Source organism: Vicia villosa, unplaced genomic scaffold (genome assembly GCF_029867415.1).
Source record: "Vicia villosa cultivar HV-30 ecotype Madison, WI unplaced genomic scaffold, Vvil1.0 ctg.001102F_1_1, whole genome shotgun sequence".
Taxonomy (NCBI): Eukaryota; Viridiplantae; Streptophyta; class Magnoliopsida; order Fabales; family Fabaceae; genus Vicia; species Vicia villosa.
In genome coordinates, this window is record NW_026705480.1 from 479,170 (window position 1) to 551,258 (window position 72,089).

The 72,089-nt window shown below is 37.2% G+C and overlaps 2 protein-coding genes across 2 annotated transcripts; both read left to right on the forward strand.

The window, feature by feature from the left end:
- The first annotated feature begins 23,938 nt into the window (after positions 1 to 23,938).
- Positions 23,939 to 25,495, forward strand: LOC131633263 (uncharacterized). The gene has a single exon (XM_058903974.1). It carries the CDS (start codon positions 23,939 to 23,941, stop codon positions 25,493 to 25,495), a length of 1,557 nt encoding a protein of 518 aa, XP_058759957.1.
- A 159-nt stretch (positions 25,496 to 25,654) lies between these two features.
- Positions 25,655 to 26,947, forward strand: LOC131633264 (uncharacterized). The gene has a single exon (XM_058903975.1). The coding sequence runs from the start codon at positions 25,655 to 25,657 to the stop codon at positions 26,945 to 26,947; it is 1,293 nt and encodes a 430-aa protein (XP_058759958.1).
- Positions 26,948 to 72,089: the final 45,142 nt, after the last annotated feature.

Genomic DNA, 72,089 nt, shown 5'->3' on the forward strand with positions numbered 1-72,089 from the left:
AACCGTTGTATGATGGTTGTTCAAAATTCACAAGATTGTCTGCGGTGTTAAAGTTGTACAACTTAAAGGCAGACAATGGATGGTCGGAAAAAGTTTCACAGAGTTATTAGCCCTTACGAAAGATATGCTACCAGAGGATAATGTTCTTCCCAATCCAACGTATGAAGCCAAAAAGATGTTGTCCTCTATTGGCATGAGCTATGATAAGATACATGCATGTCCAAACGATTGCGTTTTGTTTCGAAACGAGTATGCAACGTTGAATGAGTATCCTAAATGCGGTGCCCCTCGATATAAGAAAAAGTTGTCTCCGGCCAAAGTCTTATGGTATTTTCCTATAATTCTGAGATTTAGACACATGTATCATAGTGAAACCGATTCAAGACACTTGACTTGGCATGCAGATGAAAGAATTATTGATGGAAAGTTGCGACATCCGGCAGACTCACCACAGTGGATGAAAGTTGATAGTGATTATCCTGAATTTGGAAAAGAAGCAAGAAACTTTCGCTTGTCATTGTCTACTGATGGAATGAACCCGCATGGTATTCAAAGTATCTCGCATAGCACCTGGCCTGTGATTCTTATGATTTATAACCTACCTCCGTGGCTATGTATGAAGCGTAAGTACATGATGTTATCTATGCTAATTTCTGGGCCTAAACAACCAGGGAATGACATAGACGTATACTTGGCACCCTTAATGGAAGATTTAAAGTTTTTGTGGGAGAACGGTGTGGAGGTTTACGATGGGTATAGGAAAGAAAGTTTCAACTTGAGGGCGATGTTGTTTGGAACAATTAATGATTTTCAAGCATACGGAAATCTATCCGGGTACAACAATAAAGGTCAAAAAGCGTGTCCTGTTTGTGAAGATGAAACCGATACGACACGATTGGATCTTTGTCAGAAGAATGTCTTTCTCGGCCACCGTAGATTCTTAAATTCTAATCATCACTACCGTGGGTGGAGAAAATCATTCAATGGAAAGGCCGAACAACGTACAGCCCCGCCTTTTTTGACAGGTGATCAAATTTTTGAAAAGGTGAAAGATGTGAGCACTCAGTTTGGCAAGCGTTTTGCACATTTACTTGTCAAGGGTGGGTGGAAGAAGAAGTCAATTTTTTTTGAACTTCCATATTGGAGGTCGTTGTACGTATGACATTTCCTCGATGTTATGCATATTGAAAAAAATGTATTTGACAGCGTTATAGGTACGTTATTCAATATACAAGGAAAGTCTAAGGATGACCTTAACATAAGGAAGGACATGGTAAACATGGGAATGAGAACTGAATTGGGACCCGTGACGAAAGGAAGACGAACATATCTGCCACCTGCTGTTTACACTATATCTAGAAAGGAGAAGAAAACATTGTGTAAGTTCCTCAGTGAAGTTAAAGTTCCAGAAGGCTACTCGTCAGATATTAGAAGACTTGTGTCCATGAAAGACCTTAAGTTAAAGAGTTTGAAGACGCATGATTGTCATGTCATAATGGAACATTTTTTACCAATAGGTATACGTTATATTCTGCCAGAAAAAGTAAGAAGCGCAATAACTAAACTGTGTTTTTTCTTCAGGTCAATTTGCAGTAAGGTGATCGATCCCGCGATCTTACCAACATTGCAAAAAGAGATAGTTGTTACTTTATGTGATCTTGAAATGTATTTTCCTCCCTCGTTTTTTGACATAATGGTTCATCTAGTCGTTCATCTTGTGAAAGAGACATAATTGTGCGGACCAGCTTATATGAGATGGATGTACCCTACTGAACGTTATATGAAAATATTAAAAGGGTACGTGAAAAACAGAAGGAGGAGTCTGTTGTATCACTAAAAGAGGTACATTTAAAGTGTTAATATATAATCTGAATCTAAAACTACATGATTTTATAATTTACCTTAGTTATATGATTTTTAGGTATCTGCTCGAGGGTCACAACAAGTGACGCAACAAGTTTGTAGCGTACTGCCCAAGGAAAAGGGTCCTCCGAAGACCGTGGCAAAAAGAGGTGCTTTTGTGCCTCGATACCGGGAGACGCTCGGAACACTTGTTGATATGTCAGATTTGAAGGACGGTTGTCTCCGTGAAATTGCTATGGATGAAGCAGTCTTTGATATTGAATTCCCCGTGCATGTTGGACTAGAAGAAATGAAAGAGATTTTTACGCAAGACCAATTAGGCGTCAGTAATGTTCACTCATACATGCGGTAATCCGAATTATTATTTAATTAGTTGTGAGATTGATCTAAATATATTATTTAATTAGTTTAACAATTTATTTACACATTTCAATGAAAATAGTCTAATGTTTATTATGTTTTTATTTAAGGTTGTTGTATGACAAATGGTTGCGCGGGACTGAATTGTCAAACAGATTCCGTTTCGTGTCTTCCGCCCATTGCAGCGGACAGACAATTGCTACAGAATCGGATTCAGTTAGACAGCGCTTAGTCGATAGATTCATGAGGTCCGGCAGTACAGAAAGCCTATGTCTCTGGGCGTATAATACCCGACCAGTGGGGTTAGTTTTTCATTCTTGGTTCATCTAATCTTTGTTTCTTTTGCGTAGCAAATCTTTCATATAAACTATTGTTTTAATTTATAGAGCACATTGGTTGTTGCTTGCTATCAAACCTATAAAAGAAGTGGTATATTTTCTGAATTCGGTAGATGGTGAGTGGACAAATTATCCGGCTATGAAGTCAACGATTGATACGTAAGTGAGATCGTTCTAAATATTCGTGTACATTTATATATTTAATTATTTGTGAGATTGATCTAAATATATGCTTTTATATTTTTGTTAGATCAATACAAGTGTTCCGTAGTCAAAGAGACGCACAAGTATCCCGGACTAAATCAAACAACATTACTTGGATCAAAGTGCAGGTACATTAATTTTTACAATTTTGCTATTAATAGTTATGCTACTTGATAAAACAAGACAACTAAAAAATCTTATTTGTTTTTCTATGTAGTGTCCGCAACAGCGAAACAGTACATATTGCGGATACTTTGTTTTAAGGTTTATGAAAGAAATCCTTCAAACGAATCAATTAGAGATTCCAAACACGGTATGGATTTATAACTTAGGATAATTTCTTATAATTTATTACATTTAACTAAATCATGCATATTTTGTTTTTGTTATGTAGTACTTTGATGACTTATATGCTGCTTCTTACACGAAACTTAAGTTGGAAGAAATCAAAGAGGAATTGTGTCACTTTTATATTCAGCGACTATTCATATAGGTATGAATACAATATTGTGTGAAAAGTTTTATGAATACAATATTGTGTGTTGTGGGGACTGTTTTGAAACTTTGTGGGGACTGTTTTAATTGACCGTATTGTTCTGTTTATACTTTGCAGGACCAGGACCGTGCGCTCGGCGGATTTTGAGAATTTCGGGCTTATATTCTGTTGATGATTTAGTTATATATGTATCTGTTAGTAAACATGTGATTATGCAGAGAACATGAATTTCGGGCTTATATTAATGGTGTATATCTTTTATTTTGGTATATAATGGTATTTTATCCATGGTATATATATTTTATTTTGGTGTATAATGGTATTTTATCCATGGTATATATATTTTATTTTGGTATATAATGGTATTTTATCCATGGTATATAATGGTATTATATTGTCCTACATATGGTTGAAAATATTACAGGTTGAAAATATGTTACAGGTCGAGAATATTACAGATTGAAAGTAAATTACAGGTCGAACTGGGAGGCTTAAATTACAGGTTGCACTTCAAAATACTGCGTTGAGCAACGACAGTGCTTTTAAAAACGCTCTTAAAGGCCCACCTACGAAAGCGCTTTCTAACTAAAAGCGCTGCCTAAGATAAAAAAAAAGCATAAAAAATAAAAAAATGCGCAACCTACGAAAGCGCTTCTTGGAAAAGCGCTGCTATAGGGGGGGTACAAGAGCGCTTTCTGGAAAAAACGTTGCTATAGGGGGGATACGAGAGCGCTTTTCTGGATAAAAGCGCTGCTATAGGGGGGCTACGAGAGCGCTTTCAAAAGCGCCGTCGTTACCTACGGCAGCACAGGCTTTGGCAGCGCTTTTAAGCGCTTTAGTAGCCCAAAAAAAGCGCTTTAGTAGCCCTTGACCGTTGTAGTGACGTCTCAAACAAGACTACCTAGAAAGGTTCCTAGAAAGGATGATAAATGTCTTAGACAAGACTACCTAGAAAGGTTATGGAGTGTCTTAAAGAAGACTACCTGGAAAGGTTCCTAGAAAGGATAAACAACGTCTCAAACAAGACTACCTAGAAAGGTTCCTAGAAAGGATGATAAACGTCTTAGACAAGACTACCTAGAAAGGTTGATAAACGTCTTAGAAAAGACTACCTAGAAAGGTTCCTAGAAAGGATGATAAACGTCTTAGACAAGACTACCTAGAAAGGTTCCTAGAAAGGATGAGAAACGTCTTAGAAAAGATTACCTAGAAAGGTTCCTAGAAAGGATAAGGAGTTCTTTGATTGTTTCTGAGTTATCTTTGGAGAAAGACCTAGGATGAAACATCAGAATTGTATTTGTTTCTTGAATGAGCGTTAAGATTGAATCGTTGATACGATCGTCTTTGCACCGTATCTGGATGATAATGTTCTTTTGATTAGGAGATGACCTGAAAAGGCAATATTAGTTTTATGCAATGTCATGATGCATGTGATGAGGTTCTCGAAAAAATAAAGGTACTGTATGTTATGCATATATTATGAATGATGCAGGGATGGACTATATATTCGAAGCATATTGGTAAGTCTGTATATCAATTGCTGGTTGAGAAAATAAATCTCTGTATGTCGCTGGGGATGATGACAAGAGGATTGAGAATTCCTGTCTTCCATTTGAGGATATTCAGCTGGGGGTTTTTGATTTTCGCTTGGGGGTGAAAGTAGCTTGAATGATCTGATCTTGATGCATCCTGAGGACATGAGAGAAGAAGAATCTTTTGATGTACTATATGATCGAGCTCAGCTATGAGTGTCAACTTTTAAGGATAGTGAGTTTGAACAAACCCTGTTAGAGAAGAAGATTGTGTCAGAGAACCGGTAGTGTCGGAGATATAAGCTCCGTTGGGAAACCAAACCTCTGATGGAAAGAGAATTTTTGGAAGATAACTTCTTGAGGATTGCTATGTGGGGATATATTGTGAAAACTTCTCTGTGGGAAGATTCCTAGAGATTTCAACCTTTCATTGCCCCATGTCTTTGAGTACTTGTTGTTGGAAAACATTTTTAACCATATATGGTCCTTTGCTTGTGGGAGTCTATCTGCCCCTAGATTTAGTAACCTGGTATGCTTGGTGTTTGAGATTACTGGAATTAGAACTTCGAAGGAGAGGCATATACTGACACCATCTGATGCTAGTAGCTAAACAGCTCTTGCTGAGATTTGTGATTGATGCCACATGCCCCAAGTGATGGACTAGCCTCTTCTGGTTGTTCGGCACCTTTGAGAGATTCTATGAATCGTGACCAGATTTCCCCTGGTAGATGGGATAATAATATGTCACGACCCTTGTATATACAAGCTTTCAGCTGACTGAGTCAGGCGTGCGAGACGTCTCTGCAACTTCATTTGTCGGGAGGACTTTTAGTCATTAGTCATACCTCATCCAGATTCTTCCTGATGTGAAACATTTGAAATTACGTAGAAAAATTCGTTTTATAATGACACTCATAAAAATGCGATGCATATGTCTGTCTTGAAGTTTAAAAACATTTTTAGTAAAACAAAAGATGTAATAAAGCGATATTTGTACAAACATGATATCAACTCAGGATTTATAGTAAACATTAAGGAGTCAGGATACCTTTGGTGATAGTATGCTTTCGAGCTAACCATGCTTCAGTTAGGACTTTCAAGGGTTGTAATGTGGCCTGGTTCACGGTTTCAAGAAACAAAGGATAATGGATCGAATTATATTTTTATCCATCCCAATCTTTGTGATGTTCTTCAGTCCTATACTCAGTTAACCAAGCGTTTAAGCTCCAAAAGACTTTAGAATTGGAACATTGACATTGATGATGGTTCAAAAACCTAAAGTTTGTTTAAAAAGGTAGTCATCTATCTCCTTTTTCTTGTAATATTTCTTGTCGAGGATTTGTAGTGACCTCTTCTTGACTTTGGTTATCCCTAACTTTTGCCTGACTGTTTATTTTGGAGTTACAGTCAGCGGGATGTTTCTCTATTCACTAAGTCACCTTCATAGGTTTTGACTTAGCGGTCTTTTCCTTTTGATAAATATTGACTGCATGTCTTAATGATTACGGGGAACCATCACTTATTGTGTTAAACAACCACTGGCATAATTGAATCAACTGAGAATCTACCCTGCCCCAGGTTATGATTAAGGGTTTTAAACTGTACAAGAAAGAAAACTCCTACGCATTAGGCTCAAAGGGTTGACTAGAGATGAGCATCCTTATATCTCCACTATTTAGGAATCGAAACAATGCCTGTACATCGTCAGCACAGTCTGCTTAAAAGCATACTGTATGAGGTTGTGGTATCGCTTTAGTCATCCTCCCTCAAAAGGCTTACAGCTTTAGCGAGAGTTGAATACCATGAAGAAAACCCAGTAAAAACAAATTTTTAAAATAGTAATAAGAAAAAAAGTCAAGACAAACATATGCAATGCATTAATGATTATTATAAAATAAATAGAGTCTGACATAAGACAAATGTTTAAACAAACGGGAAAGAAATTGCGAATGCAAATAAACTAATGATATAAAAAGCCATTCGTCTAAGATATCAATGCATTAGACTTTATGAGGCTCTTTTGGCTCGCCAAATTCAATGATCCCTTCTTCAATCAGGTCTTGAATTTTATGCTTCAACGGCCCGCAATCTTCTGTATCATGACCAGGGTTGTTTGAATGATAAGCACATCTCGCATTATGCTTGTACTCGGGAGCGGGGTTAGCTGGAGCAGATTATGGAGGCAATAGAGTTATTAGACTCTGATCGAGTAGGCGTTGCAAAGCTTGTGACAATGCATATGCAGTGGAGTAAATGACCTTTTGGGTTTGGATTTCCAAGTACGTTGGCCACCCTGTTGCTTACGCTGATCTTTCTGTGGTTGTTGCGTTGGTGCCTGACTAGAGAGCAGGACTGCCCCAACAGTGTTGGATTCATTCTTTCTATCGTACGACCTTTTTACAGCACCAGAAGATGTAGCCGCCTGAATTTTTCCACTTCGGATACCATTTTCAACATGCTCCCCAGTCAGTATGAGGTCGGTGAAGCCAGCTGAAGAACTTCCAAGTAGATGGCTGTAGAAAGGACTTGTCAGTGTACTGATAAACATGTCCACCAACTCTCTGTCAACTAACGGAGGTTGAACTCTGCCTGCCAGATCTCTCTATTTCTGAGTGTACTCCTTGAAGCTTTTGTTAGAACCCATAGACATGCTTTGTAGTTGCATGCGGGTTGACGCGAGATCAGCATTGTATTCGTATTGGTTATAGAAAGCAACCGCCAAGTCTTCCCAAGTACGAATATTGGTACCCTCTAGTTAATATTACCACTCGATTTGGGTTCCAGATAAGCTCTCTTGGAAGAACTGGATCCACAGCTTCTTATCAGCAGTATGAGGTCGAATCTTCCTCACATAAGACTTTAAGTGCAATTTAGGACAAGAGACTCCATCGTACTTAGCAAAGGTCGGGGTCTTGAATTTCAGAGGAATGAAAACTCCTGAGATGAGGCCTAGTTCTTCAAAGTCCAGACCGGGTACTTTCTGAATCTCCATAGCTTTCATGCGCTCTTCCAGCATCTGGTATTTCTCATCAGGATATTCGTCCTCAAAGTAGTAATCTCCTTCTTCCTTAGAGGGCTTGACAAAATCATGATTACTTTTTGCGTCAGTCTTGATGCTAGCATCGTCATCTTGATCATTGTCATTATCTTCAGGAATCTTAACTTCTTCAGCCTTCTTGAGCGGACCTCGAAATCTTCTTCCCATATTAAGGACACCCACAGATCTTCTGGACTTTTTCTCCTTTTTGGTTAAGAGTGCTTTCAACTCGTCTTTCCCCTTGGACAAGTTCAGGATCGGATCTTGAAATTGGGAATTCTGGGTTTGAAGGTCTTTGGCTGATTGCTCGAGATTCATGATGCTGAAAGCTTTGATGCGATGTTATGCTATGCAAATGCAATGCTTTCAAGGATCTTTAGGAAATTTAGTTTGCGAAATTAGATTGTAGCTTTGCTAAAGGACTTTCATTTTCGGTCTTTAAACGTCTTTCTTTGAGAATCAAGCTCACCATATCGAGTGGATCATAGCCTCTGATTCGGGATACTTCTGAATTTGAAGGTACATGGCTAGAGGAAAATAAATCCTCTTGCCCCTTGATATGTATTGTGTCTCTGAATTGGAAGGCATATGGCCAGAGGAAAATAAATCCTCTTGCCCCTTGATATGGATTAAGTCCTTGATAAGAGCACTTGAAATTATGCGCCCTAAATTCCTAAGATCCTTGAAAGGGTTAGTTAACATGCTATGCTTATGATGTCATGATGTCATGCAAATATTATGCATTAGGCAAAAGCATAAGGCGGTAGGGATAAATAATTCCTACAAGCAAAACCTACAAGGAAATCAAAGGGTTGGCAACACACACAAGCAAGTTACACAAGTGTCCTTAGGTTTAGAGGCTTGCATGGAGTTTGACTAGGTAACTACCCTTCCTCAATAGGTACTTCTAAGAATAAGGATGAAATCAGCAACAGTTTCTACAAAGTTACTCAGAATGGTCAGTCCTTCTAAAGCACCCTCGAACATGATACATACATACCATGCAATGATACTTTGAGAAAGGACCTATCTGAGTTGTAGTATCGGGTAGCGACTATGTCCCTCAACATACATCAAGGGTAGTCCCCCCACTACGTTCCTAAAGGCCACGATGGGTTAAAGGTAACTAAAGGTCCTTAAGCTCCGACTCACCCACAGATATCCACACGAACCTCCCTCATAAAAGAGAAGCATGCAAACATCTATAGAGGCCTAACTTAAGCGTGAACTCTCATATTGACCAATCCCAAGCATGCACAACGGAGGTCGCCATGACTATGCCACTCCTATCTTATGGTGCACTCGAATCCAGGTATAGGATTCATCTTCCATTCAAATTCCCAAAATAACCTTGAAAGGTAAAGCAATCAAAACAAACAAATATTAGTGAACTCAACTCTAAGGTAACCCCTCTTTTTATAGAATCCCCAGCAGAGTCGCCAATTCTGTAACTCGGTGGGAGAACTGACTTTAATATTTTATTTCACAAACAAATGTTGCAGTGAGCAAAAGTGCCACCGACTTTTATTTTATCCAATTAGGAAAGGCTAAAAGTACAGGAAATACCTTTAAGAAAAGATTTTGAGTTCGGGGGGTAGGTTATGAAAAGGGAAGGTGTTAGCATCCTTTTCATTCGTAGTTATATACGGGATCTTAATTGCTTATCTCACTTTGATTTGTTTTGAAATGTTTGATTTGTGTAGTGTGTGTTTAGAAAAACAATTTACTTTTGAAATGTCTGAAAAGACAATGTTAAAAAACAGGGTGTGAAAAGTATTTTGATTTGTTGTGAGTAAGCACTTAAGAGTTACCTACCCTAGGTTGTAAGGTCTAGCTTGTTCTTTAAGTCTTTACTTAGGCGATAGTACTATCCATACCATATAAGGGTAGGTAGTCCTATACATTGGATGTACGGGTCATCGAAGGGTCATTGAATCGTCATAGGGGCTATCCATACCATAAAGAGGGTAGGAAGTCCTATGAGATGTGAATAGTCATTGAGGCAACCAGTAAGGATACCTTAGCCATCAAAGGGACAATCGCCATTTAATCGAGGGACTAGATCATTTATACTGAAGGCGACATCGAAGGGACTATGATCTTTAAATCGGCGGGACATGGTGATTTTGAATCGAAGGCAACATGGGCTAAGGCATCCCTACGCTCGAAGGGACTTGACTATATTTATCGAAAGGCAACCAATAGGAGTTACCCTAAAGGTGGGTGTGTGCACAAGTAAAAGAAGTGTGTTAATTTCAGATATTTTAATCTTTGAAGTTAATGAGCTAACGGTTCAGTTTTAGTCTTTCCATGCAATCCTATTAGCCATACATCTAAGCAGTTATCAGTAGTTTATAGTGTGTGGAAAAGTAAATATGCGAGGAAATAAATCTACACTATTACAAAAAATACCCATGCGACCTATACATCGATTTCTAGAATTTCAAATACCAGGAAATTAAATAAATAAATAATCAATCACGCGACATTCAAAGGAGTTTAGAGATGAGAGGAGAATTCGGGAGAAATTTAGGTTTGATTGTTCGTTAAGTGAAATATTAATTTTAATTAAAGTTATTTATAAATTAACCTAAATTAGTTATATACAAAGTTTATTTAATTAAATCCTAAATATAAATATTAGGTTATTTACTAAATTTATTATACCCCAATTCTATTACTTAATGACTAAATGAAATTAAGTCCTAAATTGAATTAATATTGAAACTTAATTAATTTAAAAAACTAAAATTAATAAAAGTCTAAATTATTAATTTCACTAAACTAAAGGTTAATTGGCTCTTTTTGGTTAGTTAGTGGTTAATTAATTAGTAAAGAAAAAATTAATTAAAATGAATAAGCAAAATAAAATCAAAAGAACAAAGGAGAGGGGCGCCTGACCCCCTACCTAACATCCTTGAGCATCCATGGAGAAGCAGCTATCTGGGGCGCTTAGATCTGGTTGTATTGGAGATCCAACGGCGTGGCTTTGAGGATGCATCATGGACGCGTGCAGTCGCTTGTACTGGATCTGAACGGGAACAAATTGTTAAAAATAAATGTGATAGCCCTGGTTCGAACACAGGTCATAGAAGCCACGCCCTTTGTCACTCTGCCAATGGTGCTATACGATTAATCTGATAAATAAACACAGAACCATAAATAAATATGAAAATGTAAATTAGAAAAGAAATTCAAAATTTAGTCAAACGTGGGCCCGGTAATCTGATGTGAGCCAATCAGGATCGGAGAGAGTCTTTGGAATGTTTGACTGGCCATTCAGATCGTATGCAATCACCACGTAAACCTGGACCAGACCTGGAGATCTAAACCACCGCCCACGACGGTTGCGACCTTCTTCTCCGATGAAGGGGGCTTTACCTACCTGCAAGAACAAGCCAATTAAATGAAACAAAAGACACCCTACCCCCTAAATCTAGGGTTGCAAGTTCATTGGTAGTGTTAGTTTCGCTCGAGAAGGCCTGCAAACTGCGTTTCGAAGCTTTATAGTTCGAAAGCCCTAGTAATGGTGCGCGGCGATTCCGGTCGAGAGCTTCACATGTAATACGTCAAAACTATTCCAAACACTTCCAGAAACATGTTAATACCATTAGCTTGAGTTCAAACGGAAAGTAACATGAAGGTTAAATGAACTAAAAAACATGATGAAAGTGAGTTCATGTATGCATGATTTATTGTGTTACAGCCATGGAGTTTGTTCTATACTTAACCAAACCTACCTCAGAGGTGTAGTGGAGGGCTTGAAATTGCTTGATAAGAGCTGTAAAATCAAACTCGATTATGCAAGTTTCGTGAAGATTTTTTTAGAGTGAACCCCTAATGCTATGGCCTTCTCCTCGTGCCCCCCATGTTTCTGATTGTCTCAGTTTATAAAGGACCTTTTCAGGGTTAAGATGAGGCTTGCTTCATAGAAAAAAAAGATTCGAAGAGATTTTATTCAATTTTGTATAAAATCTTTCTTGTTTTAAATTCCAATTCTATTTATGTGCCATTATTCTCACGTGTTTAGTGTCCTTAAGATTGATTGGAATAAATCAGTATATTTGGAAATTTAATCATGCAATCCTTTTTCTATTAAATTATGATTTTCCTTTGATTTAATTTTTGAATAATTTCAAAACTAAATGAAATAAAAATAATAAAATAAATGGGAAATATATTATGGGCCTCTTGTAAGCTTGGAATCACGTGGATACCATAAAAACATGGGCCCATTTCTTAAAAGTTTGAACTTTGTCATTTAGGGTTTCATGTTTTTTCTTCAAATTTCTCCAACTTCTGATAGTCATATCTCATTCAATTTTCATCCTATGTAGGTGTTCTAGGACTTTTTGGAAAGCTCAAGATGTCCTTTAGAATCCACTTTGGAAGCTTTTTTGCATTTGAAGATTTTATTTTGAAGATATGGCGCCTGACAAAAAATAACTTTTTATTGACTTTTAAGAAGACCTGTAATCTCTTGGATCATATCCCTTAAATGAAGAATTTTTAGCCTTGGATTTAGTGAGACAAAGTTGTAGAGAATTCAATTTCCTTCAAAATGAGCTTTGGTTGCGAAATTTCTGATGAACCATGTGAAAGTTATGCTTGTTCAAAGTTCTGTTGTCATTTAGTTCAAAAACCCTAATTTAGAAACTTTGGGTTTTGTTGATTTCTGAATTTTCCTTGATGAATCATGATCAACCCTTGATCAAATGATGAATATCATCTCAAAATGTGGGTGTTGACCAAAAATCAGGAGTTTTGACTGTATGTTGATCATAGTTGACTTTTAGGTCAAATCACTCGACAGTTGATCATTTGAGCACTTGACTGAGCAATATTGTACTGTGAGGCTTGCAACTTGGTATCAGGATACCCTAGGTCCTATAGGATACCATGAAGTCCATTTGAGGCCCTAGAAGTTCAGTTTCCTTGAAAAGAATCAAAACCCTAATTTTGGCCAGTCACTTAGGAGAAGCTTTTATCTGGTGAAAACCTTGAATACTCTTGGGCAATTGAGAATACTTGAGTATGAGGAGACAAATTCTCTTGAACTATAGTGGAAAAATTTTGGGGTATGACATTATGCTTCGGATTTTTTTGAAACAAAAATACAACCACGTGCAAGGAATGTTATTTAATGCCTGTGATTATCAATATTAGGTAGCAAGACACAAGTACAAGGGAAAAGGAGACCGGGGTAGAAGGAGGGAAGAACTTGAATTTGATTAAGATTTGTTGAATTTGATTAAGAGTTTTTTATTAAGTCTTGTGCTTTGATATTTGATTTTATGAATATAGCTCAAGAAATGGCTTGATTTTGAATAGTTGAAGAATAACTGATATGTAGCCTCATTGTTTTTAAGTTTACTTTTAAAACTTCTACCTTGATTTTTCAGTTTTTTTTTCAAAGCGCGTCTAATGGAGATAATACTTATGTCGCTCTTGATGAGGATTGAAGACAAAGGATACTTATAACTATGAGGTATTATCTTGCCACTTTAATGTAATAAATACGTTGCTATGGTAGTTATGATGTTGAACTAGGAATGATATTGATTTAACTTTTGTGTCTCTTGAAGGGTGCATTCAATAGTAGATTCACTATGCTGCTGCAAAGAGAATGGATAGTGACAGAGTTACTCCAAAAAGCTAATTAGCTTATTTTCCATGTCAAAGGGCTGCTTATTTTGACTACAAAACACACTTTAGTTATAGTTGATTATGTTTTGGCCTTTAATGTCAAAACTTAAGAAAATTACTCCAATATAGTATCATCTAGTTACATATATAAAACACGACAATAGATTCTTCATGGTTCTCACCCAATTCTCTTTCTTATTTTAGCTTTGAAAACATATCATATATTTTGCTTTGCTTTACATTCAAATATCTTTATTCAGTCTACAAGAATGAGAAACAAGATGGCCCTTTGTTCTTTTATTCAGAAACTTTCATAATTGGAGCATTATTCCTTCTCTGTTTTGAAGTTGAACCAGTAGGAGATAAACAAGCTTTACTTGATTTACTTCATAATATGAATCACTCTACACATCTCAATTGGAACAAAAGAGTTATTCTGTATGCAAAAAATGGACTAGAGTTACCTACAACTGTGAAAAATCAAGAGTTATATCCCTTCAACTAACAAGTTTTCTGAAATAGCTTATCAATTTTATGCCAAAAACGATTGTAAAAAAATAAATATTCAATTTTTAAAAAGTGGATTTTTTTTGTTCAAAATTGATTAAATTGAAAATCGGATATGACCGTGGAGAATAAAACCGGTGGATCAAAATCGGTTAAATTAAGATAAAATGAATCACATTTACTTTATTAATTTGATTTGTTGAGTGGAGAATAAAATTAGAAGAGCTTATATGAAAAGCAAAGTGAGAGCAAGAAAATTAATTTCCTAGTAAAAAAATAATTCATTAACTTCTGATAGGTAGGGTTCTTATCATAATAATTAACGATTTAAGTTTGAAGTTGTAATGACACTCAGTGAAAATGTCATTTTTGATAAGTTTTTAAATTGATTTAATTGGTTTCTTTATTAACATTATGGGTTTTGTAGCATTTTAGATCACAAATTAAGACTATTATGAGAAGTTCAACTTACCTAAAACAATTTTAACTAGACAACACCAACTGATGAAGGTTACATTGAAGTTCTCATACAATAAGGAAGTTAATAGTTGTGAAGTCAAAATTGTATTATATAACAATTCCTATAGATACGAATCATTACAAATTATATTATTTTATGAAAATTGATTCACTTACAAATTATATTATTTTATGACTTGCTGATGTTGATGTTGAAGAAAGAAATGGAAGATCTATGAGATTGGTTAGTCGAGTTGTTAGATATGGGATAATAAGTGAATAATCCAACTTTTGAGAATGAGAGTGAAAATGTAAAAGTTAAGTGTTGATACCACGAATAAGGACCTAGAAAATATGCTAAAAAAGGATAAGAAATTAAGAATTGGCATTGAGAGGATGAAGATAAACATCGAAGAAGTTTGGAGAATGTTAGAGTTAAAATTATAAATCTTCGATGAAAGTATAAGACTTTGAATCCGAGATGAAAAAGATGCAAGGGGGCATGAAGGATTTGACGTTAAATGACATCTTTCTAGATGAGAAGGCGAATAAACTAGAAACCATGAGAGCTCTTCAATTAGTTTCACCTAATGTTGATGTACTTGAGATGAGTTTCACTAACTAAATGAAAGATAATTTCCTTGTAAAAGCCATATATAAAGGAAATTTCTTCACCCACCTCCTAACCTTCTTGGCCACCTCCGGTGAATTTACCACAATACCCCTATTTTCGGAAGTTCATTTCCGAAAACGTACTTTTTTTTGAAAAAAAAGGTGTTTTCAGAAATGTATCTCCGAAAAAGTGTTTTTTTTAATATAAAATATTGATTTCGGAGATGCATCTCCGAAATAAAGTTATTTTTCAGAAAATGTGGTGTTTTCGGAAGTTCATCTCCGAATTCACCCCCCTTGGAGGAATTCGGAAATGTACTTCCGAAATATTGTCTGGACAGAAGAAAGATGAAAAACAAGAACGATTCGCTTTATTTAATCGGGTGAAGATTACATCGATCACATTACATAAGATTAAAGTTACATATTGTTAAACACGGGTAGATGGGAATGAGTCAACATTTTGATAACGTCGTCCGCCGATCTTTGAAGTTTCGCGTCCAACTCGATCGGGCCCTTCGAAGAAAATCGGTCGAACGTTGTCCACATAACCGCTAAATCTTCGTCGTTCTTGATCTCAAAAGGTGTGAATTCAATGGCTCCCTCGTCGTTAAGCGATGGCGAGCGGTACTCGAGCTTGACAACCTTCCGATTCTCGGGATAGCGTAAACGCGTGTTGAGCGACGTTATCAACTCCGCAAACGGCGTGTCGCGCGAGAAGCGAAATTGGAACGGCATCGGGTAGCCGGTGGTGAAGTAGACGAATGCTAGGTGGGGGTAGGTTTGTGTCATTTGTGTTTTATGGTGTGAAGAGGATGAAGAAGAGTGTGTTGTATTTATAGACTTATTGGAGCAATGATGGCCCAACAAATCTTATCATGCCTCAGGGAACTTTTCGGAAATGAACTTCCGAAAATTGGAGGCAGACTAGCATATTTCGGAAGTTCATTTCCGAATTATGCAGAAACAGAACAAAATTTTGCATTTTGTTGATTGCTTAGTGTGTTGTGTAAATTGAACAAATTAAATTCAAAATAAACATAAATTAGACAAAGATGACATAAAACATACTTATGTTATATATGTATTGAATCGGTTTGATTTTACATGATAAACAACAATACATACAAAAATGGTCATTACAAACAAAAAACGATCCGGAACAAACTAAAATTCACCGAACCAATCGGTGGATCCTAAGTCCAAAATAGGTACGTTCTTCGACTGCTCTCTATTTTGCTCGCGCTCTTGGCTCATCATTTCTTCAAACTCCGCAATTCTCGAAACGAACGGATCCGGCCAAGTCTCCGCCTCATTTGAACGATGTGCCGTCCATTGACAAGAAGTAGCCGGTATAGGACACCCCGGTTTCAAAAACACTTGGACGAAGTGCCGCGATCGTAGATACCCGATGCATATGATGCGGCTTGACGCGTCCAACGGCGATCGACTATGAAGTGGAAAGAAAGTCTCACTTAGTCCAAACCTCGTCAAATCGACACACACCATATCATATGCACTTGCTATTAGATAACCCATCTCGGGGAATGACATCCACTTCGAAACCGGAGCGATACCGGTAAGTGATGGAACAAGTGAATCATGAATTTTCGCAAATTTTTCTTGATTTTCATATAGTCGGCCGTAGATGTCCTGATACGAAGTCAACTCCGCAATGAGTTCCCGTCGGACTAAAGTGTGATTATTTTCCCCTTTACCGAGCAAACCCGCAACGGCCCGATATCCACAATTGTCGTCGCCTCCAACATCAACGATGTTATCGATATATTTGTGCATAAATAGTGGCATCTCATCAATGTAGACAATCGGTGATTTTTTGATCGGCAGTGTGCGAGGTGGCTTCGAAATACGGGCTCCTTTGTTACCACTACACTTGGACTTCGGTGTCGGTGAATCCTGGAATGATGCATCAACATGTTCAAAGTAGGATGGAGATCGTTTTGTTGATGTGTCTTCTTGTGTAACTTTGGACTTTTTCGGTGCACCTTTCGTTTTAACCGGTTGAGATGGCGGTTTCAAATCGGTGGTCTCCGGAAAAGCAATTTTTCGCAATTGTTCTTTTATGTGCATTTTGGTGGTGTCATCCGCTTTAGCAAACTTCTCCATTATCACTTCCAACTCGTCGGAGATGGTGATTTTGGAGTCATTTTCCTTCGGCGGGTCAAAATCATCAAAACGAAGTTTCTTCCAATGGTCGGCTACCTCATCCATGCGTATTGGTGAATTCAACTTCTTCTTTTTTGAAAGTATACAAGCACATGGAAGGCCGTATGTAGTTCTAATGGTACACCCACATAAAGAACTATCCGGCCCCGTGGTCTCCGACCGCTTCGCTTCATGAAACAAAAAATTCAAACCCGTCCGGGATATGTTGTAAATCAATTGGGAGAATAGAATTTGGCCCTTATACCGGTGTTCCATAACCGTCTTGCTCCGACCGAACGATGTTTGAATTTCATTGTGTTGATTTTGGAGCATTTGGTTGACGGTGTCCCATCCCCGACACAAATCTCCCTTGCTATCACCCAACCACCTCTTGAAGACCGCATGTGCGGATTCAACTCGGTTAGTCGTGGTGCAACCAAGATGTCTAACTCGATTTGTCCAAGCGCACACGACTTTTTCTCTAACTTTGTCAAGAATGGTGGATTCGACGTAATGACAAAATGTCTTAATGGAACCACACAAAGACCTAAAATGTACCAATTTCTCGGTAAACACCTCTTCGGAGTGTGCATCCAAAATTTCCCTCCATGCCGCCATTATCCTCTCAACCACAACACCGGCTTTGATAACTTTACCGTTTTCATCCGGCCTATCTTTTGTCCCAACCGCGGGTTTCAACTTACTTCTCACGTTGCAAGTTATGTGATACCGACAAAGTAACACGGTCGATGTCGGGAAGACGGTATCAACCGCATTCATCAAAGCATTGTCCCGGTCGGTGACAATGACGTTTGGCATAACCTCTTGATCAACTAACAAAGAATTGCAAATTCCCAAGGCCCATGTAAAGTTGTCTTCTTTTTCACACTCCAAAAAAGCAAACCCGACCGAATAAGTCTTGTCCGTCGAGGTCACACCAACTATCTCTAGAAGAGGAAGCCTATATTTGTTTGTCTTGTACGTCGAATCCATGACTAGAACGGTTGGAAATGTGTTGAATAATTTGATACTTTCGGGATGAGTCCAAAAACTACCACGCACCGTAACTTTGTCCTCGGAGGTTCGGAAGCTTGAAACATAATTGTTATCACCTAGTAGTTTCAAAAGTTGTTGCATTTCCGACCGAGGGTCCATATTCAAAACTTTGAGATTGTGTCGTTCATTGTAAACTTGTTTGATATTTGAAACGCTGTCCGGTTTCTTACGCTTCAAATCGGCAAGTATGTTGCGAGGCGCCACTTTGACTATCGTTAAGTCTGATATCACATTCCTCTCTTCGCGGGACAAACGACACGCCATTGGATGTCCGTGTAACTTGACATCCAAGGCATGATTATGAATTCCACAAATTACGGTTAACCGCCACAAATCATCAACCCTCCGAGTAGCACGCAACTTAAAAGGGCACCCGCACTTTCTCGATCCCGTGTCGTCGTGTTTTAGCACCCGGTTTGATTGTACATAACTCCCACCCCGTTCGAAATTCAAAACAACGAAAGCTTTCCGCCTACTATTTCCGTTGTCTGACCTTAAAATAACAATTCCAAATCCAAGTTTACTAGCTTCGTTCCGAACCCACTCAATCAATTGTTCGCGACTACCGAAGCTCCGATCATTTGTAAATTCTTGCCGAACATCAACCGCATTGATCATAGGATTAACGTCGATAACCGGATCGTTATTAACGCTGACAACTACTGGATCGTCTTGCACAATGTTGTCCGGATGCACCATACCTAACAAATGAAAAAATTAGCAAAAGTTGGCCAAAACAGTTTTTTTTTACTGCCAGGGCATATTTCGGAAGTTCATTTCCGAAATTTGTTAGGTAATATATTTCGGAAATGAACTTCCGAACCATATCAGTTTCAGCACAAATTTCTTCAATCAATGTAGTGAAATAGGGGAATAAATGAGTGATGTTTACCTGAAATTGTAGCTTTCTATGCTCCCTTTAACGTGATCAACGGTTTGAAACTTGATTTTAGGACGAAAAATGGATGGAGATTGATTGGGTTTTGGAGAGGGTTTGGGGAAGTTTTGGAGAAAAATGATGAAATAGTGAAGGAGGGAAATTTGTATATGCAGCAATATTTTCGGAAATGAACTTCCGAAAATATTCACGGTTTTTGAATTTTTTTGACTTCGGAAATGTATCTCCGAAAACACCACTTTTTTGGTGTTTTCGGAGATGCATTTCCGAAGTAAAAAAAAATTCAAAAAAAAATAACTTCGGAGATGCATCTCCGAAGCAGGGGCAGTTTTGGGTTTTCGCTGGGGGTGACCCCCATAGGGAGGTGGGTAAAGAAAAATTCTATATAAATACAAAGCTAAGGAGGAAGATGGTGTTGGACATGTAACTCCAAACAAAAGGTAGATGAATTGTGTGGTTATAAAAACAATTTTTAAAATAAAATCTTTTGAAAAATCGAAGTTTAAAACTCTTTTGCAACAAAAACAGAGTAAAAGCAGAAAAATAAATAATTAGAAAGCAAAAATTTAAATGATAAGAGAATAACACTAGAGATTTATAGAGGTTTAGTCAATGAAGTGGCTTACTCCTCTCTCCAATAATTCTTTCTTGAGAGTTTGCAATATGATGATGAGAACTTTTAACAAGCTTTGCCCTCGAACCTACTTTTACAAGGATTATAGTTTTTCAATAGCTAACTACCTAACAAACAACAAAATTTTAACTACGGAAAACTCCACAACCAATTGAGAATTTTTAACAGCGGGCTAAGCTCATAAACCGATTAAAAGTTTTAATAACAAAGACCTCCCTGACCAATACGAGGTTTTAACTAGTTTAACTCAACAACCAAAAGAGATATTTTCACTTGGTTTAGCCTATAACCAAACCAATTTGTCCCTTATGTTGAGCATCTTGTCTCTATTGTGGAACCTTGTTTAGCAGGTAATAGGTGTTTATTTTGATGATGACAACTGTGAAGAACTGTAAAAGATCAAACAAGAAAGGTAACATCAACATGATGACAACTGTGAAGAACAAAATAAGATATTTAGCATGATTAAGATGGAACATGATGTCAACTGTAAAAGATTAGAAAAGATGAACACTTAGCATAATAAAGACGCAAACATTGTGAAAGTCAACCAATGCACTTAAGCGGTTAAAGATGCAAAGTCATAAGTTTGATAAAGGTTTGATAAAGTGTTCATACAAAGACAAACAAAGCAATTATAAGAAGCCTCAGAAGATCTCAAATTTCAACACAATGAATACATCAGACACGGGCTTAGGGAAGTTATCCCAATTTAGTAACTGAGTGAAACTTTTGTAAACACACACACTAAAACCTTTTTAAATGTCCTTGAAAAAGAAATGATTTGTGCATGTCAAGCAACATGGAAGGTGAACTTGGTCGAAGAGATTATAAGGGAGGACCATTGATCAATTACCATGAAAATCGACAACATGTTAGCTATCAATCTAGCGAAGAATCTGATAGCACATGGACAAAGGAAGAGCATCGAAATGAGGTTTCATTATCTTCGAGAGCAGGTAGCAAAAGGGAAGATAAACTTGAAACACTGTAGAATTGAGAATCAGATTGCAGACATCATGACGAAAGGATTCTAGGTCGAAGTGTTCTTATCGAAGGAGTTGCCTCGACATGATTTCGACTTAGGCCTAGTTTTGTAGTTAAAAAAATTTAGTATTTTGGGCTTTGGCTTAGGGAGAAAGCAAGCTCAACTAAAAATAGCGAGTAACCCATATTATTGTAATTACTTACTCACTTAAAGTTGTAAAGAATAAACTTCAGTATGAAGGGAAGAAAGAAACTCTGCAGAAATTCTTCTTCTTCCCCTTATTTTATTCAAACCCTAATTCTCTTTCTTCCAAATTCATCTTTCTTTTCTTCTTCATTAAAGTTGCTGCGTAAAATCATCTTGCCACCAATGTTAGTTGAATCACTTGAATGAAGAGTGAAGAACAAGAGAAATTCGATTAGATTGATTGAATCTTGTTCATCAAAATAGATTCAAAATTCTCCATAAGTTTAGTGTAATTGCAACAGATTTATTTAAATTTTACGATATAATTTTGTTTTAAATTACATACACGACCTCATATTTTATATGCATAAAATAATTTGTTTTTTATCTGAAAAATTCTATTTTGTGATAAAACTATCAAACTATGTAATTCATAATTTTTGTGGGCAAGTGATGAAAATAATTTGATAATATATCCTAATTAATCATACGGCTATAAAGAAAATTTCTGTATGATAAAATTCATTATACCATATATAATCATTTATATATATGCTTTTTCATTGAATTCAACTATATAAAAACGTCACTTTCATTGAATTCATCTACAGAAAAAAGTTCAAATGATGAATAAGATAATTTAACCCAACATAACAAGTTGGATACTTGTACAAATAATAATATTTGGCCAACATAACATACTTAAACTAATCCATATATAATTTCGTTTGATTATAATATACTTAAATTAGAAGGATGCATAAGGTCAAAATCTATCGCATTTAACTTAAACAATGGAGAGCATATAATCATTTAGAAAATAAAAAATATATATATTATAGTTACAAGAGTGACTTAATGCCACCTTCCATTGTAGGCTTATTGGTTGAGAATGTCCCAGTGGTGCTTAAACAAATTTATCAACACACGTATTACTTTTTTCTTATAAAAATGAGAAATCTAAAATTGCATTTTTCAAGCAAGAAATATGCAATTCAACCACTAGCCCTCGGTTTGAGACACAAGACTTGGACTAATAACATATTGAGCATGAAACAAAGAATTACACTTTAATCCAAAGACAAAATCAATATTTGAGTGAACAATCTCAAATGCTTGCAAAAAAATCAAATAAAGTTTGTAAGAATTAAAGTTTATTTCAACTTTAAAAAAATTAGACTTAAATGCAGTTTTGGTCTTCTTTTAATAATTTTTTGATTTTTGTAATTTTTTAGTACCCTTTTAAAAAAAACTCAACTATTTGATTGTTCTTTATTATATTATGTGTTTGTTTGGTGGTCCCCTTTAACATGTCAGACTTATTTGCAGATGTGGCATTGGAACATATGAGTTGTTATCTTTTTAATGTTGTCACGTCATTAAAATCCAACAAATAATTTGTTTTAAAAATAAAGTCAATTTAAATAAATCTTTTTCCATTTAAAGTTAAAAATAAATATTTATTAATAAAATTAGTGAAACCTAGGTATGAATGTTCTAGGTGGTAACAATTGCCTTCTCACTTCTCAGCAACACAAATTAAAAATCAACACTTTCCAATTATACTAACATCAACACCAAACAACAATGGTAGAAAAATCAGCAATTAAGAACAACCAAATATCTAAATAAAACTTTAACCCTAACCCTCAAATTTGTACGGTTCATCTTCACACCATAATCATATTCTATAATTGTTTGAGTTCTTCATAGATCTGTAAATATTGTTTGATTTCTTCATTAACGTTTTTTCTTTGAAATAGTTATCTTCACCAACTTCACAGTAAATAGAAACGAAACAAAAAAAGTGAATAGGAAGAAAAGATTTTTCAATTCTAGATTTGCGACCTCTATCTTCTTCTCCTTCGAACCACCTTGAGTCGCACCCAAAATCGTTGGTCGCCGCTGTAACCAACCACACCGCTTAATTTTGACCACTGCACCGCTCCGAGTCCATTAATGCCCTCCACAATCTCTCACTCGCACCGCGTATGAGATTGTTTGTGTTGATTTCAATTCTAGGGTTCTTGGCATTACATGTTTCTAGGATTCTTTGCATGTGTTCTTGTATTAAAGCGTGAGAGAGAGAGAGAGAGAGAGATGAGAGTATGGCTGAATCAAAAACCGCATGGAGAGAGTTTTTCTTTGGTTTTTGCATCTTATGTCTAACTGAGAGAAATTGAAGGTAAAGAAACGATGAAGGGGATGAACTGAAGCTATGACTCTATTTGTTTAATTTTGTTTACAATTAATAATAATAATATAAATTATAATTTTTTTTTAATAATATATATTTAATAACGTGGCAATATATCATTTAGTAAGTGGGGCCAATTTTAATATGTCATATCATAGATTTGGCTAATATGTGAAGGGGCAGAAGGAATCGACAATGAGCGGGAGAGGGAGATAACCAGATGGAGAAAACAGCTGGACCGTCGTGAGAAACAAGAGAACGAGAGCAGGGAGACTGAAGCACAGAAGGACTGATTTTTCAAGAAAATACATCAGAGAAAATAACAACATGTTATGTGAACAATCTACCGGAAGACATCAAAGAGATAGATATAGCGAAGTTATTCGAAAGGTGGGGGAGGATCTACGATGTTTACATTGCAAAGAAGAGAAACAAACTAGGAAAAATCTTTGCCTTTGTCAGATTCGAAGGTATCAAAGACGAAGGATGGCTTACAAATCAAATGAAGAACATATGGTATGGATCATGCAAAATATGGGCTAACATAGCTAAATTTCACAGACCTGGGAGCCATTCGAAAGATCTTATTCGTGACTCTACATACGAAAGATCTCATAATAGGAAAGATTTGTTACAGAAGAAGAATACCAGACCAAAGACAATTTCTAGTATGGAACAAAGCCTGAGAAAGGAGGGAAGGTCGTATGCCGCGGTGATAAAAACCAGGAAGCTCATTTGGATCAGAACTTCATAGAGCATATGCAATACGGAAGTAAGCGGGAAGGACTGAACATCAGCATCAAGGAAGAAGACATGGAATGGGCAAAGAGAGGTTTCATTGGTTGTCTTAGGAATGAGGAGGATGTTAGATCCATCAACCAAAAATTAATCAACGAAGGAATTGTTACATTAAAAGCAATTCCAATGGGGGGAGAAAAAGTGTTCATCAAAATAGGCGAAGACGAAGATTTATGTTCTCTAAAAAAAGATTATGATTCCGTGCTCAATCAAATGTTTTCAGTGATTAGAAAATGGGAAACGCGGGATGTCGGAGGGGCAAGATATATGTGGTGTAGAATGATCGGGGTTCCCATTCATGCTTGGAGAAGGAACGTTTTTTCTATATTGTCAAACTCAATTGGCAGATTCATTAAACTAGATCCAGTGACAGAAGATTTACAGAGATTGGATGTGGCTAGGGTTTATGTTAGAACGCCATACACAGACTTCATCAACAAGATGGTAAACATCCAGATCAATAATGAACACTTCAGAATTAGAATAACTGAGGAGATCTGCGAATGTGCATATAGGGAAAATGAAAGGAATAATTTGGAATGGAGCAATCAAGATTCAGAGGACGACGATGAAGATTCTGACTCTTCATTCATCCCACCTTCTTTGGTGGCCTCGGAAGAAGACGAAGATAGAGAGAGAATGTTGATCATTGGTGATAATCTCTTGAGACACTCAAAATTAATTGAGGATGAGAGGCTCGAGAATAAACAAACTTCAAAAAGGCGTGAAGAGTTGATACAGGAAGTTAATAATGATGGAGAGGGAGAAGATGCAGACATAGATGGCAATCATGACGCGGTAGTGCAAGAAATACACGGCAAAATCAACAAACCCCACACACCAAGTCAAAACGGATTTAAAACTCTGGAGGTGGAAAAAGAATTTAGGGGGCCCACCATAAATGGAGCGGGTGATAATATCATGGCTGAGTTTAATATGCCCATGAGAAATAGTCAAGCCAAAAGCCCAACCCAAGACACTAGCCTAAATTTAACAGGAGACCAAAACATAGATCCGGCCCAGTTGACAGTACTGAACAAGGCAGCAGCAACGAGTATTCTGGAGCCTCCGAATCCAAAAGCCACCTCTGAAGCTCACGTAGCGGAATCTTCGAGAAGAGGCGAGGAGAGACATCGCAGAGGCAAGGAACATGTAAATGTCAACCAAGAACAAAATGAATCAAACACAAGCAAAGACAGAAGAAGAAGAAGGAGGGACATTCTCAGAGAAAAGAAAAAAATGTGGATTAAGAGGAAAAAAGAGAAGAATCAGAGATGCTCCTGCAAGCACAAGAAAGGACTACAAAAACAAGTACGAAGTGCTGATGAGTCAGATTTAATAGGGGATGAAGCAGATAGAGATAATTGGAGATTAATTCACGGGGATGCAAGAGAAATTGCAAAGGATGTTTGGGATTTAGGCAAAGACTTTGGATTGATTCACAAGGGAGAAGAAGGCGAACTAGTTCAAGAATTGATATCTGGGGTAAGAAAGGGGGCGGAGGCAGACCAAGTCTGACAAAATCACTCTCCAGGTTAGGCGTTATTAAGATTTATTTATAACTATAAGAATAATTAGTTACAACATCAGAGGTTTGGGGGGCAGGCTAAGAAGAAAGAAATTCAAGCACTGATTAGCAGACAGAAACCTAACATCATATGTATCCAAGAAACCAAGATGGAAAACATTGACCGAAATCTATGCCTATCGATCTGGGGATCCAACGATTTCGACTTCATTTACAAATCATCAGTCGGGAGATCTGGGGGAATACTAGTCATTTGGAACAAGAACAGGCTTTCAATCAAGAATACCGAAGAACTAGAGCATGCTATATGGCTGGAAGGGGAATGGGGGGTCGAAAACATTTCGGTTCACATTGTTGTGGTGTACGCTCCGTGTGACAGAAGACGAAAATCTGCTCTTTGGAATGATTTACTTCACAAAATCAACCGCAAAAGGGATGATAGAATATGTTTGATGGGGGATTTTAATGCTATAAGAGACGTCTCTGAAAGAAAAGGAGGAGTCGAAGCGGGATGCTTGAATGAGATAGCAGAATTCGATAACTTTATAACTGAAGCAGAATTGATGGACATACCTATCCAAGGCAGAAGGTTCACTTGGCAGAGACCTGGAGGTTTAGTTATGAGTCGTTTAGACAGATTCCTGTTCACAGATAACTGGAATAGAACTTGGCCGAATTGTACTCAATGGTGTTTAGACAAAGGATTATCCGATCATTGCCCGATTTTTCTCTGTGATTACTCTCTTCACTGGGGACCAAAGCCGTTTCGTATGTTAAAATGCTGGAAGGATATGCAAGGATACCATAATTTCGTCATAAAAAATTGGAGAGATATCAAGGTTCAGGGGTGGGGAATGTATGTACTAAAAGAGAAATTTAAAAGGATTAAGGAATTCCTCAAGGAATGGCATAAGAATCATTGTCAAAACTTGGAGGATAAAATCGAAAAGGAAAAGGAAAAACTCAATAGTTTGGAAATCCGAGGAGAAAGTATAAGCCTGACAGAAGAAGAATTAAATGTTAGGAGCGAAATTTCTTCAAAAATTTACAAGCTATCCAATCTTCATTGTAGTGTGCAGTGGCAAAAATCCAGATCGAAGTGGGTAAAGGAAGGGGATTCGAATACTAAATACTTCCACAGTTACATTAACAAAAGAAGAAAAGATAATGAGATCCTTTGCCTTGATATAAATGGAAGAAGGGTTACAGAGGTGAAGGCAATCAAAGATGCTCTCTTTGATCATTTCAGTTATCAATTCGCGGGCAGAGAAACTAGAGTAATTCCGGAGAACCTGCCTTTTAATCAAATTGAAGACTCTGATAATACAGAATTGATTCGTGGATTTTTGGAAGAAGAAATTAGAAGAGCAGTGTGGGATTGCGATAGTGATAAAAGCCCAGGACCGGATGGTGTTAATTTCGGTTTTGTGAAAGAATTCTAGGAGGAAATAAAACAAGATTTCTTGAGGGTTTTGATGGAATTTCATGAACACGGTAGAATTTTAAAAGGCGCTAACAGTTCTTTTATTGTGTTGATAGCTAAGAAAAGGAATCCATCTAAAATTTCAGATTACAAGCCGATTGCGCTAATTGGATGTATTTACAAGGTGATTGCCAAAGTTCTCGCTAATAGATTAAAGAAAGTGATTGGATCAATCATTTCTGATTCCCAGTCAACATTCTTATCAAATAGGCAGATTCTCGATGGTATTCTAATTGCAAATGAGATCGTGGATGAGGCTAGAAGAAAGAAGAAGGATTTAATCATGTTCAAAGTCGATTTCGAGAAGGCGTATGATTCGGTAGACTGGAATTTCTTAGATTGTGTGATGGCAAGAATGGGATTTCATGAAAAATGGAGGATGTGGATAGCAGAATGTTTGAAATCAGCAGCGATATCTATTCTAGTCAATGGCAGCCCGACTAAAGAGTTCAAGATGCAAAGAGGACTACGGCAAGGCGATCCCCTATCACCTTTTCTATTTCTCATCGCTGCTGAAGGCTTCAGTATGTTAATGAAAAGGGCAGTCGAAAATGGCAAATTCGTGGGGTATAAATTTGAGAAAGGGGCGGACAGATTCTCACACTTGCAATATGCTGACGATACGCTAATCATTGGGGAAAAAAGATGGTTAAACATCCGGATAATCAAGGCGAACTTATTACTGTTCGAAGCAATGTCAGGGTTAAAGGTTAATTTCAGCAAGAGCACATTTGTAGGGCTGAATGTACCTGATAGATGGATTGAAGAGGCGGCAAGGATTTTGAACTGTAAAAAAGGTTTGCTCCCATTCAAGTATCTGGGTCTTTCCATTGGTGCGAACTCGAACAGAATTGAAACTTGGAATCCGGTGATAGAGGCAGTCAGAGGGAGATTAGCAAATTGGAGAAACAGATACATTTCTTTTGGCGGACGAGTAGTGCTTATAAAATCAGTCCTTCATGCGCTTCCAGTTTACCTTCTCTCGTTTTTCAAAGCTCCGACAGGTATAATTTCCAAATTAGAATCCATTTTTAAACAGTTTTTATGGGGAGGATGTGAGAATTCTAGGAAAATAAATTGGGTCAATTGGGAAAAGGTGTGTCAAACATATGAGGAGGGGGTTTGGGCATTAGGAACTTGAATATGTTTAATATGGCATTATTAGGAAAGTGGAAATGGAAGCTTAAAACGGAAAGAAGCGGGTTATGGTTAAAAGCCCTGAAGAATAGATATGGGGAATTAGAGGTTCTGAGAGGTGAGGCTGATAGTAAAGATTCGAATTGGTGGAAAAAGATCTGTGAGATAGATTTAGGAGCATGGGAAAACTCATCTTACTTTTCAGTTAAAGAAATGTATAAGGAGTTGAACGCTGCTGTATCAAATCAGTCCTATTTTGATTGGTCTAAGGTTTGGCACAAAGCGATACCATAAAATGTCTCGTGTTTTGGATGGAGGTTATTTCATAACAGTATAGCGACTAAGAACAACCTTTTTAGGAGGAACGTCATAGGGCAAGGATCCATTAGTTGTATCGGGGAGTGTGAAGCGAATGAAAGTATAACTCACTTGTTTTTCGAGTGCAAAATTTTTTCAGGAATTTGGCAATTAATTTGCAAGTGGCTGCGGATATCTTCTGCTCTACATCATGAAAGTAGGGTACATTTTGCTCAATTTGAAGGACTGATCGGAGGCGATAAGGAGACCATGGCCAAAGTTAGAATCATTTGGTTTGCGGCAGTGTGGAGCATATGGAAAGCTAGGAATGCCAAGATATTCAGCAACAAAGACACAGTTTTGGAAAAGGTGTTCGACGACGTTGTTGAGCATGCGTGGAGATGGCTGTCCTCAATCAACATGGATATCCAATTCAATTATGCACAATGGCAGTCAAATCCTAGGAGCTGTCTCGGCATATGAACACTGAGAACTGAGATAAACAGTGATGTCGGGTCATTGCTACAGCGGAGGTAACTAGTGAATTTTCAGGGTAGCAGCTGCATTTTTATATCTTTATGGTGGAGTCTGCTCGGGTAATCGTCATTTGCAGTGTTATGTCGACAAGAACTGGGTATCGGACAGCAAAATGTCGATGTGTTTAACAGCAATCAAAATGTTGTTTGAATATTGTTTCAGGTTTAGGCTTTGTGGAGATAGAGTCTTGGTATGTATGATCCAATGTAATAACTGGTTCTGGTGGGTTAATTGTGGAATGCTTAGGATATGACTATATTTGTATGTAGCTAGGCAGGATTTACTAGAAGTCATTCTGATAGTAGGCATGCTGTCACAACATTTGTAATTGGCATGGCTCATGCCTTTGTTTTCAGTATTAATATAGTTCTTTGCTGTTTCAAAAAAAAAATATGTGAAGGGGCACCAAAAAAACACATAATATGATAAAGAAGGACCAAATAGTTGGATTTTTTTTTAAAGGGGTACTAAAAACTTAAAAAAATCATTAAAGAGGGATCAAAACTGCATTTAAGTCAAACAATTAATTTTAACATTCAATGTCTTAAATATATATTATTAAAAATTAAAATTTCAATTTTTTTCTAAAAAATATATTTTAAAAATGATATTTATAAAACAATTATTAAAAATAGTTTTATGACACATCACATTATTGTGAGGACAAATCACCTCTATCAATATTTTTTAAATCATATTTATTAGGAAAGATGACAAATTGCAACTTTGGGGTCTCTCAATTTAATATCACCAACGACCCGTGAAAGCTGTTTAAAGTCCAAACTTTGGTTGATATTCATTACGGAGACCACCTCTGTAGAATTCGACCCACCTTAGAGGTGGGTGGTGCTCGTAAATGGCCCATCTAACATCAAAGGCAGCGGAGACAAATTCTTCTAAAGAGTGACATTTGTCGGAGAACGAGCCATGCGTATTGAGACTACATAATGTCCTCGAGATGGGGGCCGAAGAGGTATAGTAAAATTTGATCCACAAATAGTCACACCACAAGTGAAGGGGGGTATTAGGCTAAAGACATAGACATGCTCCAATATCTAGTAAGCATAAAGACCTTCATGGTCAAATTCAACAAGGCTGAAATTTTGCACAAACCAAAGGAGAAGATTCCAAGGCAGACCTCCTATTCGAGTTGGCCAGTTCCAAGGCAAGAGAATGCAACATAACTGTGATCTTAGAAACATTATCAAGCTCTAGGGTCAGTTGTGAAGAGAACACTATCGAGGAAAGAGGTGAGGAGGATCAGGCCAATAGTTAGATGACCTACATTTCTAGGTACATCACATCGAGGAAGTTATTAGAGGATAGAAATAGGACATCAAGGATCCAAATAAAGGCTCATATTCGCTAATCGAGGGTCGTTTTTACATAGGGTTTCACCAAACCATTATTGAAATGTATGACGGGGAAGATGGAAAGAACATTTTGGTGGAATTCATGCTAGAATTAATGAATATAATACATACTTAATACGAAGATTAAAATTATAATCATACTTTAGTATAGATGCTAAATAGATAAATGAGTATGCATATGTGTTGCACCCCAAAATTTGCCCTCTTTCTCCGCGCTATAAGTTATGGAAGACGTTTATTTCGTCAGTCAAAATTCAAGAAAATAATAAAGAGTTTCTCATTTGAGTGCTTGGGTTTGTAGAGGTTTGATCGAGAATTAATTGGCATACATGTTAAGGCTTCCTTCAATGGATTGTTGTTGTGGTGTTTTGAAATACAAGTGCGGTGGCATAGGAGATTGAATGGTTCACTTGCTTTGGTCAATACACTTTGCGATTCTCATCAAATGTTTGTTACTTCAATCACAAGTTAAATGGTATTTTGAAAATTGAAGTTAAGGATTCAAGGTTGTCATTGAAGTTTAGAAGCGAAAGTTTACCAAGCGAACCAAGTTTCATCGAAATGGCGATTTGATTGGAGTTTATTGAGTAATATTCAAAAGTAATCTAAATCAAAGTTTCGTTCAAAATTCTTTCCAAGGGAGGAATCAAGATTCATTCAAATGTCATTCACTCAAAGTCAAAGTTCAAAGGCTTGAAGTGTATTTCCAAATCATAGCAATTCATGTTATCTCCAATTACAAATGTAATCCAAGTCCAGGCATTGCAAAAAGAGCTCATTCGAAATTCATTACAAAAAAATCTCACAAATCCATTCCATATGGCAAGCCCAATTACAAAGTTCCAATACAGACTCATAAAAAATAAAAAAATCACATGTCGTGGCTGAACAAAAACGCCATGTAATCAAAGCCAAACCGGTTCATACTTGCAGCAATCAAAACTGAACCGTAGCTTCTTTTTCCCTCTTCATCACAAAAACTCTCTTCACTCTTCCTCTTGAATCTACACCAGCGGGATTTCTTCAATTTATGACAAAAAAAGATCAGAAAGAAAAATGATCAACAGAGAAAATCGATAACAGAAAAAGAGAATTGAGAGGAGAAAGAGCTCTAACGGAATTCAACAAGAAACGTAACAAACTCTTGGAACTCTTTCTCTCTGAATTGGCGACTCATCTTCATCGTATCTTCAACCTCTAAATCATCCTCTTCATCTTCAATCAATTCACGTTTTCAATCTTCATCATCATCAATCACCACACAGAAAAACCAAAAAGAGAGAAATCACCAAAATCCCCATTGATATCTCCTTCATCATCTTCTCCATAATCATCCTTGAATCCTCTCAATCAATCTCTCTTCAATTCACCGCGGAATCGCATCGCCTTCGTCTTTCTCACTTCACAATTCAATTTCTTCAACGAATCTCCATAACCTGCAGAAAATCATACAAAAAATTCAGAAAATTACAAAAGCATTTCATCGCTCGATTTTCATCTGAGCGTCATCTTCGTCGCGTCTTCATTCTCATCGCAACACGATTCAACACGCAGCAAGTTCATTTACAGATTCACTTCGTAACGCACTTCGCAACGCATCAGTTATCACCGTTTCAGCAAACTTCTGCGCATCTTGAACCATCATCATCATCAAGAATCTGTGAACAACAACAACAATTCAACCTCAGTGCTCACGCAATCCTCAGTGCAACACGACTATAATACCATCACCGCACAAAGATTCAGATCGTGAAATGAAAAGAAGAAGAAAAATAATAGAGTGAGAGGTTTACCGGATTCTGGATTTCTCGTCGTCACGTCCGTAACCGAAGAGCATCGGATTTGTGTCTGATTGAGGTTGAAATCGGAGGAACGTGAGGGTGGAGGATCGGAGATAGATCGAGAGAGTGAGCCGGAGAGTTCGTAATCAGAGGGACCAATCTGAGAAGAGAGTGAAATCCGAAAGACGAGAGAGATTGGAGGGAACGGTATGAGGTAGTTATCGGTGGAAGTTTGCATTCGCGGTGGCCGGAGGGAAGGATACGGCGGAAATTGTGATCGGAGTTGAGGGGAAGAACATCACCGCCGCTCACGTGAAGAAGAAGGTCTCTGGTTCAAAGGAGTTCAATGGCCACTTTTCACGTAAACCTAATCCCCTTTCTATTTGGTTTATTTTGTTAATGTGGTTTACTGTGATTAATTGTTGTTAGGGATGATTAATAGAAAGGATTAGCATTGATTAATATTTGGTTTAAAGTGATTAACAAAATCTGAATGGATCAATCAAACTTTGGGCCACGAATTGCTGTATCACCCCCACTCTAGCCCGTCACACTCCCCATTTTGAGTTGTTTGATAATTGAAACAAGAAAAAACTCTATTGGGCTTCATCCCTTGGGCCTGTAGCACTTTTGTTTGAACTCCACCACCATTAATTGCTCCATGAACCCCCTGTATGTATAGTTTACATATTAGATTTAGTTCTTTTTAATTAGTTTGTTGTCTATTATTTTTTAGTATAACAAAATGTATGAAAACCATGAATCTTTGTTAGATTTTGCTTGATAAAAAAAGATCACAAAAACATGTAATGTTCTCTTGTTAGACTTTAATTGTTTTGTTACATAGTTTAGTTCTAATTCTTTAATAGAATGTTATAAAAACAATTATGTTTGATTAGCTTTCTCGCATTGATAAAAAAATAACCAAAAACATGTAATATTTTGCTTGTTAGATTTTAAATGCTTTTGTTACATAGTTTTGTTCTACTGTTCTTAGATGAAAATGTCACAAAAAAACAATTTAATCTTGCTAAACTTTGTTTAGGATTTACTTAGAATTTAATTGCTAGTATTTTCTATGGTCGGTGCATGCTTCCTTGTTACTACTGATTTGTTTGCTGAGATGTGCGAGGTACTTCGAGAGAGCCTTCGATTACGATTCGACTTATCTCGTGTTTCACTTTATTTGTGGGACACGAATTCGCTTCCGGTGCGACTTGACTTGCGTCGTGTTCCACTTTATTTGTGGGACACGAACTTATTCCGATGCGATTCATCTGGTCTCTCATTCATTGAGATGTATATTCCTGTCTTGTCTGGCTTGTGTTCTCTTGCAGGTTGCTTATGTGGTTATGCTCGACGCGTGCCACATGTTGCTTGATGATGGCTTTCACGACGACGCTTTCTGACTCGCTGTGCTTGATGATGGCTTACGCGAAGTATTTCGGACTTCTCTGCTTACGCTTTCTAGCTCATTGCGGATTTGCTATCCGTTTGGTATCGTCTCCTTGTCCCTTTTACCGCTTTCCGCATCATCCTTTAACATGAGAAGTAGGACCTAGACATGCATCTGGCCAAGCCCTCGAAAGAGGCTCTGTTTTTGTTGGTGTGTTTATATTTGTGCTTTGCGGCAGGGAGTCACGGTGTAATAAGTCCTATATGGCACTCCGTTAAGTCCTCATGGAAGGCATGCGGAAAGGGTTAGCAATCAACCCCCGCCTAGTCTCATCGAGTCTATTCAGTATGCGCACGTTACGCGTAGCTTGCTTCTGAACCTGCACAAGATCTTGTTATCGAGTATGTCAGGAAAAGGGTTCATGCAGCCGGACCCCCGCCTTTCCTATAGCTCGCGTTGCTCGACGTTGATGCTCGGTGTACGCACGCACCATTTTCCTTTACGATCCGTGACGGCTTGGTTGCTGAGAGGGGTCCGCCCTCTTGTCTATGGCCCGATCATTTTCGCGAGGTCTAATGCTTGGTTGACTTGGGTTGAGCTGCTCCCCTTGGCTATGGCGGGACCGCTTTTCTACCACTCGGTCAGTACCGTTGGTTTGTTTGCTTCACGAGCGGATGCTCGTTTGTGTGCTATACTTGTTTGCTTCCCCCTTTTCTCGTAGGTTGTTAGTTTAGTTAGATTTGCACCCTTTGTATGATAACATTAGGTAGCAAGCTTTCCCCCTTAGCTTAGGTTTTCCTCATGCATTCTTTAAAACACAAACCACACTCTTTGATTTTCTTTTCTTAAGAGCTTGTTATTTCCGCTCCATTCCCAGCATAAGTCTCCAAAGGTCGAGCAGCGGAGTGTGAATGTAACTCGTTCACCTAAAAAACACAAAACAAACGGAAACTAGTTAGCCGAGCTACGGTAGCTCTGATTCTGCAAAACAGATACGTAGGCAGCGGGGTAGGGCCCGTGCGAGCACAATCCTTTATTTTCCCTACATTCTGCATTCATTTTAGTCCAGATTAGCGTAGATTTATTACACACCCATAGTTTTAGACACAGGCGTGGATACCATCGAGTACGATGGGCGCGAGGGGTGCTAGCATCTTCCCCTCGCGTAACCGACTCCCTTACCCTTTTTCTCTGGTCGTGAGACCGTTGTTTTGTTTTGTGGTTTGCTGGCATTCCCTTCCTTTTCAGGATAAATATGTTAGTGGCGACTCTGTTAATTTTCGCGGTAGCGACAGCTGGCGACTCTGCTGGGGACGTCTCGACCTATTGCGGGTCCGGACTTAGCGAGTCGATCCTAGCGCTTGTGTGTTTATCTTTGGGTGTTTTTACTGCTTTGCATATTTACCTGTTTGCATTGCATTCTATGTGCGCTTTTACTTTTCTGCATCATATTCTGGACTGTCTGGATCTCTGTTTGTTGGATGGGTGTTTCAAGAGGTAAAAGGCCCAATACCCAGGCTATGAGTGATACCATAGGAACTAGGAATAGAGTGGCCGTGACGGACAGAAGGCGTATGCCTGATTGATCTGATCACGTATCCACGGGCAGAGCTTGGTGGAATGAGGCAATATCGTATGATAACGCCTACATTCGATCCTCTGTTGGCTTTTTTGACCTACCCTGGCCTAGATTTACCCGTGAGTGGGGCGGGAATCAATCATTGCTTAACAGGTACATTGATGGTGACTTTGGTTCTTGTTCGGGGGTTACCGCTGTTCTCGTTCGAGTGTACTATTGGTTCCTGTTCATGGGGTACTATGGTTCTTGTTCGAGTAGTGATCTATGTTCTATTCCAGTGTGTTGGTGACTATATGTTCTGGTTCCGATGGTAACTTGTTCCATTGGTGACTTGTGGTTTGTGTGGTGGTCTGAAACTATGTCGAACTTTTGAACTTGTGCCGTATGATTTTTCGGCATCCCAGATATATCCAGTGTTGTGGTTCCCACCACCTTGCATCATTGCATATTTACTTTTCCAAAAAATGATGTACAAAAAATAACTAGCATACTAGCATACGTGTTCCTTCCATTTCCAAGGAATCGTGTCTTTAAGTCTCGTGTTGAGCTTTTCCGTCTCTTGCTTTCTAAAAAATCAAAACACGAGGATTCTTTGGAAATCGAATGAACATGGCATTGCACGCATATCATACATCTCATACATTTCATGCATAACAGGTATTCAAAGATCAAGGGTCTCTTATTCAGATTTGGTATTCTCACCAGACTCATAGACTCGACTTGTTCTTATTGTGTGTTCAAAGATTAGTCATGAAACACTTTGTGGTGTGACCAAGAGGAAAGCTCAGTTGGGGTTGTTTTTGAAGACCTGTCTTATGCTCATTTGCTTCCATGCTTACTTTATTTGCAACTAGTTAAGCTCCATATTGTATGGATGCCTACATTTTCTTTGCTTGATGGTGATGACACTAGGTGTGAGTTCTATTCTGAGGAACCTGGTTGTGATGTTAAGATATTCTAGTCTTTGAAATTGCTTGGGGCTCCCGCACGAGGGATAAGCAAGACACTGTCTATCTTGAGCATTGCACCATTTGCATTGCTCGAATCCCTAAAGCACTTACAAATTCCGTGTGACTTGGCCAAAATCTTCCGCCAAACAGTAATCAAGAGTGTTCTACAGGGCACACCTCTCATTCTCAAGGATCTACTTCACATCCCGAGTCATCGCTTCCTGGAGTTTCCTTTTCAGTAGCCTTTGCTTGTTAGCAGAGAGAGAGAAAAAATATGAGGAACGAGCCGATGTAATCCTAATGCCTGGGGTCCATTTGCTTCCCTGCTTGATGGAATTTTAGTTGGTTAAGATTCGTTGCTTTGGGTATTCCTCACCACGGATAGCTCTCCCGATTTCGATGACAATACTCGGTGTTTTCCATTCTCGGGGCACTTGATCATAATGTCAAGACTTACAAAGTGTTGAGGTACAAGGAATCCAGGACTTGCTCGATACAAAGATGTTTGAGTTTACTCATAATGGTTTCTACTAGTCAATCTCATTTCATCTGCTGCAAGTAGAATGTTTGTTCTTCCTCAGTGAATAACTCATGAGAATCACTTGCAACTTGTACTGCCAAAGGCATCCTTCCCAACAACTGTTGTGTGTTCCAAGTATTGACTTTGATAGTCAAGCGCCAGAATTTATTGTTGTTCGCCGATAGTAATACAAGTTTCCTCCATTCATGATGGTACTGTTTCAGCAGCCATATTTAGGGCTCCCGACCGAGGGATAAGCAAGACTCCGTGTTCTTGAGTTCGCATCATTGGCAGCTCAAATCCCTAAAGCATTCACAAACTCCAGTCGCCATATTTAGGGCTCCCGACCGAGGGATAAGTAAGACGCCTTGTATCTTGAGTTTGTGCACCACTAGCACATCTCAAATCCCTAAAAGCTGGACACTTGCAACTATTGTATGGCCTCGCCGAAATCTTCTTCCAGGAAGTGGTCTAAAGTGTTCTGACGTAGTGCTTCATGTGTTTTCCACTCTAGGGGCATTTGGTTATCTGATTGAAGGTTGACATTCATTTAGAGACAAGGTACAAGACCTGATTGATTCAGAGGCTATCACATTCGCACCTGAAGGCCAGAATTGAAGTTCTCCTTTGACTTAACGGATCTTCTGAAGCAATAGGTCCATACGGAGAGAATCTCCTCAATGTTGGGTTCTTAAATCATCATGCATGTTCATGTTTAAGCTTTCTTGTTTGTTCAATACTGTTTGTATGCAAAACTTGTTTGTTTTTGAACTATAATCATAATGCATTGAATATGTTTGTCTTAAAAAATCCATTCTCTTTTGCTCTTATATGTTTTTATATGCTTTTTGTGATACTCAACTCTTGCTACATAAAGCATGACAACTCCAAAGGGAGAATGATGAACATAATACCAATAACCTCAAATGGTATGCTTTTGAGTAAGACCCTGTTGATGATGTACAGGCATTGTTTCAAATCCCCAAACACTGGAGATATAAGGGAGATAGACCTTCGTTAACCCCTCTGAGCCTTTGAAGTAGGAGTTTCTTTTCTATTAAAAAAAAAACCTTTTTTTAACCCAGGGGCGGATAGTATTCAGTTAACCTGATCGAGCATTCAAAATTTATCAGGAACACACGTCTAAAGATACAACAATGGCTATCTTTCAACAGATTGAGGAAAGTCAAATCCACAAAATTATCCCTCACCTCTGGAGGTCGAGACATCAAATTTATCCCTCACATCAGGAGGTCGAGGCCAACATCAAAGCCGCTATGGTTTATCCCTCACACCAGGAGGTCAAAATATGACGATACCACAATGGTAATTCTTCATCAATCAAAGACTCAGGCAGTCACAATCACTTCCAACAAATCTGAGATTCAGGATCACACGACTTGTTCAAAAAAAAAAAGAAAAAAAAAGAAGAATGAGAAAAAAAAGAAAAAGCCCGCTAAGTCAACAAGTTGAAAGCATGTGACTTAGGCAAAAATTAGGGCATCCCGCTGGACATCCAACTCGAAATTCAAAAGAATTTGTCCAGGCAAAAGTTAGGGAAAAAAAAAAAAAGCAAAGCGAAAGCGAAAAACAAGGATTACAAAATAAAGATCCTCATCAAAAGAACAAAGTCGTGTGATCAGACACCAAAAACAAAAGGTAAAGTGACGGCCGTGTCCAGAAGACCTCATTGACTCCTCAATCATATCCAAGCTCCTCTTGGAAGATGAATGCTCGTGTCAAGTTAACTGAACTTAGGACTGGAGAACATCACGAAGGGGGTGGGCACCAAATAATTTTGAGCCTAAAAATCTCTTTTTCTAAAAAATCGTGAACCTGGCCACGTTACAACCCTTAAAAGTCCTAACTGAAGCATGGGTTAATTTGAAAGCAGACTATACACGAGAATAAGGTAAGCTGACTCCTAGGAGATCCGCTAAGCGCTTGAGTTGGTATCACACCATCTTTTCTTTCTTTAACAAAAAATCGATGTTACGACATCCTTTCATAAAAAGTTTCTTTAAACTTCAAGATAAACATACTCTTTGCATTAGAATTATATTTCTCATAATAAACATTCTTTGCATATAAACAAGTGCTCGACATCAAGAAAGTTTCCATCATGAACTTCAGATGAAAAGTTTTATCCTCCCGAAGGACAAGTTGTCTTCCGAGCTCCGTTGAGTAGAGGCAGAAATATTTCAAAGTCTGATCCCTTCAGGGGCACAAAAGCGTTTGAATACTTTGTCGAGCAAGTTTTCAGTCAATCTGAGGCAATCAGGACAAGATTCAAAAGAATCTCTCAAAACGCTAAGCAATCAGGGGCATTCACCCAAGTGCAGTCAAACCTACTTACAATACAAGTCAGGCAGGGGCATGGTGCCAAAATACTTGATACTGGGGAAAGTCAGTTTGATATTTACAGAAGGTCCTTACGAGACTAATCTCTTCAAAGTCCTTACAGGCTGAGGCAAGACACTATGCATTGGCATTTTATCCTCATCAGGAGGTGTTCAGTTTAAAGTTCAGGTGTGAGCTAAACAATTTATTAACTTGAGAACCATCAGGGTCGTTATCCTCAGCAGTCAGAAACTGAAAGTCCAATCTTCAGTGGCATCTCTTTGCATTTCAGTGCGATTTTCAAATCTCTTCCAGAGGTTGCAACTGTTGCTTATCGGTATCCCTCAACTAGAGTCCTGTTATGTGGACATCGAGTCCTTTGCTTTCCAACCCTCGAGTCGTGAGTTTCCAACCCTCGTGTTGTGAGTCCTTTGATTTCCGACCCTCGAGTCGTGAGTTTCCAACCCTCGTGTTGTGAATCCTTTGCTTTCCGACCCTCGGGTCGTGAGTTTCCAACCCTCGTGTTATGAATCCTTTGATTTCCGACCCTCGAGTCGTGAGTTTCCAACCCTCGTGTCGTGAGTTTGATTCCTTTCCGACCCTCGTGTCGTGAGTTTGATTCCTTTCCGACCCTCGCGTCGTGAGCTTGATCCTTTTCCGACCCTCGCGTCGTGAGCTTGATCCTTTTCCGACCCTCGAGTCGTGAGTCTATCTTTTTTCGACCCTCGTGTCGTGAGTCTATCTTTTTTCCGACCCTCGTGTCGTGAGTCTATCTCCTTTCCGACCTTCGTGTCATGGATTTCCAACAGTTGCAGATAGTTGTCATATACACTCCAATGTGTCTGTAGGCCCATTACTTGATTGGCATCTTTACAATCGATACGAATATGCAGAAACACTATGAAAGCCAATGCCTGTTTGGTCCCTTTGAAGTCAACACTTGCTTGACTCCTTAAGCCCACTCCCTGGTGGCACTCTCTCGGAAAGTCAATGCTTGTTTGATGCTCTGGCCGATACTTGTATGGTGTTCTAATCACTGCTTGCTTGTCAACTCGTGAATCCATTGCTTATTTGGAAAGTTTCAGGCTCAGATGTCTGACAATCTGTTTGCTCTTGCATTTTCCTATTGTGAGTGAGCATCACTATCCTCTGTCATGTGAGGAAACCACGTGAAGATGTTATGCTATGTCCCGGGGGGCATTTTTCATCTGTTTATCTCAAAGGTACATCCTTTTGAGTGCATTATGTCAGCGCATTGGCGGATCTAGCCAAGTGAGAGATTCTCATTCCCCAGCTGAGTACATTCACACGAGGTTTTCTTTGTTCCAAGATCCTCATATCCTCAACAAAGCACATCTCAATGCAATCTCCGTGCTTCAGAAGCCTTATTCCCCAGTGGAATATCTTCTCCCCAGTTGAATCATGATTGAATGGTATCTGATTCCCCAGCAAGCTCTAAATGAGGTTCCATGACCGAGTTCCTCATTTTCCCCAGTAGAGCTTTTCTCTCCCCAACAGATTGACCTGTTTTCCCCAGGAAAGTTATCTCATTCCCCAGTGGAGTGATCTTAACAAAAGGTTCTTATGCTAAGTTCCTTATCCCCAGCGGATTTCTGATCTTCTCAGTGGATCACTATGCAGAAGTATTCATATTCTCCACTGAGTCTCTCCTCAGCAGAGTTTCACATGCATCTTCAGCAGAATCTGTGTCCTTCAAGGATTTCCCCAGCGGAATGCGTCCTACACAAGCAAGTTGGTTACTCCTCATCAGATTTATCTCCATGACTTGCTGTTATCTCCTCATCCCCAGTGTGTCGAGACTTTGCTTCTCCAGTGAAGTTGCCAGGGTATTCCCTAAGCAGTTAATTGGGATGTCCATATCCCCAAGCAGGATTTACTCCCCAACCAGAGCTCGCATCCTGATTTGATCATCTCCAGCCGATCCATCTTTGCCAGCTCGCAATAGTGACTTCAGGTCACTCATTTTGTCCTCCCTGCAGAGTTCCATACTCCCTCCAGGACTTCCTCAGCAATTCAGTGCTCCTCCGATTGTTTCCCTAAGCAACGTCCGAATCATGCATCATTCGCATTGCATTCTCAAAAGCGTGTAGCGTCTTCCTTCTCCAGAACGTTATTCCATAAACATTCATACATGCATCATGCATAAATCATATCATATCTGTTTCTTTCTGCAGGAAAGTTATCAAGATACAAATGTTCCCCAGAGAGCAATATTCGCCTAATCATTACAAACGCTCATCCTGATGTCTAAATCAGAAGAAGTTTGTCTCCCTCTCCCTGACATTGTCAGACCAGATGAAAGCCATTCTTATTCCCGATGTCCCCAGATCGGTTGAAGATATCTGTTCCTATCCTAATGCCCAGATTAGTTGAAGGAATCGCCTCCGGATCTCCCAAGATCTTCCTAAGGAGCTAGCCCACTGATGCCTCAGATCAGTCGGAGATATCTCCTGATGATTTATTTCATCAGAAGAGGACTGTCTATTATTCCTGATATCGCCAGGTCAGTTGAAGACACTCCTATTCCCGATGTCCCCAGATCGGTTGAGGATATTTGTTCTTATCCTGAAATTCAGTTCAGTTGAAAGAACCGCCTCCGGATCTCTAAGATCTTCCGAAGGAGCAAGCCTTCTGATGCCCCAGATCAGTCGGAAATATCCATTCCCTGACGATTTAGTTCGTTCAGAAGAAGATATGTCTGCTCAGTCCTGATGTCCACAGATCAGTTGAAGACAATCTTGATTCCCGATGCCCCCAGATCGGTTGAGGAGGTCCATTTTCTTCCTGATGCCCCCAGATCAGTAGAAGGCACAATCCTGATGTTTCCGATCAGTTGAGGACTTCCACCCACCCAACGATTTATTTTCGTCGGAAGAAGACTTGCTTGCTCAGTCCTGATGTCCCCAGATCAGTTGAAAGCATTCTTTAAAATTCCCGATGCCCCCAGATCGGTTGAGGATATCCATTTTCTTCCTGATGTCCCCAGATCAGTAGAAGGACACATTCCTGATGGTTCCGATCAGTTGAGGATATCCACCCACCTGACGATTTATTTTCGCCAGAAGAAGACATGTCTGCGCAGTCCTGATATCCCCAGATCAGTTGAAGACATTCTTATTTCCGATATTCAGATCGGCCAATGACATCTATTTCGCTTTGATACACAGATCAACCGAAGATGTCGACCTTCTCTTGGTGCCCAGACCAATTGAAGTTTTTCCCTCAGCAATGGGGTTGCCCGTTCCTTCTTATCGCAAGTTGGAGCTTATTTAATTATCCAGATCAATTGAAGTTTTTTCTCCCTGCTTGCGGGGTGGTGCATTCCTTCTTATTACAAGACGGAATCTTCTATTGATCAAGAGCGCAAATTTTTGAGTTCATTCTGGTATTCAATCTCCTTCCACCTTAACGGTTCGAAACCTCAGTTTCTCACTCGTCAGGTTCAAGAAGTTTGAATAGGGGCAGCTGTTGCACCCCAAAATTTGCCCTCTTTCTCCGCGCTATAAGTTATGGAAGACGTTTATTTCGTCAGTCAAAATTCAAGAAAATAATAAAGAGTTTCTCATTTGAGTGCTTGGGTTTGTAGAGGTTTGATCGAGAATTAATTGGCATACATGTTAAGGCTTCCTTCAATGGATTGTTGTTGTGGTGTTTTGAAATACAAGTGCGGTGGCATAGGAGATTGAATGGTTCACTTGCTTTGGTCAATACACTTTGCGATTCTCATCAAATGTTTGTTACTTCAATCACAAGTTAAATGGTATTTTGAAAATTGAAGTTAAGGATTCAAGGTTGTCATTGAAGTTTAGAAGCGAAAGTTTACCAAGCGAACCAAGTTTCATCGAAATGGCGATTTGATTGGAGTTTATTGAGTAATATTCAAAAGTAATCTAAATCAAAGTTTCGTTCAAAATTCTTTCCAAGGGAGGAATCAAGATTCATTCAAATGTCATTCACTCAAAGTCAAAGTTCAAAGGCTTGAAGTGTATTTCCAAATCATAGCAATTCATGTTATCTCCAATTACAAATGTAATCCAAGTCCAGGCATTGCAAAAAGAGCTCATTCGAAATTCATTACAAAAAAATCTCACAAATCCATTCCATATGGCAAGCCCAATTACAAAGTTCCAATACAGACTCATAAAAAATAAAAAAATCACATGTCGTGGCTGAACAAAAACGCCCTGTAATCAAAGCCAAACCGGTTCATACTTGCAGCAATCAAAACTGAACCGTAGCTTCTTTTTCCCTCTTCATCACAAAAACTCTCTTCACTCTTCCTCTTGAATCTACACCAGCGGGATTTCTTCAATTTATGACAAAAAAAGATCAGAAAGAAAAATGATCAACAGAGAAAATCGATAACAGAAAAAGAGAATTGAGAGGAGAAAGAGCTCTAACGGAATTCAACAAGAAACGTAACAAACTCTTGGAACTCTTTCTCTCTGAATTGGCGACTCATCTTCATCGCATCTTCAACCTCTAAATCATCCTCTTCATCTTCAATCAATTCACGTTTTCAATCTTCATCATCATCAATCACCACACAGAAAAACCAAAAAGAGAGAAATCACCAAAATCCCCATTGATATCTCCTTCATCATCTTCTCCATAATCATCCTTGAATCCTCTCAATCAATCTCTCTTCAATTCACCGCGGAATCGCATCGCCTTCGTCTTTCTCACTTCACAATTCAATTTCTTCAACGAATCTCCATAACCTGCAGAAAATCATACAAAAAATTCAGAAAATTACAAAAGCATTTCATCGCTCGATTTTCATCTGAGCGTCATCTTCGTCGCGTCTTCATTCTCATCGCAACACGATTCAACAAGCAGCGAGTTCATTTACAGATTCACTTCGTAACGCACTTCGCAACGCATCAGTTATCACCGTTTCAGCAAACTTCTGCGCATCTTGAACCATCATCATCATCAAGAATCTGTGAACAACAACAACAATTCAACCTCAGTGCTCACGCAATCCTCAGTGCAACACGACTATAATACCATCACCGCACAAAGATTCAGATCGTGAAATGAAAAGAAGAAGAAAAATAATAGAGTGAGAGGTTTACCGGATTCTGGATTTCTCGTCGTCACGTCCGTAACCGAAGAGCATCGGATTTGTGTCTGATTGAGGTTGAAATCGGAGGAACGTGAGGGTGGAGGATCGGAGATAGATCGAGAGAGTGAGCCGGAGAGTTCGTAATCAGAGGGACCAATCTGAGAAGAGAGTGAAATCCGAAAGACGAGAGAGATTGGAGGGAACGGTATGAGGTAGTTATCGGTGGAAGTTTGCATTCGCGGTGGCCGGAGGGAAGGATACGGCGGAAATTGTGATCGGAGTTGAGGGGAAGAACATCACCGCCGCTCACGTGAAGAAGAAGGTCTCTGGTTCAAAGGAGTTCAATGGCCACTTTTCACGTAAACCTAATCCCCTTTCTATTTGGTTTATTTTGTTAATGTGGTTTACTGTGATTAATTGTTGTTAGGGATGATTAATAGAAAGGATTAGCATTGATTAATATTTGGTTTAAAGTGATTAACAAAATCTGAATGGATCAATCAAACTTTGGGCCACGAATTGCTGTATCACCCCCACTCTAGCCCGTCACACTCCCCATTTTGTGTTGTTTGATAATTGAAACAAGAAAAAACTCTATTGGGCTTCATCCCTTGGGCCTGTAGCGCTTTTGTTTGAACTCCACCACCATTAATTGCTCCATGAACCCCCTGTATGTATAGTTTACATATTAGATTTAGTTCTTTTTAATTAGTTTGTTGTCTATTATTTTTTAGTATAACAAAATGTATGAAAACCATGAATCTTTGTTAGATTTTGCTTGATAAAAAAAGATCACAAAAACATGTAATGTTCTCTTGTTAGACTTTAATTGTTTTGTTACATAGTTTAGTTCTAATTCTTTAATAGAATGTTATAAAAACAATTATGTTTGATTAGCTTTCTCGCATTGATAAAAAAATAACCAAAAACATGTAATATTTTGCTTGTTAGATTTTAAATGCTTTTGTTACATAGTTTTGTTCTACTGTTCTTAGATGAAAATGTCACAAAAAAACAATTTAATCTTGCTAAACTTTGTTTAGGATTTACTTAGAATTTAATTGCTAGTATTTTCTATGGTCGGTGCATGCTTCCTTGTTACTACTGATTTGTTTGCTGAGATGTGCGAGGTACTTCGAGAGAGCCTTCGATTACGATTCGACTTATCTCGTGTTTCACTTTATTTGTGGGACACGAATTCGCTTCCGGTGCGACTTGACTTGCGTCGTGTTCCACTTTATTTGTGGGACACGAACTTATTCCGATGCGATTCATCTGGTCTCTCATTCATTGAGATGTATATTCCTGTCTTGTCTGGCTTGTGTTCTCTTGCAGGTTGCTTATGTGGTTATGCTCGACGCGTGCCACATGTTGCTTGATGATGGCTTTCACGACGACGCTTTCTGACTCGCTGTGCTTGATGATGGCTTACGCGAAGTATTTCGGACTTCTCTGCTTACGCTTTCTAGCTCATTGCGGATTTTCTATCCGTTTGGTATCGTCTCCTTGTCCCTTTTACCGCTTTCCGCATCATCCTTTAACATGAGAAGTAGGACCTAGACATGCATCTGGCCAAGCCCTCGAAAGAGGCTCTGTTTTTGTTGGTGTGTTTATATTTGTGCTTTGCGGCAGGGAGTCACGGTGTAATAAGTCCTATATGGCACTCCGTTAAGTCCTCATGGAAGGCATGCGGAAAGGGTTAGCAATCAACCCCCGCCTAGTCTCATCGAGTCTATTCAGTATGCGCACGTTACGCGTAGCTTGCTTCTGAACCTGCACAAGATCTTGTTATCGAGTATGTCAGGAAAAGGGTTCATGCAGCCGGACCCCCGCCTTTCCTATAGCTCGCGTTGCTCGACGTTGATGCTCGGTGTACGCACGCACCGTTTTCCTTTACGATCCGTGACGGCTTGGTTGCTGAGAGGGGTCCGCCCTCTTGTCTATGGCCCGATCATTTTCGCGAGGTCTAATGCTTGGTTGACTTGGGTTGAGCTGCTCCCCTTGGCTATGGCGGGACCGCTTTTCTACCACTCGGCCAGTACCGTTGGTTTGTTTGCTTCACGAGCGGATGCTCGTTTGTGTGCTATACTTGTTTGCTTCCCCCTTTTCTCGTAGGTTGTTAGTTTAGTTAGATTTGCACCCTTTGTATGATAACATTAGGTAGCAAGCTTTCCCCCTTAGCTTAGGTTTTCCTCATGCATTCTTTAAAACACAAACCACACTCTTTGATTTTCTTTTCTTAAGAGCTTGTTATTTCCGCTCCATTCCCAGCATAAGTCTCCAAAGGTCGAGCAGCGGAGTGTGAATGTAACTCGTTCACCTAAAAAACACAAAACAAACGGAAACTAGTTAGCCGAGCTACGGTAGCTCTGATTCTGCAAAACAGATACGTAGGCAGCGGGGTAGGGCCCGTGCGAGCACAATCCTTTATTTTCCCTACATTCTGCATTCATTTTAGTCCAGATTAGCGTAGATTTATTACACACCCATAGTTTTAGACACAGGCGTGGATACCATCGAGTACGATGGGCGCGAGGGGTGCTAGCACCTTCCCCTCGCGTAACCGACTCCCTTACCCTTTTTCTCTGGTCGTGAGACCGTTGTTTTGTTTTGTGGTTTGCTGGCATTCCCTTCCTTTTCAGGATAAATATGTTAGTGGCGACTCTGTTAATTTTCGCGGTAGCGACAATATGGAATAGTCTTAGGATCTACAACATATTGATCTATAAAAAAATAAAGGAACACTGGTGGTTATTTTGTATGTGCAAATATACAGAGTGAACCTAGTAGCAAGTGTTTAAGTGATGATATCAACCCCACAAGGATTGTATTAACCTTATTGATTCTCAAACAAGAAATTGTAAAAAGGACATGGACATAAATAATAAAATATTTGATAGTTGTCATTTGGTCAAAAACAAATAAATCACAACGCGGTAGTAAGGATTTTAATAGAGCAGAATAACATGTTATAGAATGACTCTTTTAAATATTTCACCTAATGTATGAGTATGATATGATATGTCGTGACATATGAAGCCAGAACATGACATGGTGGTGTATACCTATAATGTTAAAACTAGTCTATAACCCGCACGTTGTGCGGATATGATTTAAGTTTGTAGAAGATTTTAAATATTATACTTATAATTTATATATTAAATTTTGAATTTTTAAAAAAGATAAATCATGAATTTTGAATTTTTGAATTTGAATTTTTATAAGTTTGAGAATTTTTAAATAAATGTTGATTATGTTTTAATTTTAAGTAAATAATTTTTTAAAATTTTACTATAAATTTATCATGATTTATGTATTAAATAAATAAGTTTAAATGCACATTTATGAAATCAATAAATTATTATAATTATAAAATAGAAAAATATAAAAATAGATTTTAAATTTATTCTAGATAATAGTGCTAAAAAATTGGTAATTAAATGGTAATTAAGTAATAATTGTGAAGATAATAAAGAAAATAGACCACTTTAAATGCATATTAATGAAAGTAATAAATAATTATAATTATAAAATAGAAAAATGTAAAAGAGAGAGATGAAATAAATATTTAAATTTATTTGTAGTAATATTGCTAAAAAATTAATTGTACAATCTTAAAAGTTAAGGGTGGTATTTTTAAAGATTACACCGATGAGAATTTTATGATCAGAGGCTGCTTTATGCCGTCAATGTGCAATTTCTGTTTGACAAGCGAAGAATCTGATTTTCATCTATTTTTCAAATGCAAATTTGCAGCAAATATTTGGAATTGGCTTGTAAACAAATTAGAGGTTAGATTACATTTTGATACAGTCCAAGACCTAATGAAGATGTGTGATATGAACTGGTCCCCATAGGGTAAGGTAGTTATTCAATCAGCCTTAGTCAACATTATCGATTCCATATGGAATTGTCAAAACTTGGCTAGATTTCAGTCCAAACAATTAACTTGGCAGAATGCTACAACGATAATCAACACTAATGTCTTTCTTTCTGGGTAACATACTAGGAATAAATTCAAGAACTCAGGATGGAACTTTAGCATTATCAAAAAATTTGACATTGCAATCCATCTGCCTCGTGCTCCAAATATTGTGGAAGTCTTTTGGTATTTGCCACAAACTAATTGGATGAAAGTTAACACATATGGTTGTTCGACCTCTTCTTCCCCTGCTTATGTAGGTTTATTCAGAAACTCATATGCGAATTTCATGGCCAGCTTCATTGTAAACTTGGGTCCTCACAATGCTTTTCATACAGAACTAGAAGGGGCTATAAGATCGATTGAGATTGCTTATTCTAAGCTTTGGTATCGGCTTTGGTTGGAAACAGATTCGGTATTAGTCGTTAAAGTCTTCTCCAACTCCACTTCCATTCCGTGGGATCTAAGGCATAGATGAAATAATTGTAAACGAATGTCCGAGAGTATGCACCTGGTAATGTCCCATATCTTTCGTGAGGGTAACGTTTGTGCGGACACGTAAGGAAATGAGGGGTTAAATCTTGTTGGTTATAGTTACTCTTCGGAGATGCCCGTCTCTATTTGTGGTAGTCTTAGTAGAAGCAAGTTAGGATTTCCTAACTTTTGTTTTACACCCTAGGGTGGCTTTGGCCTAGTCCTTCCCCTCCTTATTTGGTTTCTATTTTCTTTTCAATTTTACTAACCTTTTAAATTAAAAAAGGGTGGTATTTATATTTAAATAACGTGAAAGTTGTGTAGGTAAAAAGTAAATAAAACAATCTTAAAAACAAACATACATGTAAATGGAAGTAAAAGTAAAAGTGAATAAAGAGAAAATTGGTTGTTAGATGCTAAATCTTTTTCTATTATAAATAAATTTAATAGTCAAAACGAAAAATATTTAAAAATTAATAAGGTCATTTGTTGTCCACCAATAAACATATATGAATTAGTAAATCAAAGCAATGGTGTGAAATAACGTAAAAGATTTAATAAATAACTTAATATTAATTTTGGTATTGAAGATTTAAAACTAAAAATAAAAATTAATAAAATAATAAAAAATAATATTTTTAGGATCAAAAGTTAAAACTAAAAACCATATATTAAATTGAAAATAAAAATGATAAAAAAAATAGAACTTGGAAAGGAAAGAGACTCGAGAAACATGATTATCTTTTACGGATCATTCACAAATATTGATATTCTTCTAATATTTGGTCATTACACAATCCAAATAGTGCAAGAAAAAAACATAATTGACAGAAATTTCAACTAATAAGTAATACTTAGTTGATTTTCCATAATTTATATAAAAATAATTTGGTTTCAAAAGCAAAGAGAAGAGAGCATAAAAGTTTAATTGACATAAAAATACCTTTAAATATAAAATGAAGTGCATCTTTCACAAATGTATTGCAAATATCATTTATATGAGATAAATAGAAAGTAAGGAATTCAAAATATGTGGCAAAACTTAGAATATGTAACAAATATTTTGGGTCTTTATTTTAATAAATATTCTAACAAATACATGAAAGATCTACAAGACAGCATATGTATGATAAAACCTAATTCACATCATGAAGTCGTCGTAAGACACAATAAAACACAATTCACAAACATAAAATTATAATATTTATTGAAAGTTTTATATGTTGTATAACACTTCACCTCTATAACACTCTCATACTAACGGCCAAACAAAATAAGTGAATATGGTATTATTCTAGATTTGTAGAACTTGTTTTTATTTTTTATTAGAGTTAAAAGCAATTTTGGTCATTCTATATCTATTTTGATAACATTTTAGTCTTCTTTTTAAAACAAAAAAATCAATTTTACCCTAATATCAGATTTCATGTTTTTTTATGGCCCCCCATAAAAAACAGTCTCATTTGCACATGTGGCATTGAAATTTATGAATTGGCATTTTTTTACTGTTGCCACATCATTAAAAACATATAAATATATCAAAATTCATTATTTTATTTTTTCTTAAATTGTTCTTTTTAATAATTAAATTTTTTTAATACTTTAATAAATTTTTTATAAATATTTATTTGAAAACTAAATATAATAAATTTTAAATAGGAATAATTGGCTGATTTTGGAAAGAACGTGGGCTTTAAATGACTGCTTCTGAAAAGAATGTGGGCTTTTAGGCCCAACTAATCCCTATTAAAATGTGTAATATTTAGTTTCTACATAAATACATATAAAAAATTAATTAAAACTACTAAAAACATTTAACTATTAAAAAGAAAATTTTAAAATAATAAAATAATAAATTTTTAAATATTAAAATATTTTAATGACATGGTAACAGTAAAAAAATATCATCTCATAGATTTCATTATCACATATGCAAATGGGTATGTTTTGTCATTGGGGACAAAAAAAATAAATGAAATCTGAAACTAAAGGATCATAAAACTGATATTTTTTTAAATAGGATATAAAAATAATCAAAATAAATATAAAAAGACCAAAATTAATTTAAACTTCTTTATTTTAAGCATCTGTTTTTTTTTTAATACATTTGTTGAACTTGTTGACGATAAATCAATGTCATTAGTTAATGCTAGTTATTTTGTTTGCTTCCAAAGACACAAATGGTACGTGGCTTATATGACACTTCTAAAAGTAAAGAAATAAGTATTTCAACAAAAGATGTCATAATCAATATTTTTGTAATCAAGTTGAATTGTTTTCTTTAATTGGTAGAACTGTAAATCAATATTAACTTTGATTAACCTTTTCAAGAAATTGAGTTATGTTAATTATTTTGATTCGAGTAGTAATTGAATTATAATTTGGAGATTTATTAATTTGATGTCAGATTTAGTTTAAAAATATTTCTTTATCATGGAAATGAATCTTGATTCCCTTTCCTTTCTCTTTATCTCTCTTAATTTCAATCTCACTCATTATTAGGAAAATCCTAAAGTCTCATATTGGTTGGCGATAGAGCATTGCAAGAATATATATAGAGGGACACTCCTCACCTTACCAACCGGTTTTGTAAGGATGAGTTAGGTCAAACTCTAATACTCATATATAAAATAATTAAGAGAGAGAATGAGATTAAAAAAAATAGAGAAGAAGGAGAATGAATAAGAGAATGTTTAATGAAAGAATCCAAAATGTAAAAATTGAATATAACCGACCAAAAAAATGAATTCTAAATTTTTTTCAAACTTTATGTTATGTGATCCGTTGACTTCACTCATCTGATTTTTTTTTATCTCTAAATTAACTTGATTTTTCCCTTGTAGACATTGTTTTGAAAATCAGATTGGTTCCGGTGAGGATTTTAGATCATTAATATATTGGTCGAACCACTGGATTATTGATTGAATCATATAACTAGATCGAATTAAACTGAATAATTAGATTGAATAAATTGATCACTATAACAAAAATATATAGTTATTAAACTCATCGAACGAGATAAGTATGTCTCTAAAAAAATCACGACAGTTGTAAAATTTTAAAATTTTAAAAATATCATAATTTCACAAGTTCATTATTTAAAATCAAATTGTAAACATAGTCATCACATATAACAAACTAGTACAAAATACAAATTCAAATAAATTTTGACAAAGTATAATTGCTAACGTAAAATGAATAACAAAATAATTATAGTGTCTAATAAATTTAATTACAAGGAGGAAAAGTTTTCCCAAAAAAGTTTTGAACAAAGTCTAATTATTATTATTTTTTAAATTATCAAAATGGCATCGTCTTGTGTGAGGAAAAAACGCAAGCATTTAATCTGCCGATTTTTTAAACCGCTGATTCGTCGGTTTTACCGATTTTAGTCGGTTCTCACTAATTCAATAGCTTACTCGATCTGACAATCAAACCAGACTGATGACACTTCCAAGTTGTCGGTTCTACCGGTTCGGTCTAGTTTAAAAAACAATACTTGTAGACATCAGGACTGACCCAATCAACCTGAAGGCCCTGCTCTAATTTAAAAAATATGCCTAAATTTTAAAAAATATAATTATAATAATTTAAAATGACATATCATAAATTTGATTATATATTAATAAAAACAACTTTAATTATGATTATTTTGACTTTTGATCAATCTCATTTTTTATGTATTGTATTTTTATCATAGCATTTTTTATTTATTTCTTGGATTTTTATTATAACATTTTTTATTTCTATTGATATTAATGAAAAAAATTGAAACTTCCAAACTTTGAGCCTCCCAAAATTTTTGGCCCTGTGTTGTGAAGCTTTTTGCTCCTGCATAGGGCTGGTCCTGATAGAGATTATTGTCTATCACCGACTTACTCGATTTAGTTACTAGTACTTCATCAACGTATATTCATTTACCCAAAAATAAACATTTGGGCATAAAAAAATTATTGATTGTTCATAATATTTGTGTTTTGTCATAAAATAGAATGAGAAATGTGATTGAATTGAGTCCAAACAAAAATAGAGTGAGGTGTGAAAAGTGTATGTGTACCTTAAATCTTATGTGCATGTGCCTCTCTAAAATTATTTCTTTCATAATCTTTAAAAAATTTAAGTGTTTTTTCAATCACACAAGCTTTCTCTCTCAAAGTAACCTTGAGGAAAAATTCCTCCAGTACTAATTTTGTGACTATCAATAAATGTTGTGTCAGATTCTATTGAAAAACTTATCTTCTACCTCTAGCCAAAAATATCAATGTTGAGTGTTTTTCTCAACCTCAAAGAGAGAGTGTGAGATATAGTAGTGAATGGATTCATTAGTGTCCAAATGTTTTGTGAAGATTTTTGTTGTTTATATTGAAGAATGTGATTATGTTTATGTTGTCTCGAGACTGCAATCAAGTGAAGAAAAATAAGAGTTTCTTTTCTAAGGGAATTTCTATAAGATCGAGTGAAGATTTTTGCGGATGAAATTGTGAAATTTCTTGTTTCTTCAATAGTTCAAAGGATCATACAAGGGAATTCTTATAAGATTGAATGAATATCGATTTGGATGGAATCTTGGAGTGCTTCCGTTCTTGAAAATCTTGATGGATTTGCAACCTAGTGAGTTATGTACAATAAATAAAGAATAAAGATTTTTATTAGTGTCGCTCAATAGTTGGTTTTATGTTATCATTTCATCTTGGATTATGTGTCATATCAAAAGACACTTGTAAATTTTAAAATATGGAAGACTAACGAATTTCCAATGGCTTGTCATTGGAGACATGAATAGGTGCAAGCGAGGAGGATGCACCAAACCAGTATAAATTCAATGTAAATTTTGTATATCCCTCCCTCTTTTAATTTATGCATAGTTTGCAAGTTCTCACATAGTTAACCTCATTCTAATTTTTTTCATTGATTAGGGTTTTATTGCCTATAGTGATTTAATGTTTAAGTTTAGGTTTATGTTAAATCGTTTCTACAAAAAATTTCTTTCTATTGATTATTCTTGAAATTTGTAATTGTAGATTGTTTTATTAATTAATCAAATTAATTATCATATTGTTGTTTGATTTATTTATTATCTTTCTTACATTATTGAGTTCATCTGTACATCTATTCAAACATCTTAATCGGGACAAATTAGATTAATTATCATATTGTTGTTTGATTTATTTATTATCTTTCTTACATTATTGAGTTCATCTGTACATCTATTCAAATGTGAAATTCCTTTTGTAAAACACCTTTAAAGTTTCGCTCCGCATATCTTAAACTCTCATTTTGCAAAAAAAAAAAAACATTTTGAAAACATTCTACGTCCCCTTCTAGACTATTCTACTGAAGGATAGAAAAACACTTAGAAAGGGGGGGATTGAATAAGTGTAACTCAAAAACTTGGAAGATAAAAATAATCAACACAATGATTTTTATCCTGGTTCGTTGTTAACCAAACTACTCCAGTCCATCCCTTTAGAGTGATTTACCTCAACTGAGGATTTAATCCACTAATCCAACTGATTACAATGGTTATCCACTTAGATACCATCTAAGTCTTCTAGAGTCTATAGATCACAACTTGATCACTCTAGGAATCCTTTTACAATCAATGTAAAATAAAAGTTTACAAGAGTATAACTTGCTTCTAATAAAGCTGTAATCACAAAGTGATATTTCTCTTAAGTTCTAGTTCTTAACACTCACTAAGATATTACAAAGTTGTGAGGTTGAAGATGAAGTTCTTTTTGCTTTTCAGTTTGACAGCGTTTTGGTATGTTTGCGCAAAGTGTTGTTTTCTGCTTCTGAATGGAACTTCTATATATAGGCACTTGAGAGGAAATGACCGTTGGGAGCATTTAATGCTTTGCATGAATAGTACAACGCTGCATTTAATGTTTCACACTTTTGTCAACTACCTCGAGCCATGCTTTTGCTACTTTTACTGACTTTGCCTTTTGTAGCTTCTAACGTTCCTTTTGTCAGTCAGAGATTTGACGTTATAGCCTTTCATCTTGTACTTTCTTCTGGACTCAGATTTTGTAGATAACAACGTTTGAATATTAGAGTCTTCAGCTTTGGTGCAGAGCATCTTATGTCTTCTGACTTTGAAGTGCTTTGAGCGTAATACCATCAGAGCATCAGAGCTTGTACTTCTGACTGCCATCATCTAATGCTTTCCAGATCATGTTTTGATTCTGCAGGACCATCTTCTGATGTCTTGCCAGACCATGTTCTGATGAAGCCATCTAGAACTTCTGAGTCAGTGCTTCTGAATGCTGATTTGTGCATACTCTTTATATATTTCCTGAAATGGAAAACTTAAAGGATTAGAGTACCACATTGTCTTATACAAAATTCATACATAATGTTATCATCAGAACTAAGAATATTGATCAGAACATTTCTTGTTCTAACAATCTCCCCCTTTTTGATGATGACAAAAACATACAGAATTGATATGAATTTGTATCTAGAATATCAGATGAACAAAGACAATTACACAAATATAGCATAAGCATATAATTCAGAGTGTGTGAATATGTCTCCCCCTGAGATTAACAATCTCCCCCTGAAATTAATACTAGAAGAATTTATAAATAAAAGACTTCCCTGAGTATTTTTCCATTTCAGATGAGACTTTCACGTTGAACTTTGAACTTTAAGATCATTCAGAGCTTCCTTTCAGAGCTTCCATTGGACAACTTCAGAGCTTTGAATTTCTCTTTAAGATCACTTGAATCAGAGCTCTATCTTCAGTCTTCTATTGGAGACTTCTTGTATCAGAGCTTTAGGTTTACTCACAGCATTGCTTGCTTCTGATCTTGAAGCTTCAGAGCACTAAGCTTGCTTCAATTCTTTAGAATTTCTTTTCCCCATGTATTTGCTTCTTATATTGAGCTTGTCCAGAATATCACATTCCTGCAAAAACTATCAAGAGACAGAAATCTTGCAAATATAATTGTTAGGAATGTTGAGATTTAAGCCCAGCAACTGATATTATAAATCAATTCCATTATCACATTTCTCCCCCTTTTTGTCATAACATCAAAAAGTATAAAAGATTCAAATGAAAGACACACAGAGTGAAGAAAGAAAAAGATATTTCATTGATAATAATTATAAGAGAATACAAAAGCAGATGCAAGAAAAATAGATGCAAAAACAAAGAAAAACCAACTAAGACACAAGAAAGACTACAACTGACTAAACTTAGAAGCTAATGCGGCTAGAAGGTTCTTAATCTCAGAAGTGTCTTCAGCTGCTTCTTGGAGGTTTCTTCTTGATTCTTCATCCAAATTCTGAATTCTGCATTGGTGTCATCTTGCTTGTCCAGACGACTAGCCAAGGTAGCTTGATTCTGTTTGAGTTCCTTCATAGTGTTCAGCAGAACAGAAGTAGAAGGACCAGCAGAAGAAGCATCAAAGCTATTATCCAGAACAGGATGAGCAGCATCAGCTTCAACCATTTGAACATCTTCTTGATTTTCCTCAACAAGAATATCTTCAGCAGAAGTTTCTTCAGTAGGAAGCCCTTTGAAAACAGGAGGTTCAGGTTCTGGTGGGTACTCAACTTCTGGATATACCATATCCGGATCCCTTTCCAGAGGGTTCTCCCTGAACCAGTTGAACAACAGCTGAAAATCTCCAGTCAGAACCTTGTCAGGATGTGGCTTCCAAACAACTATAGCCAGAGGATTTTCTTCTTCTAACTCATCAACAAATGGATTTTCCTCCAGAGGCTTCCAGTTGGTGATGGGATGATAGTGCTTTCCATCATCATACTCCAAAAAGAATCCAGCAGGACCAGGAGCAGCAGCCAAACAGTCTTTCTGGAGGTCCAGAAATTCAGCCTGTATTTCCTCATCAAAAGCTCTCCAGAGCTTTCCTGCAGCTACATGATCCAACTTGGAATCATGATAAACCTTCAGAACTTCTAACCTTGTTCTGACCTTGTGATTTAATAAATCAAAACGTGCATCAACAGAAGGTTTTGGAGGGTTTGTTATAGGAGGTGATATTGGAGATTTTGGATTGAGAGAGGAAATTGGTTTATCTGGGTTGAAGAGTGCATAAAAATGGGGTTCTCTATCAAGCACAAAGGATGTGTTTGAAGAGGATGGATGAAGAGAGGATTCTTCTTCATTGTCAGAGTCTAAGACTACAACAATGGGGTCAGAAGATGGATTGGTTTGAGGTTTATAAGAGTTCATTTTGCGAATGTAAGAATCAGAAAATGAAGATTCTGGTGAGGGGAGGTGGAATAAAACAGCAGTGTCAACAACAAGTTCATAGTTGGAATGTGGAGGAAGTTGAGAAGTGGATATAATGTCATGAGGAGGAATGATGGTGTTTAGAGGTGTGGGTTCAAGAATAGGTTCAGAAACAGGAGGTGCAGAATCAAGAATAGGTTGTTTTCCTTTAGACTTGGGTGAAGATGGAGGGTTAGAGACTTTGGTGGTTGGAGGTGGTTTTGCTGGGGCTTTTTCTGGTGGAATTTCTGGTGAAGCTTCTATTGATACATTTTTTGAAATTAAAACAGGAGCAGAAACAGATTCAGAAATAACAATACCTGAAGATTTTTTCTTCTTCTGAGGCCTAGCAGGACCATCTCCAACAGTCTTCCTCTTCTTCTCCTTCTGCCTTCCTTCCTTGCTTCCTTCTGTTCTTACTTCTTCTTTTCCTTCTCCTTTTCTTTCTTCTTTTCTTTCTTCTCTTCTATCTTCTCTTCCTTCTTTTTCTCTTCTTTCTTATCTTCTTTCTTCTCCTTCTTATCTTTCCTTACTTCTGGTTGGTCTAACTTTGTTTTCGTTCTTCTTTCTTTCTCTTTCACTAACTCTGGAACTTGATCAGCAGTAGTGACAAGCTTCTGTTTGCTTATCCATATAGGATCAAAGCTAGTCCTCTTTACACGTAGCAATGTAGCGGACAACAACATCAGGATGCTCATTTCTGAAGAACAACTCAAAGTCAGCCAGAGCAGGAGCTTTTCTGGACAGAACTTCAGTGTTCACACTGGGAGTAGCACCAATAGATTCAATTAAGCCCATATTCTTGAGAGTATGAGCGTTCATGGTGCTTCCAATCGTTTTATAAGGATCCTTGATAATGCCAACTTTCTCCAGATCCTAACTATTTTTGTTTGAACCAGAAGATCTCTGATGATTCTTCTAAAGTGAATAATGTTTCTCTTGTACTTGGGATTCTTATTTCTGAATTCATCTCTAGAGTCCTTCACATGATTCCACATGTGATTGAAAATGATGAAAGGGAGATCCACCTTCTCTTGTTTACCAATACAATACAGAATGTATTGTTGGTCCTTGCTGACATAGTTTGAAGAAATTGTTGCCTTTCTATGGTAGATGAAACCTAGAAAAATCTTAGCCCAGATTCTGTAAGGAGACTTCAGCTCCTTGATTTCTGTAGATTCTTTTCCATTCTTGAAGATTTCTTCATTCATAGCATTCCAATCGGTTCTTCCTATTATTGCTTTAGAAACACCTTCAACGGTTTCCAACCCAAACAATTTCCTTTGAAGATTTTCAGTAATGGAGAACACTTCACCATGAACAATAGAGAAAATGGCTTTAGGCATGAAAGTTGCATGAACCCAGAATTCTTTCACCAAATCTGGATAAATTGGTCCACACAAACCATAGAAGAAAGCTTGCCATCCTTGAAAAATCATGGCGTCCTTCAGATGAATGTCATGTTCTTGAAGATTATCAAAGTCAACCATCATTTCACATATAACTTCTAATTCTTTTAAAGGAATCGTAGATGTATTCCGCGGAACAAGTTGTTGTTGCTGTTGATCTTGATTTTGTTGTTGAGAAGACGAACCAACTTGTTGTTTAGAAGGATAAGCCATTGAAGCACAATTGAGATTTCTGTGTTTCTTAACTTTAGGGTTTTTGAAGAGGGAGCACAAGAGACAGAAATGCATATAACAAAGATGATGAATGTGTGAAAAGAGGGAAAATGAATATGAGATGTGTTTAAATAGCCACGGATGCGAAACAAAATGCAATGAAATTCTGAGAATGAACAGTTACAGAATGCAGAGAACTCATCACATTTAATGCTGAATGACGTTAGGAGAGATAACGTGAAATTTGAAAAGATTTGCATAGTTACCTAGGGCGGTGTCTCATCAACTGCACGCATGCTTGTCCCTTCAGAATGAACACGTGGTCATCATCTTGAATAGTTGGTGACAGGTGTTTTGCTTTAACAGAAGTTCTGTATCATACTTAGATATATGAAACGGTAGGAATAACAGAATCAGAATATCTAAATGATCATACAAATCCAGAACATCTGATAAGAAAATAAACAGGCATTTTAAATCTAATCCATATTCAGATCTTCTCATAACCTCATTCTAGGCATAAATCCATACTTATGTTCTTCAGAATGAACTTAAACCTATCTTCAGTAAGGGGTTTTGTAAAGATATCAGCCCATTGATGGTCTGTATCAACAAAGTTTAAAGAAAGAACACCCTTCTGAACATAGTCCCTAATAAAGTGATGTTTAGTCTCAATATGTTTAGCTTTAGAATGTAAAATAGGATTCTTAGATAAACAGATAGCAGAAGTATTATCACAGAATATAGGAATGTTACTCTCATATATCTGATAGTCTTCTAGCTGACTTTTCATCCAGAGCATTTGTGTACTACATCCAGCAGCAATAACATATTCTGCTTCTGTTGTAGAGAGGGCAATTGTGGCTTGCTTCTTGCTATACCAGGAGATTAGATGACTTCCCAGAAACTGACAGCTTCCAAAAGTACTTTTCCTTTCAACTCTATCTCTAGCGTAATCAGCATCACAATATCCTACTAAGTTATATTCTTCATATCTTCTGTAGACTAAACCAACATTAGTAGTATCTTTCAAATACCTTTGAATTCTCTTAACAGTGGTTAAGTGAGATTCTCTAGGATCTGATTGGAATCTAGCACACAAGCATACAGTGAATAAAATATCAGGTCTAGAAGCAGTTAGATATAGAAGAGATACTATCCTACCTCTATAGATTTTCTGATCTACCTTCTTGCTTACCTCTGTGGTGTCGTTTTTTTTACCTCCCCGTTTCACTTGGGAGGACGGCACGCTAGACCCTTCACGCGAAATTTGGAAGGAGAATGCGCCCGTGGTGGGATGAATTTTTTTTCAGTTCTTCCTACGATATCACACGAACTTTCTTATTTGTCCTACGAGTAGGAAAGGTGAAAAAAGATCTCAACTAAACCCTAGGAGTTTGCTAAGTGTGGGGATTTCACCTAGACTAGAAATTCTGGAGTTCGGGGGGTCGGTTATACATAGGGAAGAGTTTAAGCACCCTACATATCCGTAGTACTCTACGGGAACCTTCTCTGTGTCATTGTGATTGTGTTTATTGCTAATGATTGGGAAAGTTTCTCCTTTGTGTTAGGAGAGAGAATTGAATTGATTTAAAAAGACAGACAGACAAACTGACTATTTTTGGTATTTTATTAGCTCGCTGAGATTCCTTGTGAACCTCATGCCTACATATCCCTAGTGGAAGTCAGAGCTTAATGTAGTTCGGGGAACTAACTAGGGAAATTAATTATTTTTGGTGCCTTGCTTGAAGCTCAAGGTTGAAGCTTTGAATTAAATCTCTGTTTACAGTAAAGAGACATGAAGTCATCTTTATAGAGAAGTATTTCTACTATTCCACCACAAACATTAAAAGAGTGACAGAATAACTGAATTCATTTCATTCAAGAGAGGGAGCCTACTTGGTTGATCAAGTATGACAGCCAACATGCCTCTTGAATGAAAGAAAGATGCTCATCCAAATTATGTAAAGTTAATCACATGTCTGGTTTCACTGCCAGCTCATGCCTTTCAAAATCCTAGATGGGAGACTTGATTAAAATTAAATGTAATGTTTGTTTGTTTGAATGTGGTAGAGTAGTAAAAATATCTCTCTATAGAGATAAGCTATGTCTATCTACTGTATAAAAGATTTGACTTTTTAGCTGGCTTGAATGAGGCCCAAGCTTGAGGCTTTTTGATTGATTTATTGACTCTGGGAGATAACTTTACTGGCGAGAATTTAAACTAAGGAGTTTTTGTGTTCTGTACAAAGCCCAGAATTGAGGCTGACTCTAATTGGAGAGTGTTTATTTGATGGATTTTATTTGGTGTTCTGTACAAAGCCCAGAATTGTGGCTGACTCTACTTAGGGAGACTCTATTTGTGTGCCTTGTATGAAGCCCAAGGTTGTGGCTAACTGCTGAGGATAACTGAGTTTTTTAAGACTATGGATGACTCTATTTTGTGTGCCTTGTACAAAGCCCAAGGTTGTGGCTGACTCTTACTGAGGATGGTTATTAATGTGTGCCTTGTATGAAGCCCAAGGTTGTGGCTAACTCTAGCTAGGGGGAATATTATTTTCTGCCTTGTACAAAGCCCAAGGTTATGGCGGACTCTTAAAGAAACTGAGTGTGGAAGGCTCTATGGGAAAAAGATCCTTGAGATTAGGAATCTTTGACACAGGGAAATATGGTTTATCTGCCTTGTACAAAGCCCAAGGTTGTGGCTAAAAATGAAAGACTCACTGGGGGAGTTTTATTCTGCTAGAGGTTCTAACAAACTAATTTATTATTATGTTTTTTGGAAGCTAACCCTTTCCAGGGATTTTGACTTAAATGGAGAAATTGACTATTAAAAGACTGAATTTTTATTATGTTTTTTGGAGGCTGACCCTTTCCAGGGGTTTTGACTCTTTTGGGGAAACTATCTCTTTGAAAGAATGAATCTTTGGATTTTGAAGGAGTGATTTTGGAGGCTGACCCTTTCCAGGGGTTTTTGTTAAAATGAAAGAATGATTTGGAGGCTAACCCTTTCCAGGGGTTTTTGTTAAAAATGGCAGAAAGAATATCTAGTGGAGACTTCTTGTTTAAAGCCCAAGATTAAGGCTGACTCTTGCTGAGGATAAGCAAGTATGGATCCTAGACTCTACTAAGGAAGATTGATGAAGATAAGGGTGACAGAGACTGTCCATGTCTCTCATTCCAAAAGGTGTGCTCAATGTGAGATTGAGACATTCTTAGCTTGTTTAAAGTCTGGTTCAAAGAATGGAAGAAACTCACCAGGATAGGCTAAAAGGTAACTAAAGACCTGTTCCTATGTTTATAAGAAACCTGATGGGTCCTTGTATACAAGCTCAAGAGGAAGCTGGAAATGCTTTTAAGAAGCCTGTGGGTCCTTGTACAAAGCCCAAGAGGAGGCTAGTCGAGGGTCATCGAGGGTCCTTGTTATAGCACAAGAGAAAGCTATGTGGTTTTGAACTTATTTTGGCTTTAAGCAAATGGGTAAGAGGTTTCACCGGGAATAATTCCTCTTTGGGTGGATGTGTCCTATTTTGGGTTCTAAGGCTTTTACCAAGATGTTTCACCGGGAATAATTCATATTGGGGGTTTGAACTACAGATCTCTAATTAGGAAAGAGCCTTCACCGGGAAGACATTCTCAATCCTAGGCCATATTCCTATAATATATATATATATATATATATAGTTTAACTGTCCTAGGGTTTACACTCAAACGTAGTTCTAATATATAAACAGTTCTATATTTGACAGTAATTTAAATAAAGACTGTAAATTGAAAGCTTGTAAAGCCTAATCTGGATGGAGTGGAGGCCTTTGAAGAAGTATGTACAAAGCCACACCAGCAATTTTTGTTGTTTTGTTGATAACAGTTGAATATTTATTATAAACAGTTAAGGGTTTTTGAAAACAGAAGAAGTGAAGATGGACAAAGGTCACATAGGTATCTGAAGAGTTTCACCGGGAATAATGCCCTTCAAATACCAGAAGAATGTTTTGAAAACAGAAAGAAGATTTTGTAAATACAGTTTTTGAAAACAAACTATGAAAAGAAAGAAGGTGTTGGGTCTTACACTCTAATAGAGGCCCAATGAAAATGATTACTGTTTATGGAAACAGTTGGAAAATGATTGAAATGATATAAGGTTTTGTTGTTTGAAAACCTTAATCATCTGTTTAATCGGAGACTGAAAACAGTTTTGAATATTGACAAAAGTCAACTTAATTAAGGTAAAGATGAAATCTATACCTAATTAAGACCTAAATAATTAGGGTTTTATCATAAGATTATTCACAAAATAATTAGGTTAAAACAAAATGAAGATATATATTTTCAAAGTATTTAAGAAAACATTTAAAACATACTATTTTAAACCTAATAAAAATATATGAAATAAATAATATTTTTATGACTTTTTTTGATTATTCACAAAATAGATATATTAAATAACAAGTGTGTGAAAAATGAGGTGAAAATGATTTAATTTGATAGGTGAGTTAATTGGTTGAATTTGTGAAGAAAATTAAACAAAATAGTGATAAAAAATAGGGTTTTGGTCTCACCATGGTTTGAACCCACGCCCTTGCAATCAACTACTCAAAACAACACCACTGGGCCAACGCGCGCTTGGTGTCAAAGGAGTGACTCCATTGCAATACATATGTTATCCAAGTGTATAGAACCAAAAAAAGAAATAAAATCAAAAGGTCTGGGGCGAGGGGGATTCGAACCCCAGACCTTGGGCACGCGCAACACACAAACACTCCTTACCACTAGGCTATAACGATTTAGTCGTTTATGAAACAACCACCATTCAAAATAAAATAAACTTCAGCCCTGAATTTGAATTTTGCGCGCCACCACCATTATCATCTTCAACCTCAAGCTCTCATATTTTTGAAATTCTGAACTCTCTCAATTCTCAACCATTTGCAAAGATGTAAAGATCAAACTTGCTCTAAATTCACTCACGATTCCAGATATATAACTATTATAAATTTATATTAACTATATCTACTGAATTAAACAAAATACGTGAAGAACCCTAAAATTTGAAATTTAAATTAAATGACCATACTGAAGTATAAATGACTGATGATAGAGGGTTTTTAATCCTCTGATGATGCTGAATGAAATGATATCGAGCTTTAACCAAAAAGGTACACGAATTAAAGAGGTGGAGTTGAGAAACTTACCTCTGAAAATGGAGGTCGTGAGGATGATAGAGAACACCTGGGCTTGTATGAGTGATCCCAAAAGCTTCCTTGGAACTCAGTGATGCTAACTGAATGCTTATTGTGACTTCAATCATTCTGAAATGCTCTACCCGACACCTTCGATTTGAGCTTCAAGTGGACATGAAGGGCGATGAATTTTGAGTTACAGATGAGCTGCAGCCATCTGAATAGCTTCACTATGACCTAAGGAATGTGTCTGGATGCTTGGCTTTGTTGGAAACCTTCTGAATTGCTCTATGGACCTCCAACTGCAACAGCTTCAAAGTGAGAGCAACAATGGTGTTCCTCCACCTACAGAAGTGATCCAGGTGCTTGGATCACCTCAAATGAGCCCCCTTGAGATGTTAGAATGCTTACTTTCCAAAGAGAAGTTCTGGTTTGAAGAAAACGATTCTTCTTGCCAAAGAACTTTGAAAAACCATAAGCATGAGAAGAGAAAGAGAAAGCAAGGAATATGGTTGCTTTGGTGTGTTTTCTGAATGAGAAAGAGCCCTCTATTTATAGGCAAATGGTTCAGAGCAATTGAACATAGCAAGCTTGCTTAGTGAAGTGAGTTTGGTTTCTTAGCCATGAAGAAAATTTGAAAATATCCCAAATGCAATGATGCCTTTTCGAGCTAGCTTCCCCAACCATTGATCTTGTATGATCTTAGGGAACATTTCTGATGCAGAGGAGAGTTCTAATTGGCTTAGAGCAAGATTCCTTGATGATTCACCATTTGCCATAAATTCAAAAATGCAATCATTACATAATCACATGCCTTTGTTTTTGGGAATCTTCTCTAATCCTCATGCAATGATGAAATTGGATGTATGGCATGTCTTCAGATGTATTAGAGGTCGGGTAGCATCATTTAGAGAAGTCACTTGCACAAAATTGCAAAGTTTCAAATTGCACATGACCTATAATTTTCACTTCAAGTGCCTAACTTTGATCAATCATATCTCTTAGCTCAAAATGAATTTGGAGAAGGTTGAGCACAATTTGGAAAGCCCTTAATATGTAATTTGATTCATTAGTTTGGTGTTTGCCCAAATTCGTTAGGGAAATTAGTGAAAAAGTCCCATAAAGTTTGAAGAAAACTAGGGTTTTCTTGCATGTTTTGTGAAGGCAGCCACTTTGAAGCTCCATAACTCTTCAATGGTTGATTTTTAGCCAAAACATTATATGTGTCAAAGTTGTTTATTGGATCAAAATCTACAACTTTCATGTTGGAAGTTTTTTTCAGTTTGTAGGTGAAATTTTGAGAAAATCCCTTCCAAAGTTTGGCAAAAATCACTTGAAAACACTTAGAAAAATTATTAAGTATGAAAAGTCAAACTTTTGACTTTTGATTCTTGATTGATTTTCTTGATTTTCCTTGATCAGATGACTTCAAATATCATATATTGATGATTTAAAACTTCAAAAATCATGGTTGACCAAAATTTCCAAAAAGTCAAAGGTGATCCTGTGCAGTTGACTTTTTCAGATGAAGTGAATTCTTGGACTTTTGTGATGAATCAAAATCTCCTCTTCAAATGAGTGATGTGAATGGATTATATTGAGGGAATAGAAGCTCTTGAGTCATGCTTTGAGTTTTGGATCCATGTCCTGATTAAAAGTCAACTGTCTTGGTGAATTAGGTCAAAAACCCTAATTGTCGACCAGATGAAATTGATGACTGTAGGCCTTGGATTGGGTTGTAATGCCCAATGGATATTGTCATATGAGCTATTTTAAGATGATTGATGCCTTTGAGTGATCCCCTGGAGTTTTCTAGGGTTTCCCAAATGTGATCCCTGATTTTAGTCCTTGATGGGGGCTCAAAACCCTAGACTAGGTATCAGATGAACAAGTGACTGCTCTGAGTATCTATTTTGTCTTTGATGAAAAGTCTAAAAGATATGACATCTTAGGGGGTCAAAAATTAGGGTATGACAGATGCCCCTATTTAAGTTTCTTTCGTCTGGATAGAGAGAGATTAATATCTCGATTGCTTCAGAGTGAAAGAGACTTAAATACCAAAGAATGCCCGAATTTTGGGCGCTTCTGAGATGTAATAGTGATAAAATCTTTGCATGACTTGATCTCGTTGTCGCACTTGGCGGGGAATAGGGAGACAAACTCCTGTAGAAACACCTGATGTGAACTCTGGTGAATGGATGGCAATGTAGGATGCGCAATCCATCTTCTTCAACTAAGTGTTGATACTTAGAAAAAGGTAAACAACCTCCCCTCGTTTCGGATGTCCATATCTCGAAACTGGTCTAAGTTGTGATTTTGGACAATATTTCAGATAAAGAGAAAATCTCCAAAGATTTGTTTCCTCATCAAACTTCTCATCAGCACTTGGAGATGAGACGCCATTTGATGGTAATAAAGAAACTTCAAAGGTTTGTTTCCTCATCAAACTTCTCATCAGCACTTGGAGATGAGACGCCATTTGATGGTAATAAAGAAACTTCAAAGGTTTGTTTCCTCATCAAACTTCTCATCAGCACTCAGAGATGAGACGCCATTTGATGGTAATAAAGAAACTTCAAAGGTTTGTTTCCTCATCAAACTTCTCATCAGCACTCGGAGATGAGACGCCATTTGATGGTAATAAAGAAACTTCAAAGGTTTGTTTCCTCATCAAACTTCTCATCAGCACTCGCAGATGAGACGCCATTTGATGGTAATAAAGAAACTTCAAAGGTTTGTTTCCTCATCAAACTTCTCATCAGCACTCGGAGATGAGACGCCATTTGATGGTAATAAAGAAACTTCAAAGGTTTGTTTCCTCATCAAACTTCTCATCAGCACTTGGAGACGAGACGCCATTTGATGGTAATAAAGAAACTTCACCATCTTTCCTTTCGACTTGACGTCTTTGAAAGAATGTCATATGGCCTCATGACCTTTTGAGGGGCTAATGACTTTGCTTGAAAGCGGACGAACTGTTTTCGGGATGAAAACCACCATTCGTCGACTTATGCAGGGGAATCAAAAAACTGTTTTCCTAAGAGGAAAACTGCCATTTGTCGACTCTGAAGGGGATGAAACATCTCAGAAACAGACAAACTGTTTAAAGAAACTGCCATTTGTCGATTTCTTGAGTATTTAACAGACAAACTGTCTTTCCTTGGGGAAAGACTGCCATTTGCCAATTGCTAGGGGAACAAACTGTCTTCTACTGGGAGAGACTGCCATTTGTTGACCCTGTTGTGGAAAGAAACGAGTGAACTGTCTTCTGCTGAAAGAGACTGCCATTTACTGGCTTCGCTGGGGATCATTTGTCGATCCGCTGGGGTGGAAACAAATCGTTTTTCGAGGTAAAAACTGTCGTTCACCGACTCGTGCTAAGGAATTTGAACTATCTTCTTGAAGAAGATTATCATTTACTAACTCCGCTGAGGATTTGTTGAAGCATCCTCCTCATTGGGTATATTCAACGACTTTGTGAGGAACGGCAAATGCGAAACAAACTATCTTATCTGAAGAGAGATGTCGAGTGTCGATATGCGGGAGAATCTCAGCTGGGGAACTCCAAAAGTGAACAAACTATCTCTTTAAAGGAGATTGCCATTTGTTGACCTGCTCGGGGAGATCCTTGTGTATGAACTGTCGTCTTGAAGAAGAAAGTTCCTCCACAACTTGCAAGGGAAACTCGAGTACATGCCCAGTGACTCGGGTACTAACACGATCAAAGCCCGACTAGACTATGCAATTATGATGTAATGTATGCATGAATATTATGACAAATATAAAATGTAAAGTGAATGTGAATAGAATTGTCGCGGATGTGAAATCCTTATGATACGACTTGAATTTTGTTGATGATCAGAAGATGTCTTCTTCTTGAGAGACGCACTCCATTGGGGATATCTGGTTATCAACTGCCCGCTGTTTGGAAGTGAGTGAAATGATTTAAAGTGAAGATCCGTCATCGGGAGATGTTCGCAAAGCGACCTCATGGGGAAATCTGGGTTCCCGGAGTCTCAACCGTTCTTGGAACAACTGTTTGCATTCTTCCTATTGTAAGTAAACCTTAGAAAGAAATTTCACCTTTATTTTTGCAAGTAAATTCATTTTATTTTATAAAAACATTTTGTTTCAAGAAAATGACTGTTTAAACTTAAAATGCATTTCAAGAAACGGAATAAGACTCGATTGTAAAGAAAAGCACAAGGCTCAAATTATTATATATGGAATGGTAACCAGCCAAATGCTTGATTCCATGGAGTATTTACAAAGTTGGAAATTGGTAATTTTTGGGAAAAGGGCTACGATGAAACGTGACGACCGTTATCTTTCCCTTCCACTCTGAATTGCGCTGCATTCGTGCTTCGTAGAAGATGACCTACTGATGATGAATACTCCGCTATGGATTTCGAATGATCAAGTTTGTCCTGAACACAGTTACTTGCCATATATCCCTAACTTTTGCGTAAACTACCCCTTTCGGGTTTTAAGTCTACCGGGATTGATTATATATATTTTTTTATGTTTCTAACTTTTGCCTGAATCGCCCTTTCTGGTTTTCGATTCACCGAGACGCTCTTTTTTGCCTAAGCCGCTCTTTGCGAGTTTTCAACTTAGCGAGTTGTTCTTTTATTTATTTAGGCAAAGTATTTCTTGACTGCGTCGACGTTCACAGGACGGGTGAATTCTTCTCCATCCATAGTCGTGAGCATTAAGGCTCCTCCTGAGAAAGCTCTCTTGACCACGTAGGGGCCGTCATAATTGGGAGTCCATTTCCCTCTCGAATATGTGAGAAAAGATTGAATCTTTTTGAGTACAAGGTCGCCTTCTTTGATTATGCGAGGTCGAACCTTTTTGTCGAAAGCTTTCTTCATTCTTTGTTGATATAGCTGTCCGTGGCATAAAGTTGTCACGCGCTTTTCTTCGATTAAGTTCAATTCATCGAATCTGCTTTGACACCACTCGGCTTCTGTTAATTTTGCCTCCATCAAGACTCTTATTGATGGAATCTCAACCTCTATAGGTAGGAGTGCCTCCATGCCATATACAAGGGACAAAGGAGTTGCTCCAGTCGAAGTACGTACAGATGTACGGTAACCATGAAGAGCAAATGGGAGCATTTCATGCCCATCTTTGTAAGTGATGACCATCTTCTGAATGATTTTCTTGATGTTCTTGTTAGCTGCTTCTACAGCTCCATTCATCTTTGGTCTGTAAGGAGATGAATTGTGATGCTCAATCTTGAATTCTTCACAAAGCTCCTTCATCATTTTATTATTCAAATTTGACCCATTGTCAGTGATTATCCTACTAGGAATGTCGTAGCGACAGATAATGTGATTCTTGATAAACCTGACAACAACTTGTCTTGTGACGTTTGCATATGAAGCTGCTTCAACCCACTTGGTGAAATAGTCTATGGCTACCAAGATGAAGCGATGTCCGTTGGACGCTTTCGGCTCGATCATTCCAATCATGTCGATTCCCCACATAGAGAAAGGCCAAGGGGAAGAGAGTATGTTGAGAAGAGATGGTGGCACATGAATTCTATCGGCGTATGTAATACGGTGAATCTGACTTTTTATCGATCGAAATGTCGCGGTTAAGCAAGAGTCGCCACCGACTTTTATTTTATCCAAACAAGTTAGAAAGGCTAAAAGAAACAGGAAAAACCTTTTAAATAAATCTAAGTTCGGGGGGTAATTTATGCAAAGGGAAGGTGTAAGGCACCCTTTGCATCCATGGTTTTCCATGGGCTCTTAATTGCTTTGCTTGCTCGTTTTCAGAAAATGTAGATGAAAGAGGAAAAATGGACTTTAGCTCGTAAATGAGCGTAGCCAGCTTTTGAAGAATTTTGAGAAAGAATATAGAAAATAGAGCATGGCAAGGCAATTAGGGGCAATTACCTTAAACTTAGATGATAGGTCTCTTTTTAGCCTTTCAGAATGAAAGGGTCTATCCTTGCCATAAGAGGGCAAGAGGCCTTTCGTTTGGAGGTAGAAGGGTCATCGAATTATCATTCGCTCAAAGACTGACCCATGCCATAGAGAGGCAGGTAGTCTAAGGGGAAGGATCAGAATAGCCTTTCGTAGGCAACCAGAAGATACCTCAGCCTTTTCCGTAGGCAACTTTCGAGGGTCGAGGTCATGTTAGTGTATCGAAGGCAGCATCATTAGGGACCATGACCTTTAATCGAGGCAACATGGCTGAGGTATCCTCGTATTCGAGGGACTGGCTATTCTGCACAAAATACAAGGCAACAAGGCAACAGGCAACAAGGCAACAGGCAACAAGGCAACAGAGAGGTTACCCAAGAGTGTGCGTGTGTGCATCAATCACGTGATTATATTCAAGTATATTATCTTGTAAAATTAGTGATTCTATGTTCGATTCGAAGTTACACTCCCTAGATTACTAACCACGCAGTTTAACAGAAATAATTAACAAATATGGGGGAGGGAAATTGTAACCAACGGATCCCTTAATAAGGTTTGACATAAGTAATAATAAACAAAGAAAAATATCAAGGTTAGGGTTTTAGGGTTACCAAAACGCGTAGCCTTGGCGGTCAACAAACCCTGAAAATTGAAAAGGAGAGAATAAACAGAAGAGGGTGAGTGTATGGCTAATTCAGTGAGAATTAAAGTTAACCCTAACTTAATAAAAAATGTCCAAGAGAAATTAAATATGAATAAGAAACTTAGCTTCGAATTTGATCTGATAGGGTTGGCAGTCGGGAGAGATCTCAGGGTTAACCCTGAAAAAGGCAAAGGCAAAAAGGAAGGATGAAGGCAAAGCAACCCTAATTTTTTAAAAGGAAACCAAATAAAATTTAACTTAGAATGAATAAAATACTTAACTCCGCGTTTTGGATCGTGCGCATAATCGGAGGATCTTTGAAGAGTAGACCTGAAAAGGCATAAGAAGAAAACATTCAGTGTAAGGCATGATCTTCGTAAACCCTGATTAGGGTACGAATTAAATAAGAAAATAATTTAATCAATTATTGGTCTGACGACCTAATTAATTAAATCGAGTCGAGAAAATAGAATTAAATATGAAATATATATTTTTTAGAATTTTTTATGAATTAAAACAGAATAAAGATGTATTTTATAAATAATTAAATGTAATTATATGAAAGCAAATAAACATATAAATATAATAATTTAAATAAAAATATAATAATAAATGTTAATTAATCAAATATGAATTTAATAATTTAAATAAATAAATAAATTAAATAATATAAAATGAATGTAAAAAGGTTTTATGATAACCATAATTGTTTTATTAAAATAAAGAAAAGAAAAAGAAAATAGATAACATATATATATATAATAAAAAAATAAAAGGCTGTGTAATTAAAATTAAAAAAAAAACTCTGGAAAACTTAACTTTTATTCCAGTGTGGCGCGCGTGTGCGGTCTACCATGCGCCTGCAGGCTGAGCTTCGTTGGATCGACTGGCGAGACGGATGGATGGCCAGGATGACGAGGGAACACCATAACATGTGTTTCATAATGCATTGGATCCACCTGGAAACTAAAACATGCGCGCGCCAAAAAGGTTTTGAATGGGCCAATCGGACGATGACGCGTAGTCATCTTCTTCCCTCAACCGTCGTGTTAGCTCTGGTTCATACCTTTACCAACGGACGGTTCCGTAGCCGTAGCCCTGCAGTTTACGAATACGAGCAAACGAATACAAAAATTCTTCGCGAGGCCACCTTTATGTTCGTCTGGGCCTCACGAGTTCAACCATGGTCTCAATTTGACCTAAAAGTACCTGTACTGGGAAACTCTAAAACGAAACCCTAGCATTTGTTAATGGCATAACTCGATACAAGTAGGTAAACAATGAATTATTCATCCAGAAACGTTCAGTGCACTATAACAAACAATATGATGCCATAAAAACATGTTTATATGCCGTGAATTAAAGGGATTGAGTTTGAAAATTTCATGACATACCTGGGTTTACAGGAGGCAAATCGGGGGGTGTTGCTTGCGTGCAGTGATCCCAACAGGTTCGGAATGCGTCTGTGAATCTTTTGGGATGCTTGGAACGGCTTGAATCGCACTCTAACTCCAAATTCGTTCTTGACTTGTTCTTGAAGTTTAAGAACAAAACTAGGGCTCTTGGAGGCAGAAAATCGTGACCTAATGCTCTGAATGAGTTCTATTCTTATAGAAGTGCAAATTAGGTTAACAAAATTGCCTTGAATCTTTTTAAATCTTTGTTTGCCATTTAAGAAATTTGATTGAAAACTTTGGGAAATATATTTCTAAATTTGTCCAAACTCAATCTTTTCTTCATACACTTGCTTTGCACGAATTTGTAGTGTTTATTGGATATCTTGATGATTAATGATGATTGAAATTTGGAGGAAAATCAAATCTTTAATTTTCTCTTTGAATTTTTGATTTATGTTAATTTTTAAATGAATAAAAAAATCCATATAAAATTAAATAAATGTTAAAAATTCGTGGCATTTGAACTTGGGGCCTTGGGTAACTTGTGGATCAAGCTTGGATCATAATAACTTGGGCCTCTTTGTAAAAATCTTCAAATTCTTTCACATTTTTCCCTCCAAAATAGCTCAACTTTGACAAAGCCTATTTCTCTCAATTTTTGAGATATGGAAGTGTTATAAGACTTT

Coding starts and splice junctions, on each gene's coding strand:
- LOC131633263 (XM_058903974.1), top strand. CDS start 23,939: ATGCAATACGGAAGTAAGCGGGAAGGACTGAACATCAGCATCAAGGAA.
- LOC131633264 (XM_058903975.1), top strand. CDS start 25,655: ATGGAAAACATTGACCGAAATCTATGCCTATCGATCTGGGGATCCAAC.